General features: G+C 42.7%; 1 protein-coding gene across 1 annotated transcript; it reads right to left on the bottom strand.

Moving 5' to 3' along the window:
• Window positions 1-8,101: 8,101 nt before the first annotated feature.
• On the bottom strand, window positions 8,102-54,224 carry PAH (phenylalanine hydroxylase). The gene is made up of 12 exons (XM_032771929.2): window positions 54,145-54,224; window positions 37,648-37,831; window positions 27,604-27,692; window positions 25,437-25,504; window positions 22,199-22,395; window positions 21,649-21,784; window positions 19,541-19,610; window positions 16,359-16,415; window positions 14,262-14,357; window positions 12,438-12,571; window positions 8,963-9,078; window positions 8,102-8,289 (listed from the first exon to the last, which is right to left on the bottom strand). Exons 1-12 carry the CDS (start codon window positions 54,211-54,213, stop codon window positions 8,246-8,248), a joined length of 1,260 nt encoding a protein of 419 aa, XP_032627820.2. The 5' UTR covers window positions 54,214-54,224; the 3' UTR covers window positions 8,102-8,245.
• Between the last annotated feature and the right edge of the window lie 14,555 nt (window positions 54,225-68,779).

Here is a 68,779-nt window from a genome sequence, read left to right as displayed (position 1 = left end):
CAGATTCACATTTTACTTTCAATAGCCTTTTCCCCCAACCAGCCACTCGGCATACTTCACCATGGGGGAAAACCCAGGTTGTTCCAAGGGGCTGGTTTGTATTGTAATGTTGTAACAATATTTTGTATTTCACTCAGATTAACGCTACCTAGCAAACGAGTTCAGCTCTGGTAGATAATTCAAGCCTCATCTCTTGGGAACACCTGGCTCCGGATTAATGATGGACATTTACTAGATGGTCAATGACTATAAAGTGCATGCAACTTCAGAGAAGCAGGACACTTGTTCCATTTTATTGATCTCGGTGAATGATGATGGCCAATCTGTATGCGCATTCTACATACAGTACTAAGGTTTCTAGAAAACTATTTTCCCGGGTGTGTCTGCGTTTATGGATCCGGAATTAAATTTTCCCAGCATTTCTACTAGGACAGTTCGTGAGTTTTAAACCAATTTCCAGTCCGTGGCGTTTTATGTTTTGTTTTCATTCTTCGGGGTTTTTTTTTTTTTTCTTCCTCCCATCACTCTGCAATCTGGAACATGGACACACACCTTTGTGTTGCTGTCAGTTCATTGCCCAGCTTTTAAAGCTGTGTTTCGATTGCCAGAGCTACGCCAAGGTGTTACATTTTAGCACAGCGAAATGTAACATAATCAGAGGCACACATGACCAGTTTAACTGTTTTTTTTTAAAAGCAGTCGAGGCTAACGTCTCGGTGATACAATTTTACTGGACAACCCTTTGGGCCAAACTGTCACTTAATAACAAGAGTAAATAAATCAACATTGTTGTATAGAAATTATTCCATACAAATGTACCACCAAACGCGCTACAGCTTTATAAAATCACCCTCCCTTGATTCCAGGAAGGATGCTACAAGGACACATGATCTACCATGAGCCCCCTGAATTCCCCTTTTTCCCTGTGGGTCAGATGAAAGCAGGGATGGCCGCTGTCCCAGGTGCTGAAACTCTCCTGTCTTGACCAGAAGCGGCAACCCCAGCTGCTCTCCCTGCTCCTGGAACCCTTGTAACGTCCAAACTCTTACTGCCGGGGTTTCTAGAGTAGTCCAGTCTGTTGGCTAGCTCGGTCAGTTTGGTTCTGATTTTGTCTGGTCGCTTGGGAATAAGGACCCAGAGTGAAACGCCGTCCCGCAAAAGTAATAACTAATCACAGACAGAAATTTAGCGCCGAGATAGTGAGATTTTCACCTATTTGTAATTAACACGAGTCTTCTGAGCGTCGATTGTTTCTGAGCTAGCCACGAGGGAAAAGACAGTGCTATGCAGTTCCAAGTATTATCCAAGGAGATCCGAGGTTGCCAGCTGATTTGCTTTCAGTGGGAGTATAGTAGGAATCCGCATTCGGCATTATTTACATCCACAGTGAAATTAAGGCCAGGTATTTAACAAAAAACAAGACTCCCAGAATCCACATTTTCTGGAAATGAAATTTCTTGGTGACCTTTTGTAACTAGCAACTGAAAAAGTGATTAGCTGGTAATATAAACTAGAATGCCATCTATATAAACATGTATCATGTCGCTCTATAATCTATAGCTATACTATAGAATCCTACTATAGAATCTAATATATATAAATGAATCAGCGAAGACACTAATTTCTCACATCCAAATCTGCCGTGACACAGTGCAGAGGTTCAGATCGAGATAGGAAAGAACACAATTTTATCGGCGTACACCTAATAAAAACCTTCCCAGAGTGGAAAGTCAGTCAAGATAGGCTGGGGATTGATTCTCTCTGAAGATAAAAACCTCCTTATATGCTACTTTTAAATCTGGACAGTAAAAGGTGTAAATATTAATATTTGCCGTACAACCACCGGTACTCTCATTCAAAAAATGACATATTAGATCAGAATGTCCCGCAACATCCATTTGCTTGTGTTTTTTTCCCTTCTGCAGAATACAATAAATCAAAACCATGTTAAGAAATACAAAGTTGCCAGCCAATGGATCTCCAACTTCCAGCTTCAGATTCAGGTAACGCAGAGCTGAAACTAACAAGGACAATCTAGTCTAATCTTCGTGGTTATAAAGTAGCAACAGCATCAGTCAACCTAACGGGGACAAACCACTTCTCCCTTTGCTCCCTGCTGCCACTTTGCTGAGCTGAATGAGAAAGCTGGACGCTGCGGTTCACTAGCTCATTCCCTTGTTGAGCTCCAGCAGGCTAGGCTAAAAGCTAGCAATGGAAGCTACTCACGGAGCTCTGAAGGGTTCGTGACACACAGAGGGAAAACCAGCGAAGTGTTTACTGGAGCGAAGGCACCTCTGATTTGCTTGAGGGCAAAAGAACAAATTCGAACCGTTTCTGTGGGTTTCTGGCTGACAGCCCCACCAATTCTGAAACATGTTAAGCACAGGAGTTATACCCTATAATACATTATTAAATGCAAAGTTATCCCCTGAAGTCTTATACAGATGTCATAACTGCAAAAAATACATCAGGTAAATTAATTTGCAACCGTATTGTACGAGCAAAACCGCCAGCATTAAAATATAGCTGAGGAAAACTGTGATCATGTAAATATTTCTTTTTATACCATAAACATCTATTATTTGCCCCCGGTAAATGTATATTTAAAATATGGCCCCTATGTTTAATTGTAACCATTACTGGCCTGTTCCAAAGCCCGCTGACTTACATGGGAGTCTTTACACTGATTTCAGTGCACTTTGCACTAGGCTAGGCATGAAATCAGTGCCAGGTGAATTACATTATTTGAGTCTGCCTATGCTACAAATGTTGCCTGCAGTGGTGTTGTAGGTGTTGGTCTCATGGTATTACAGAGACAGGGTGGGTGAGGTAATATATTTTATTGGCCCAATTTCTGTTGGTGAGAGAGCTTTCTAGCTCCACAGAGATCTTCTTCAGATATTAAAAGACATTACCTCGCCCACATTGTCTCTATACCATAAATATAGACCTTATACATTTTAACTATATAGCTACAGGTATAGTTAAGTATCTGATCACATAATTTTAAGGGTACAGAGTTACTGGCTACTATGCTAGTGCAAACATTGCAATCCATGCTCTGAACCCAGCTTCCTCAAAAATCACTCTGCAAAGTATTAAAAGAAAGCACCACTGCATTAACAGTGACATGTGTGACATTTCAGAGAAGAATGGCTGAACTTTTGTAACACATGTCTGTGTTTTAGGGGTGCCTCAATGTAAGACCAGGGCTAGAAATGGACTTGATTCCACACTGTCCTACGTAACATTAATTCCAGTGGTTAGACAATAAGTCCTTAGTGGCAGGGTGTGTCTCTTACACTGTATTTGTAGCTGCCAACCACAACTGGACTAGTTATGTGACAAATATTATAGTTCCAGGTCTCCTTACAGGGACAAAATGTACCAGATCTTAATAAATTATTATACAGACAAACTTGCAGCAGCTTACAGGAAAATACTTTCTAACCTCAGTGGTCAATATTTGAAGCCATAGCTCCCCAAATAGGCTACATTTTCTAAAAGGTCTCAACCTGCAGTCCTCACCCAGACTCCTCCTGAGTCTCAAATGCATAGGCACTCATATACCTGCACACAGTAGAGTAATCCACTGGGGTTTGACTCAGATCCAGCTTGCACATTTGAATACATATTTTTTGTGTGCAGTCACCTGTTGGCTGCTTGTGATTACATGTGATTGTACCTGTATCCAACTGGTCATTTGAACATGAAAATGGATGATTTGTGTGCATCTAGGAAATCTGTCTGGTTATGTCCATTTTAGGGCATCTACAGATACGATATCAGGAGTCAAGCAGCAGTATGTGTGTGTGTGTGAGAGAGAGACAGAGAGATGTGCTGGAGGCCACAATCTGTACATTCTTCTTGAGAGCTTCTAGCCTGAGACATGGATTTTTCATACAGATCCACATTTAATAAGGAGGATTAATTAAGGAGAATTCCCTCCCCTCTCCCCTTCCTGCTCCAATTAACAGCATAGGAGTATATGATTCCTACTTCAAATCACCATCATCTCACTTTACTTGCAAAAGCAATTTGGTTTACTTTCATTATAGTGCTGGCCAGAGATATTGTAGACAGTCCCATTTCCCTCTCCTTCCAGTATACCCGATTGCAAATTTCTTTTCTTTAATTCTTAGAATACGTTCAAGCAATTCTCTGGATTGCTCTTGCTGAAAGAGATGAATTGTTGGTCAAAGCTATTCATTTTCTTTATTTCCTGAAGCAGCATTTGTACAGCATTGTGATGGCCCCTTGCTGAAGAATCTATGATAAGTAAATCCTATGTTTCGGTGTCAGCCAGGCTTGGCAGCTTTAACTCAAACACTGATCAAAGTTTCCATTGGACTCAGCTTTTAGTGGGGCTGACACAGTCTTTAAGAAGTCCCTTCTTTGAATACCTCAGTTTCAACTTATAAGGAAACTTGGCTCTCGGATACATAGGCTCAGATCATCTAAGGTAGTTAGGTGCCTAACTCCAAATCAAATTCTATTGAGGACATTGGCCATAGTCCTTCTGCAGGAAAATTTCCTTGGAAGTAAGCAAGAATTAGCCTGCATAAAAGACTCTAAGACTGAGCCCTAAATTAGTTTCCATAGTAAAAGAAAGTCAGGTCACAAAGGAGCTATGCCCATGCTTTATATTTTAAAGGGCACATATTAAAGACAGGAAGGTCCTGTTTGTTTAATGGAAAGTTGTGGCATAGCCTTGGCTATGGAATGGCTAGCATGTCTCCATAATAGTAAAGCAGGTTACAAAAATCACATCTGGTTAATGGGTTTTATTGTTAGCAATTTTATTTGCATAAAACAAAACAAAACTTTCACCTATTGCTTTTAAGACATATACAAGGATCAGCGCCTCAATCACTACATTGCCCAATACTGCTGAAATATATATTTAATATGTACTGAACACTGTATTTATTTAGCTCTGCAAAGAACATGATAATCTGCTGACACAAAAAGTAACAGTGAATATATGCAATTTAATGAAAATAAATGGTAAGGAAGTTAAATGGTTTGGATGCAGTGAGGCACCAAAGAAAGTGTTGGCTCAACTGTGCATTTGTGGAGACAGAAAAACCTGCTAAGGAGATGCTACTCAAAGAAGATGTATAATTACATCCCAACCCCCATACTGAAGATGAAAAGTAAATGCTTCAAAATACACAATATCACAATGCACTATATAATATATGGCATCTGGTCACTACTTGATGTGCACATATAACTCGTTATTAGTGTTACTTTATGGAGCTTAGAAGAAACTGGGTATACAAAAGAATGAAAAGCCACTCCAATCATATTAGCTATAGGCACTTTTAGGAAACACAAACAGATCAACCAAAAGCAGCTAACTCATTTCAGCAGAAATCCTTTTCATACAGTGGTTTTTACATTGTATTTATTGTTGCGGCTTTATTAATAATGAATTGATATGGTATTACAATTATTCATTTAGATGAATTTAAATGCTAACCAGGTCTTCTAGCTATACACCTTTGACATAACTTAAAAATACAGCCCATGCTAAGTGCAGCAGTATACTTTAAGATTAAACCATCAGCAGCAAGCAAGGTAAAATCTCAAGTCTCCCTCCCACTCTATTGCCCCATCTTACAATAACACCATCATGATCAACTCTATTAAAGGCAGCTACCTACTGTAATAATATCAGCACGGACAGCTGATCTTCTATCAATGCAACTAAAGTGGACTCTGTTTCATAACTGGGTTGGTATCCAAGCTGAAAAGGGTCAAGAAGATCTGAGGCAACTGGATACTGCAAAAGCTGTCTCACTACAACTTTTTGATCACCGTAGTCAGGAATGAAGGCACCACGGATATTTTAGCTTATTCTACAAGAAGCACTGGAGGAAGAAGCATGGAGGAAGAGGTTATAGCATGGGACTGGAGGTCAGAAGTTTAGTCATAGTTGAGTCCCTAAGTACTTGGATAGTACTATAATGGGAAGATTATAATAGCCTAAATTGACAGCGGTGATCCAGAATTTTTATCACAGGCTCGAGATCCTGGACATGCCAATAACCTTCTGTGCCTCGATTTCCCTGACTGTAAAATACAGGCAATACTTCATGGATCTGAGACGTCTGAGTTAACGGTTTTAAAGCATTTTGATGTTCTTGCATGAATGATACTGCAAAAGTGTAAAATACTATTGGGTATTTTTTTTTATTTAGTCTTTCTGACACACCATTTAAAAAAACTCTCTATATATGTAAATATTTGCTTTAATACTGGCTTACTAAACATTTACATGCATTTAGTTTACAAGGCAGAATGATATGTTTACCAGAGAGAAGAGAAATTAAAAGATTTTTTACAAATTTTAATTTCTTTCTTGAGCTATCCACTAAAACTAGTATTCTAAATGCAACTAACTTAAAATATTTAAAAATAAATGCATATGCTTATTTTTAGTAAGAACATCTAATTTCAGTTTGTTTCATCCTTTTCTAAAATCCTGAGAGGGCCAGTTCTCTCCCCTCCCTTAACACTAGTTTGACACCAGTGTAATGCCATTGACTTAGCTGGAGTCACTCCAGCCTACACCTGTGTAAATGAGACAGAATCAGACCCTAAATGTGAAAGTTGTCTAATAATTCCACTTAAGTATAAAGGAAACCATGTGTCCTGTGTTTCCAACAGCACCATGGATGCTGTTCTACTGTTATTCATAGTGGCAGTCACAACAAGATTTGAAAGCCAGCAGGAGATTATTTTGAAAGACTTCAAACTTGTGGTGGAATCATCTTTTTGTGAACACAATCACCTTAGAGATATCACTATACTATTGGGAAGGAACATGGGCTACTTTCACTTTTGAAATAAGTGCCAGGGATTAAAGGTTTGCACAGACATTACTACACAATAAAAAACTCAGTGATAAAAAGAAATACTTCAAAGCACCAAAATGATGCCATTTTGTATAAATATACTTCTATTCAAAAAGGTCCCAGCTGGTATCCTTACAAGGCTGGCTCTAGGCACCAGCCTTCCAAGCATGTGCTTAGGGCAGCAAAAAACTTGAAGCCAGAGTGGACTTTTAAATCACTTTTGTAAAGCCCACCACAGCTTTAGAACCTCTCATCACATGTTAGAGACTAACAAATTTATTTAAGCATAAGCTTTTGTGGGCTAAAACCCAAGCTTATGCTCAAATAAATTTGTTAGTCTCTAAGATGCCTTAGGGACTCCTTGTTCTTTTTGCTGATACAGACTAACACGGCTACCACTCTGAAACCTGTCATCACAAGTTGAAACTTGTGTATGGGAAAATTGTTAATGGGAAACACTGATTTGCTCTGCTTAGCTCAGGATTGTTCAAATATCCAATTTGTGACCTAGCAAATTTAGTCCCTGGACTATGAGCTGTGAGAACACATTGCACATGGTGTGAACACAATATTTTAATACTGGAAGAAAAAGTTTCACTAATGAGTCAGAAACATACTGAAAACACATTCTCCACTAGTAACAGCAGAGCGTCTACACTTTGACTAAATCTGAAGTCACTTTTGAAGAACAAAAACTTTTACAGCAAAATTCATCCCAGTGCAGAGGACCCCCACAAGGTACCACTTAAGCCCCATGTCAAGGTGGCAAACTGTGGCCTCTTCTCTGTGCAGCGTGCCCCATGTGTGGTGGAAGAGGTGCAGATTTGCTATGTAGGAGACATGGTTTGTGAGCACATGTATAGCCTGCGTACTAGCTAGGGATACAGAGCTTAGCTCTCCAGGGGAACCTGGCATGGCTGCAGGCTGGGGGGGATGGGAGTGTAGGAGGGATGTGGCAGGATAGGTGAATCTGCTGCTAGCCATTGCCACGTTGCCACTGGGACATGGGGGCAATGCAGTACCAGGGCTGCAGTAACTTCACAGGCTGGTGAATGGAGAAGGATTCCCTCTTCTGCCAGCCTCCAGGATTCAGACAGAAAAAATGTGCAGGACATGGATAGTCACCCGGGCTGGGGTGAATTTTAAACAGAATTATGATATGCAACCAAAGAGAGCACAGAGTCACCCACAGAAGCCACTTTTGTTGCTAAGCTATAGTAATTAAGTAATATATATATATATATATGTGTCTGTGTGTATATATATCATAAACCTTCATACATTCAATAGAGTGATAATGTGAAATAGCTAGAATATTATTGGCATTTGCATATAGTCACTTCAGCCAGTAGCTCTTGGAAGAGAGGATGCTGAGAAAACCTTCATTCTATCTTCTTGAGGGCACTGCAAAGAGTTCCCATCTCACCTGCATTTGAAATAGCAAAAATCAGTGTTTGTCCTGTTAGTCTTACAGCCTGTTTAATACATTTCAATGGAAATACCGCACAGCCATATTTTCATGGCGTGAAAGAATGAGACCAAAGAGGCAGGTGATAGACTGGGCACATTAACTTCAATAGAAGTTTTGCCTGAGTATGGACAGCTGGATCAGCCCTTATATCTGGAGTTATATCAGCAATAGATGCTGTGCAAGATCAGAGATGCTGGCTCTGAACAGGCCAGTCAGTCAATTGGAAAGAACTGCTCATCCTGAAATGACGAAAGAAAAACCAGACGGCCTAAAGCTGTGAATATCCCCTTTTCCTTACTGGGAGCGGAGAGAGCCACAACTCTGGTTTCATCCTCCTGTAATATCACCAACCAGACTCCAAACTTTGCCAAGTCCTCCAGCAAAAGGAAGAACATCAAGATGTGATACTTCCATTGTAAAAAGCAAACAATAAAGTGGGCAAAGTACTTTGAGGGATGGGTGAAATTAGAAAGCAGATTTTATACACCATAAAGGAAACATTTAGGAGCTGATCAAATTCCCACTGGAGTGAGAATCAGGTTTTTAATGGAGGCAGGAGAAAAACACTTCTCCTCATTCAAGTCCTAGCTTTTGAGGAACTTAATATAACAAAACTCCAATTGCTTACTGCTGATGGACTCAGCTAAATTCTTCAACTGCTTTGCGTTGTCCAAGACTTCAATTCTCTGGGTGTATGGATTGTAGCGAACGGAGAAAGGTCGAGGGATTGTTGAAGCAAATCTCCTGAAGGAGAAAAGACAAAAACTTTTATGAAAACAACTGTTTCTTTTTAAGTAACCTGCTCCTTTAAGTTGGAAGGAACTTTTATTGATGTGAAGGATAGCGAAACCAATGTGATGAAGTAACAGAAGACCTACTCCATGAGCAGGCAACTACAGTATTTTCCAGTGCTTTAGCAATATCCTTGAGGCTGACCTGAGAGTCTTTCTGATAGGTGCATCATTTATTAACCACCCTTCAGTTTTTCAAACAGACCCTGTTATGCAATATTTACCATGCTATTGTAGGAGTAATACTGGCTTCTGCTGATTTAAACCAGTGAACAGGTGTCAGAATTTCCCAGACTTTAAATTCCCATTTTCCTATTACTAATGCAGAATGTGATCCCCTGATCCACTTTTGCAGTCCCTGGGGTTGCAGACCCTGATATGCATTAGAGCAAACTCAGGGCTCATCTAACTTCTGATAGCTGGGAGCAGCCTCTAAGGTGCTGGAAAGCCAGTCAGGCATCACTGGAGTGCAGTTTCATTCTGGCCACACCTTTTCAGCCTTGCCAAGGAAGTCCTCAGCTCAGGGATTAGGGTTGCTTTACAGCCTCTTGGACTGGCACTTATGTACCTGAGCTGAAGATCTGGTCCCATAATTGTGGCACAACACCTATCTTTTGCCAAAGCTCTGTCACTGAAGTTATACCAGATTATTAACTTGCCTTGGAAAATGTCTGTGCTTCTCAAGTCACCTACAGTTCTGGTTACTTCAAAAGTTTGAGAGAGAAAGAGTGGGAGACTCAAGGGCTAGGTAATATGCTACCAAGATCAAGAGCCTCTTGTACTCTGCTGTACAGCTGGACCAAATTCCACAGCAGCAACTCCTGTGTTAAATATATTCTATCACCCTGAAAGTCCTTCATTCCCAGCCCCCCACAAATGCACATGGTTATGGCTCATAGTTGAATATTGACATAAAATTTGTTGATGATTATGTTCAGCCATGCATATTTCTGGGCATAGGTGTTTTCCTCTATCCTTTCCAGGTGACCACCTCCACTCCCAGGGCCATGGCTTCCGCAATGCTGTCCAGGCAACCCAGCTCCAAAGGCAAACACCTGAATGCGGCTGTGGTCAACAGGCACAAACAATGGAGCACGTCATACCTGAATGTCCCCTTTGTTCTTTTGCTGGGGGCTGAAGGACATTCACCAGCTCACTGCTGTGGCAATGTGCTGGCAATCAAATCTAGACATAAATGTGTAGTCATTGCTATCTATCCAAGCCACACAAAAGAAGAAGCAGCAGCTCCAGATTGAATTCAGGCCACGTTAGTAATGACTGAAGTCACAATCCCACCCAAAACTCTTTATGGGCTGCCCCCTGTGTTCATGTGGAGCTCCACACAGAACCTTGGCCTAAACATATTATTGTGTGATGGTCAGTCAGTTGTCTATATGACAAAAGTTGCTGGTATCAGTCCAGGTCCTTTCGGGCTAATGTCAGCATTCTAGGGGAAAAAAATGTGCCTCCTAGATCTCAGCAAGAGTCCCAAGGGCTTCACTAGAAGTAGGAAACCTTAGCTCAGACACAGAATGATGACTAAAAACACTAAGGCAGTCTGTGACCAAAATCTCCCTTGTATTCACATCCTACATACTGTTCTAATAATTTTTGTACAAAATATGCCTTGTGAGGAGTCATTTGAAAACAAATAACTCACTGATCAATAATATCATGGTGAAATGCATTTAGCAACATCATATGTAAAGTTATGAATTCCCCTGTATAATATTATTGGCACATGTTCAAAAACACAGTTATGCCCAGGCAGAAGTATCCTGAACAAAGAAATGTGTGTTTACCTCAGTAATACATAGAAGTATTAAACAAGGTCCTGAAGACAGCAGGGAGAGGAGATGGCAGGAGACAAAGCAAATTAGCATTTCAGCAAACATGGGTGAGAAGAAAGAACATGGAGCCTCCTTCACCACCAGACTTCATGTCACCTTTACTATTTGAATACATTTTGTCTTGAGGGGTAATCTTCAGAAGAATCTACTTCAAAGGCTAACTGGACTATAAAAGTAAGGAGCAGGAAACCTCAAGGCATCTCTCTCTTTCTCGCCTAAGATGACAAAAGAACCAGACCATTCACTTTGAGGGGAGATCCCAACCTGAGAATTTGGTCAGCCATATTTTGCGAATGTGTGTGAGAATTTTACCTTGAACCAAGTCTAGCTTGTTAAGTTTTATTTTATTTATTATCAAGTGTAAGAGAGTTTTATTTTTATTTCTCTTGTAACCATAGTACCTGATAATTGAATTCACTCAAAATCCTATCTTGTTTTGTTAATAAACTTGTTTTATTTTTAATCTGAACCAATTCAGTGCTGTGTTTAAATTGAACTGTTTGGTAACTCCAGTTAAAATAGCAAACTGTTGAATATTCACCCTTTACAGGGGAAATGGATCTCTAATATCTGAGCTGTCCAGGAGAGGGCTGAACAGTGAAGAATAAATGCTTTTGGGAAAATTTGGACCTGGAAGTGTGCTGGGGTCACCCTGAAAGTAGTAACCAAGACTGGTGGAAACCAGAGGGTGACTGGGGTGTTGCTGCCAGGTTGCTGGGGTCAGAGCTGTTGGATCAAGGCTGTAGATAAGTGCACACACTCAGGGTGTGACCTTTATGCTGGTAGCTCTTTGTGAGTGGCCCAGTTTGGAAATTACAACAGTAAAGCATTGTAAGGAACCCATGGTTACCAGGCAGGCAGTGACACAACGTCTCTCTGGTCTGGGTTGTACCCCAGGATGTGATACAGTCCCATGAGGGAAATAGGCAATTATCTTATTTCTATGTAAAGCCCAAGTTGGAAATATATACATGAGGTGTAACATAAATAATAATAGTTATTTTTATTATTAAGGGTTTACATTGTGGAATAAAAGGGGAAAAGATTTGAGCAGCAGATGAAGCTACTGAACAGAACCGGAAAAGAATAGTTGTTATGAAAGGAGAACATATCTGAAGGATTTTGTTGTTAGCCTCAACTATAAGAAGCCAAGGCTTGACTGGGCATAGAGACTGAACTACTCTCTCATCCCTAGAAGGGATTTTCCAAGGATGTGATTAGTCGAGTAGCATCACTTCTGAGAAAAACTGAAGACTTCAGGGCTATCAAGCTGACTACAGAACACATTCAAACAGATCCCTTATGCAGAGCAAAAGCTCAAAGAAGCTTTCAAAAGCCAGAGTAGAAGTCTTAAACTTCAAGAGTTCAGAGAACATGTTCCTCAGCTACAGGGGTCCACAAAGGCCTCAGGGAGGTATATGTGTGTGTAAGATATTGCCTATAATGGAGATGATTATTTTACCTTACTTTTTCCTTTGCATTTTTAAAACTTTCAGCAACATAGTAAACGGGCTGGAACTCAGTGACGGGGTATTTCTGGACTGAAGTCTTCTCCAGGTTAAGGGACTGAATTTCAGGCTTATCTGATAAACAGTACTGCATGAAAAGAGTGAGAGATTTCTTTCAGTTAAAAATGTGGTTTTGTTTGAATAACAGATGTTACTTAGACATGTACACATTCAGTTATCCAGGACCTGCTCTTCTTCCCATTGAAGTCAAAAGGAATTTGACCATTGAGTTCAAAGTGACAAGAAACAGGGACCTAAATGGATATAATGATACATTTATGAAATATGACATCTATGCAGAATAACAGATTCACAGATTCTAAGGCCAGCCCTCCTGTTTAACACAGGCCATGGAACTTGCCCAAATCTGTTTGAACTAGCACTGATTTTTTAGTAAAAACATCCAACCTTGATATACTAATTGCTAATGACGGGGAATCCATGACTGTCCTTGGTGAGTTGTTCCAATGGTTAACTACCTTCACTTTTCAATTTTGTGCCATATTTCCAGTCTGAATTTGTCTAACTTCAATTTCCAGGCATTGGATCGTGTTATACCTCTCTCTGCTAGATAGAGCAGCCCACAAGCAAATATTTGTTCTCCCTGTAAATACGTAAAGACTGTCAACTCACCCCTTAACCATCTCTTTGATAAGCTAAATAGACTGAGTTTCTTGAGTCTATCACTGTAAAGCAGTGGTCTCCAAATTTTCAGAGTCATGTCCCCCTTTGCCCCTGTCTGCACCCCCATGCCTCTGCCAGCACCAGGAGCAGGGCCACAGCTCCAGGAGGGGGGAGATACAGATGGGGTAAGAGGGCCAAGGCTGGGGCCGCAGCTCCAGGAGGGGGGAGACACAGATGGGATAAGAGAGCCAAGGATGGGTCCAAGCTGGGGGTGGGTCTGCGGCCGGGACTGGGGCCACGGAGAGGGGCCAAGGCTGGGGCGGGAACAGAACTGCAGTCAGGCTGTGGTGGGGGCCTGCAGCCAGGCCGGTAGCAAGGTACAGCTCCACTCCCGGCCTTGCTCCCAGCCTTGGCCCCAGACCAGGAATGGAGCCGTGCCCAAAGGCTCACACTGGGGGCTGGTGTGGGACCTGGAGCGGAACCAGAGTGAGGTTGAGGATGGTGCCAAATGCAAGGCCAGGAGCCAGGGATGTGGCTGGAGACAGGATCAGAGCCAAGCTGGGGCGGGGAGGGGCTGAGTGGCACTCCTTCCCGTGGGGGGCTGCCCAGGCCCTGCTGTACCCCCAGCCATTCCTCCATGCCCGCCTGGACAGGTGTGCTCCCAACTTTGGGACCCTCTGCTATAAAGCATGTTTTACAATACTTTAGTCATTCTCGTGACTGTTCTCTGAACCCTCCCCAATTTATCCACATCCTTCTTGAATTGAATTGAATACAGCATTTCAGTAACAGTTTCACCAGTGCCCAACACAGAGGTAATATAACCTCCTTACTCCTATTCAAGATTCCAAGCATCACTTTAGCCTTTTTGTCCACAGCATCACACTGGGAGCTCATGTTCAGCTGATTGTCCACCATGATCCCCAAGTCTTTTTCAGAGTCATTTCCCAGTCCTCTACCATGTAAGTATGGCCTGCATTGTTTCTTTCTAGGTCTATGTCTTAACCTTTGGCTGCACTGAATTATAGTACTCCATTTAATTCAATCTGGATGCACAGTACTAGGTGAAGATACAGTAACATTTACATAAGAAACAAGTAATTAAAAAAATATATGAATCATGTAGCTATTATGACTTGTTATTGGGATCAAACCTGCAACTCGCCAAATGAAGACAGCAGCCCAGCACCATAGGCCTTTATTGCATCACCTTCTTTACAGAGTCCAAATTCCACCGTAAACCAATAGACCTAACATCAAAATTAGACAGAAATAGATGATTCTCTAGGCAAAAAACATCTGACCATGTGGCACTGATTTTTAAGTATTTGAAACTTATATTTGCTAGAGAACATTTTTATTTAAAGTGTACCTATGGTTTAAATAGTGACTGTTTAAAAAGGGTTCCTTTTTACTGAACAGATCTGCTCTTTCAGTGAAATTCACCCCTTTGAAGAGGGCCAGCACTAGGTCGGCCCCATCTACACGACGCGTGAAAATCGATTTTAGATACGCAATTTCAGCTACGAGAATAGCGTAGCTGAAATCGAATATCTAAAATCGAGTTACTCACCCGTCTTCACCGCGTGGGATCGATGTGCGCGGCTCGCCATGTCGAATCCGGAACTCCGTTTGTTTTGGTGGAGTTCCGGAATCGATGTAAGCGCACTCTGGGTTCGATATATCCCCGTCTAGACGAGACGCGATATATCGAACCCCGAGCTTTCGATTTTAACGCGCCAAAATGGCGCGTCGTATAGACGTGGCGTTAAGTTTCACTTACATCCTACTTAAACCGTCAAAAGATCCATGTGTATTCAGATCTGCTTACTTTCCTGATAGAGTAAGTTATTTTTTTACAGCCTTTATATTCGTTGGCAGAACAGAGCCAATAAAGCTACTTGAGAGAGAAATGGATTGTAATACAGGTTGTCAGTCATTGACAGATGTTGAGTTTTGTTCCCTTAGTGACACAGATTATGTTTTCTGATCCACATGTAGGGCACCAAGCTATTACAGAGGCAGGAGAGAACAAAAGAGACTAAATTGTTAGCAGAACCCTGACAATTGCTTATGGTTAGGCTTGGAAGGAGTAGATTTTTATCAGTAAATGTTGGTAAACATCAATTTCAATGTACATGCACAAAGCAAAGAAAAAAATGTTCAAAGATAACCATTGAAATTTAAAGATTGGTAAAGTAAGAAAAATGCTGCCTGAGAACTTACTAGAGTTTGATTTAAGAATATTTACTTTTTATATTTTGACATGTGATGTTAACAATTTGTGTTGTAGCAGTTCTAAAGCTTTAATTTTTTCAATCTTAATGTCTACTACTGTCATTAAATAAATATTGTCTACTCTCCCCATTATTTCCCACATCTGTGAAAATTTAAATAGATAAAAAACAAAAAAGTCTAAAAACCAAAATTTTGTGCAACTGTGAAAATTTAAATGTCTAAAATGCTTAAAAACAAACATCAACATTAGCAGTCAAATTTATAAAAAAATAAATAAGAATGGAATTCTGCCAAACCTACTTATGCTACTTGAGCTAGAAAGAACACAGCTTGACTTTAGTCTGGAGTTCATAAAGCTCTGCATCTTAACTCTCTCACAGTAGGATATGAGTAACTCCCCTTAATGTCAGAGGGAGTTACTTGTATCATAGGGTGGAAGAGCAGAGTCCTTGACAGGTAGAATGGCTGTCAAAACTGCCTCCTCTTGCACATTTGCAAGAGAAATGAAGTAACTGCAGTATCTCCTTACCAGAAAGGGTCCAGCTAGAGCAACTATGTTCTGGCCCTTCATGTTTAATCACAACTGTAAAGTCAATAATGCTCCGATAGGATAAGCATTCTTATTATCCATTAAGGCAAGTGTTTACAGGTGGGATTTTCCGAAGTGCTTATCACTGGCCTAATTCTGCTTCCATTAAAGTAAATGGGAATTCCACCACTGACTTCAGGGAAAGCAGAGTTAGGCCAGCCCTCCGCCCCAGATCTTCAAAAGGTGTTGAGTATCAGAGGGGGAGCCGTGCTAGTCTGGATCTGTAAAAGCAGCAAAGAGTCCTGTGGCACCTTACAGACTAACAGACATATTGGAGCATGAGCTTTCGTGGGTGAATACCCACTTCATAGGATGTACTGAGGTACTTCACTCATTGTAATCCATGGGAATCAGGTGCCTAAATAATTTTTGAAGATCCAGGCCTGAGAGCTTTGCAAAATCCCATCCTAATGTATTCAATTACCGTAGCAAGTTTCTCAATATATTCATCTGGCGCTCCCAAGGATGCGAGTCCAATTTCCTGCAACAATAAATCATTGTTCTTCAAGCTGTTTAGTGCAAACATTGCTTCTTATATGCCTTATTTCATTGTTCACTTTTTAATTACCATCTAGCACCACCACACATAAATGTTAACAGAGCACCTTACCCTAGTGCTGACCAAAGGTTCATCTAGCCCAGTATCCTGTCTTCCAACAGTGGCCAACACCAGGTGCCCCAGAGGGAATGAACAGAACAGGTAATTATCAAGTGATTCATCCCCTGTCGCCCATTCCCAGCTTCTGACAAACAGAGGTTATGGACACCATCCCTGCCCATCCTGGCTAATAGCTATTGATGGACTTATCCTCCATGAATTTATCTAGTTCTTCTTTGAACCCTGTTATAGTCTTGGCCTTCACAATATACTCTGGCAAGGAGTTCCACAGGTTGACTGTGCGTTGTGTGAAAAAATAATTCCTTTTGTTTGTTTTAAACTTGATGCCTATTAATTTCATTTGGTGACCCCTAGTTATTGAGAAGGAGTAAATAACACTTCCTTATTTACTTTCTCAGCACCAGTCATGATTTTATAGACCCCTCATCATATCCCCCCTAAGTCGTCTCTTTTCCAAGCTGAAAAGTCTCAGTCTTATTAATCTCTTCTTACAGAAAAGTTGTTCTATACCCTTAATCATTTTTGTTGCCCTTTTCTGAACCTTTTCCAATACCAATATATCTTTTTTGAGATGGAGTGACCACATCTGCACACAGTATTCAAGATGTGGGCGTACCATGGATTTATATAGAGGCACTATGATATTTTCTGTCTTATTATCTATCCCTTTCTTAATGATTCCCAACATTATGTTTGCTTTTTTTACTGCTGTTGCACATTGAGTGGATGTTTTCAGAGAACTATCCACAAGGACTCCAAGATCTCTTTCTTGAGTGGTAACAGCTAATTTAGACGCCATCATTTTATATGTATATTGGGATTATGTTTTCCAATGTGCATTGCTTTGCATTTATCAACAGTGAATTTCATCTGCCATTTTGTTACCCAGTCACCCAGTTTTGACAGATCCTTTTGTAGCTCTTCATAGTTTGCCTGGGACTTAACTGTCTTGAGTAGTTTTGTATCATCTGCAAATTTTGCCATCTCACTGTTTATCCCTTTTTCCAGATCCTTTATGAACATGCTAAATAGGACTGGGCCAAGTACAGACCCCTTGGGGATATCACTATTTACCCCTCTCCATTCTGAAAACTGACCATTTATTCCTACCCTTTGTTTCCTATCTTTTAACCAGTAACCAATCCATGAGAGCACCTTCCCTCTTATCCCATGACTGCTTACTTTGCTTAAGAGCCTTCGGTGAGGGACCTTGTAAAAGGCTTTCTGAAAATCTAAATATACTATATCCAGTATATCCACTGGATCTCTCTTGTCAACATGCTTGTTGACCCCCTCAAAGAATTGTAGAAATTGGTGAGGCATGATTTCCCTTTACAAGAACCATGTTGACTGTTCCCCAACAAATTATGTTCATCCATGTGTCTGACAATTTTGTTCTTTACTATACTTTCAACTAGTGTGCCTAGTACTGAAGTCAGGCTTCTATTTGCCTGGGGTCACCTCTGGAGCCCTTTTAAAAAATTAGTGTCACATTAGCTATCCTCCAGCCATTTGGTACAGAAGCTGATTTAAATGATAGGTTACAGACTGCAGTCAGTAGTTCTGCAATTTCACGTTTGAATTCCTTCAGAACTCTCTGATGAATACCATCTGGTCCTGGTGACTTACTACTTGTTTATCTTATCAATCTGTTCCAAAACCTTTTCTAATGACACCTCAATCTGGGGCAGTTACTCAGATTTGTCACCTAAAATGTGCTTCCCCATAAGCTCATATGAAATGGTTCCAGAAGCTAAGGACACAGTGTGAAAAGAACCTACTCTTATCTCAGGAGCTAAATGTGAGTATGAATTACAGAGCCATCCATATGAGTGTAAAATACCCAAAATGCAGAAAAAAATACAAGCCTAACTCAAAACTGCGTATAGCTAACTTGCTGTAAAACACAGACTGCATGCCGCAGAGTCAAAGGTTATGTCCTCATTGCAAAAAAGAGGGCTATCTCAATGCAAAATCCTAGCTGGAGACAAGTCAGAAGTTGCTTTTGCCTCAATGTAGCTAGTTGAGGTGAACCCCGGGGGGTGTGGTGGTGTGCACGTGTTGGGGGTAACAGGGTTGACCTGCACTTACTACACCAAGGTAAAGACGATCAGTGCCTTGTTTCAGCTAGGATTTACTCTGAATTAGTTATCTTGATGTACAAACACACCCTTTGTTGTAGTGAAGACATAGCCCAAAGCTCAATCCCTTCCTGAGGTTTGGTGTGATTAACAGAGAAATTAAAAATTAACAACATACAATACAAAGTAGCAGCTAAAATTTTCTCCACCAGGTTTGACGGCTCTGAGGGTTCCAATCTTACCTCACCTCAGCTACTCTCCACCCAAGTCACTCCTGTATATCAGACTGAGGTAACAAGTCATCTGACTCAGATGTTATTTAATCCTTTCTAAACAGGATTAACACCTGCTAAAAGGGTGTTAGGCAAACACTATCAGCCTATTACAAGGGATATGGATTAAAAAACTAAAACTACACGAAAATGAAATCTATATTTTGTATACACTAGGGTTTTTTGTGTGAACTGATTCTAATTTTTTAAACAATAAATAAAACAGGTCTTACTTAAATGTATGTACAGCAAAATTTTAAATCACATTGTATACTTTGCATAACAGGCTGGTCAATGTGCTTCAACTCTGACTGATGGGATCACTTCTAGGAGACAGGAGAGTGTGTTTTCTATGTCCATTCAGTTCTTAGCAACTTTGTTGAATCTGCCAATGGAGCTGCCAATTAATATTATGTTTACCTGTCCATAAAGAACTAGACCTTTTTATATAGATTGCTCAACAGCAGACAGATAATAAATACTTGTTTTTACATGTGAAACTGACTCACCTGTCCTCAACTAGATTTGAATCAATAAGCTAGAAGTTGAAAGCTCCATAGCCCTTTACTAATTTTCTGAATTATTTAGTTTCTGGCATCTTAAGTTACAATGATAGAGTAATGTATGCACTTACCTGGGAAAACTGAGCAAAACTAATGTCAGCAAACAGAGGTACATGTCCCAGGAGCTCATGGCAAACATCACTAGAGAAAATAAGCTGTATGAATTAACTTTATTTCAGAAAAATGCATAGACACCCTAGTGTCAGAGTCTCTCCATGTGTACGGAGGAGAAATCACATTTGAAAGAAATGCTCAAGATCCAGAGGGAAAGGAATTTCTATCTCAGGTACTTCTGGAGCCCACACTGCTGTGCCATGTGGGTCTCTCACAATTTATAACAAATTTATGCTCACAACAGCCCTGTGAGGAAAGGAAGTGCTGTTTCCCATATTTCACAGAAGAGGCCCTAAGGCCCAGGGAAAGTAAGTGACTTTCCCAAGGTCACACAGGCACTTTGTGGCCAAGCAGGGAACTGGGAGCAGATCTCCCAAATCCTAGGCTAGTGCCCTAACCACTGGACCCTTCTCCCTTTTCATTTTGTTAACAATAATCACTGCTAACAGCTGAAGAAGAGAACAGTAAAACAAATCTTGGCCCTCAGTAAAATATACCCTGTATATTCAGCCCTGCAAAGAGAAGCAGCTCAAGACCTATGCACCACTTAAGTCCCACAAAATAAGTGCAGAGGCTTTGTCCCAGAATAGGAAGGAAAAAGGAAAGAGAAAGGAGGATGAGATTCCCCAGGCAGCACAGGGGCTGCGGAAGACACTCAATACAACTCTGCTGTGCACAGGGTGGGCAGCTACAGAATGGACATGCAGGGGAACATGCTAAATTGTGTGCAGCAGAGCAGAGCTCCACATAGATTATCATGGAATGAAGTGGAGTAGTGCAGGCTAGGGACAGGGAGGTGGCCAGTGGGTCTGCAGTTATGATGTGTCAGTGGACCCAAGCCCTTGTGAAAGGGGAGCCCAAGGTTCACATCCACTATTGCAGACCAGGGACTGGAGTAATGGCTCTTGAGGGACTGTGAATTTGCCTTCAATTTGCAGGTGGGGTTGTGTGGGAGGATAACACCCACTGCACAAAATGATTTAACAAATTTCACCTAGAATGAGAAGAAACAAGAGAGAGGGAAGAAAGAAGAATGATGTGAGGGGAAAATGGAGGGAAAGGAGGAAGTGAAGAGAGGAGTAGGAAGTAAAGAAATAAGGGAGAAAGGAGAAATAGAAAAAAGAAGAGATTATTTTTAAAGAAAAAGAGAAAGAGGAGAAAGAAAATAAACACAAGGTAGAGTTAAAAAGATCAAAGGAAAAATGGAGAGAGAGAGAATTAAAGATGAAGATGAAAGGAGGAGAGAAAGGCATAAAGGAATGTACATGTGGCAAGAAGGAAGAATAAGAGATCTATGACAGCCAGTCAGTGAAGCTGTTCAGTTCAAGAAGGGCTAGCAGAGGAAGGGGCAGTTTGCAGAGACAGAGCTACACTATCTCACTAAGGAGACAAGAAATCCCTTCTAAAATGTTCAGATGGGAGCAACAATATAATGGGGATACCTTAGTACGGCACAGTGCAGTGCTTTACCATGAGGATGGGTATATTATTAATAGGGCCCTACCAAATTTGTGGCCATGAAAAATGGGCCATGGGCCATGAAATCTGGTCTTTTGTGTGCTTTTACCCCATACTATACAGATTTCACAGGGGAGACCAGCGTTTCTTAAATTGGGGGGTCCTGCTCACAAGGGAGTTGCAGGGATCATGGTTTTGCCATCCTTACTTCTGCTCTGCCTTCAGAGCTTGGTGGCCAGAGACCAGCAGCTGTTGGCCAGGTGCCCAGCTCTGAAGGCAGTGCTGCTGCCAGCAGCAGCACAGAAGTAAAGGTAGCAGTACCGCAACCCTCTCTACTATAACCTTGCAACCTCACCACAACTCCTTTTAGGGTCAGGACCCCTGCAATTACAACACTGTGGAATTTCAGATTTAAATAGCTGGAACCATGAAATTTTTGATTTTTTATATCCTATGAGTGTGAAATTGACCAAAATGGACTGTGAACTTGGTAGAGCCCTAATTATTAACAATAGTATTAACTGCAGTTATTATTTACTAACCCAACTGCATAGTTAACCTTTGCAGCTTATGCAGCCCTGTCTACCTTCAGTGCCAAAGTACTTACGGTTCTGGTGTGTACATTGGTTTAGATCCATGGCGGATGTACTGTGTAGAGTGAAACACTCTGAATGCCAAACCAGCCAGGAAATCCCGAGAAGACAGCAGGCCAGCGACAGGGCGTAAGCGGAATCCAGTGCAACCTTTAGGGAGAAAAAGGTTCCATTTTAAAATGTCTTTTGGACTTGGTTTATGCCTCTCCTTTGGGTCCTGGGAACTGGACAGAACTTTGCATCAGTTTTCTCCCTTAAATATAAGCTTGGGTACCAAATAGTGGAGAACTCCCTATCTGCCTAAAGTATCTACATGGCCACCATCACCACAGTATCTCTGCACCTCACAATCTTTAATATATTCATCCTTGACACACTCCTGTAAGGTAGGGAAATGCTATTATCCCTATTTCACAGGTGGGGCACTGAGGCAGAGAGTAACTAAGGTCACACAAAGTCTGTGGCAGAGCAGGAAATTCCACCTCAGGCTCTCAAGTCTCAGGCTAGCACCCTAACAGCTGGACCATCCTTCTTCTGTATTGGGCTATTTTAACACAAACGTACTTTGCAAGAATTTTGAAACGTCTTCAAGTTGTGGAATATTATCCTCCTGGTAGCCACAGTATTTTTCCAGTAGTGGGAACACATGGTTGTGTTCGTAGCAAGCATGAGTTGGATAGAGAGTCTTCAGCTCCCTGAAGACTGTGCCCCACGTTTTCTTTTCTTCCTCTGTGTAAGTCACTTTAGGAATAGGCTGCCCGCTGTAAAGCAAAGAGCATTTTTAATCCACAGTGAAATAGATACACCTTAAACCAGCAATATAAAGAAGTGGCATCTGTGCTTGTACTCCCACCCAGAGCTGGACAGGAGTTGGTGAAGGTCACGAAAATCCATCTTTCCATATACAGCAAGAGAGAAAACAATGTGATGCACAAGGGGCCTGATCCTCCTCTCACTCCCATTTGTGTACATCTGGAATAACTCTACTGAATTCAGTTGAGCTACGCTGCCATTTAGACTGTACACTCTTAAGGGCAGAGGCTGTCTCTTCCCCTGTATTAGTTCACTGCCTGGCACAATGGGGCCCTGATCTCAGTTGCAGACTCTTGGTTCTACTGTCGCAAAAATAAATCACGTTTATTTTGCTGCTGCTGCTGATCTGCTAGTAAAATGCACTGGCTGCTGAATTTCATTGATTTTCCTTTACTGATGTGCAGAAGGTTGCTGCATTTCATGCCTATTGATTTGTTTTGACATTCCTACTGTGGTCGGGAAAACATCAGTTCTGAAGATGCACAACTCTTACTGGTTTAAGTATCGTGGAGATGCTCCTAATTATCACTAAATGCAGATTTTGGTAAATTTGATTTTTTTTTAAATTAGTAACTCCCGGGTCAAATTCTCCCTCAATCATGTGTTCATGCAGCTCATGCTGATGTTAACAAGAGGTAGGCACCATGAACCATGACTTTGGCCCTGCATTCCCTATTCCCTTGGAATTAATCGGAGGGAGGAAGATTCCTTAGCAATAAAGAAAAGGGCCATAGGTGAATCCCCAGCTTTTAAAAATCAAAGGGTTTTAAGCAACTTAATAGCGTTAGCAGCACTCCTGGAATAATGCTCAGGCTTTCCAAGCCCAGAGATTCATTGTTAAACTCCAGTGATACCCCACCGCCTCCCACTCTCTCATTTTGACTTCGGCCTGGGGGCATCTCCCCAGTAACGCCGTAATTTTCTGCCTGCGTGCATCAGTCCTCCTTGATCTATGGAGCTTTAAACATGCTCTTGAATTATTAAGATTGCTGGGGGACCACTGCTGTTCCTATAGCACTCACTGGTCCTAATTAATCTTTGGGCCATTTTCACAGGGCTGGAGAAGGAAGCTGAGGCTTAGCGCACTTTCAAATATCAATCAAAAGGTCCCAGAAATCAAGAGGGCAGGGACAAGGGAAGGGGGCGAGAGAAAAGGGAGCCAAAAGCAAGGGAGAGAGAAGGCAAAGAAGGAGGAATTCACGCTGGGGAAGGATAAGAGTAAAATGAAAAAAGAAAAAGGAGAGAAGAGAGTCAAACAAGCAGCAGATATGGGCAGAAAAGATGTGCAAGGGGAAAGCGATGGGCAGGGGAAGAGATCAAAGGAAAAGAGGACAAGAGAGTGTAAATCTGCTCATTACATGGCTGTCCCCCTTCTTGTAGATGATTTTTAGAGGTAATGGCACCTGAATTTCATAGTTACCCTTCAAAAGCCCAACCTTCCCCAACAAGCTCCAAGTTCACCGGGGATCCTCTGTGCCTGGATCTGCCCCTTTTTACACAGATGGGAACTCAGCTGCCTCCATAGCACTGTTTCTCACTCCTCTGCAGAACCTGCAACAGAGCATCTCTGCAGGGCTCAGAGTCTGAGGGTGTGGCTACTGGGTGGCTGGCTAGATGGCCCAGGGTGGCACCAGAGGGTTCTACACGGTACCCTTTCCTCTTTGTGAAGAATCCAAAAAAGCCAAAATTTCTTTGCCAGCTTGTCACTGTTCTATTATTCTATTATTTAAAAGCATGGCGCTTATGAACTCCGAATAGAATACGAAGTAAACACATAAAATCCCCAGTCTGGTCTATCTCCCGATATGGAAAATTTAGTAATACTGTGGAGAAGGGGAGGGTGCCTCATCCGCCTAACTTGTTTCTGGTTTGGTAATGGCTATTCTTGATACTTGTTCTATTATTTTTATATAAAGTTTGGCTGAACTCTGCAAAGTGAGGGACAAATTCTGCTCTCAGTTACAAAGGCTACAATTCCACCTACTCCTGTAAGTGGGGATCCGCCTCTGTAACTAAGACCAGAACATGGCCATAGAGGCTTACCCAAACTTTCTAGCCAGCAAGCAGGTTCCTCACTGATTTCTTTGACTCCTTTCAAGCAATTAAACAGTCAGGTTGGATCTTTTGCCTTGTAACTTTGATTGTAAGCTATTTGGGGCAGGCACTGTCTTTCTGTTCTGTGCTTGTACAACAGCCTGCACAGTGGGACCCTAAGTAAAATTAATAAAATAAAATAAAATAATAATAGTTTAAAAATCATGAAAGCCCTGATCTGATCCTTTGAAGCCAAAGAGAGACTTACCATTGACTGCAAGGATTGGGCCCGTTAGGTATACTATAAAAGCATGAATGACTTTGGGGGGAGAGTTTTAGTTCCTATTGTCACTCAGATTTGACCGTGAACAGGAAAAGAAATAAAAAGCAGAAAACAAAACAAAGTCCATCCTAGAGAAGTGGATCTGTTTCATTCGTTTATTTTGCTTTTGAAGCGAGAACCTAAATTACTCAATGCAGCTGGATCAGACATGATAAAAGTAGAGTAATAAGCACTGGATTAACAAGAGGACCATACGTTATTCATTATTTTAATAGCGTGTGCAGCTCCTTTAATGTAAATTATATACACTCTCCCCCTCTCCACTGTTTAATATGGAGAATACCAGAAGCTGCATTATTCAGTGCTCAGGTCTTTGTAGTAGCATGTGATACTGTTGTACAATTAGACAACAAAGCTTGGTGCTGGAGTGTGGTGGGGGGGACAAGTCCTCATTTGAATGTCCGCCTTGAGCAATTTACTTTTGTTTTGCTGTAATTTTGGATAAATGCATTTACAGGAAGATTTAAACACATGCCAAGAAAGAAGGGGCCAACAGCAAAAAGGAAATCCCTGACAAGAATTTGTTGTTGCCGTGATGAAAGAGCAGTGACAGGTTGGGAAGCATTCACTTGTGTGACCAGTGTCTCTCCTGTCCGTGTGGTGCACACTCACTGTCTGTAGTTGTAGGCGATGTCAGCAAACTCCTTTCTGCGGGCCCGGTAAACAGGATCTTTGAAACCCTAGGAGAAACAATTAAAATGTACTCCTCTTGCTTAGTAGGAACAATGCAAGGCTCAGGCCTTAATCCTGCTCCCCCTGAAGACACTGGGAGCTTTGACACTGAATTCAGAGGGAGCAGGAAAGTGATCTTAGGCTAAAATTGAGATTCCAGCCCACAGTGTGAACACCAAGCGCACAAGAGCAAGCAGGGAAGACCGCTTCTTCCCAGGCTAAATGACTACTTTGCTGAAATAGTGCATGCAGGCTATTCACATCCTCCCACCAGAAGGTGTGGGGGAGAAAGACAAGGGGATCCATTTAGCAGCAATTTTCCAGCCTTACTCATGTCCTGTCTCCTCCCGTTCTCTGCACGCTGCCAAGCAGGGGGCTCATAAGTGAAGCTCTACTCTTTATTACCACACTGGGGGTGTGCACCCCGATGCATGGCTCCCCCCCCCACATTTAAGCTAAAAATCTCATCTTTTACATACTTATTTCTCACAAGGTTCATCTAGCCAGCGAGGATTAGACCTCACCTGAAGAAGAGCTCTGCAGGAGCTCAAAAGCTTCTCTCTCCCACCAGCAGAAGTGGGTTGAATAAAAGGGATTCCCTCACTTCCTCATATCCTGGGACTGACACGGCTACAATGCTGCATACTCCCGTCCTTACTCTGTCTTGTCTGTTTAGACTGTGAGTTTTTCAGGGCAGGGACTGTCTCGCACTAGATGTATGTACAATGGGACCCTTGTTTCAGCTGAGACCTCTAACTACTACTCCAATATATAAATAATAATGATAATTTGGTTAACCCCAGCACAGTACAAGATTAAACTGGATCTGGGGACAACTGGTATCCAACAGAGTTGTATTAGATCAAAGTATTATACAAAAAAAGGGGTCAGGTGATTTGAAAAGTTATATGTTATAGAACAGAATGGTATCATAGAACATTTATCCTATTTTTAGCTCCCACGTCTACCTAAACGATAGTGACTGAGTGACTCCTAATTTTTCCTCCTTGCTGCATCCTAAATTCCACTATCCTTTCTTACTATACCATATGCCTGGTTGTGCTTTGATTTTATGAGAACATAGAGGAAACTGATCACTAACTAATTAGTTCTACCAGCTAGAACTGAGCTGCTTCATTCATTTCAATACCTGAGTTTTATTTCTTTTTTTTTTTGCCTTCAAGAACAACTTCATTTTACGACATGTTCATATGCCAGTGCCACAAATGAGATGGCTATTGATTCAGTTTGCTGAAGTAATTGCATATTCTTTCATTCCGTTTTTCATATGACCGCACTGAATATCATGAATCATTGTACATGATACACAACGCACTTTGAATTAAGCAATAGGTAGTGAATGACTAATCACTCCATCTCAATTAAACTAATAGCAGCAATTTTTGCTACACTGCGTGTAATTTATTTATAATCAGCCTGTCTAAATTAAACTAATAGCAGCAATTTCTGTTGTGCTGCATGTAACTCGGTGTGTTTTGACATGAAAATAAGTTGTTGTTTGGGAGGGGGTGGGGATGGAAAGTATTTTTGCATCAAGAAACATCTTTAAAAAACACTTAAGGATTCCTGTGCTCACTAGCACAAATAAATACACTTTCATTATTTAAATTGCAAGCTCCTTGGAGCAGGGATCACTTCTTTTATTGGAGCTTGCATCATAAATGCCATATTGGCATTCAACAAATAACATGTAGGGGTCAACTATACGCTCATTATAAAAGGAAGAAAAGCTCTTAATATCCCCATGCTGGAATATGATGATTGTCAAATTTCTGTGGCCAAAAAATTGTTCGTCAAGACACCGCATCCCAGAATCATTTGCATATGTGTAGTTGGGAGAAAGTGAGCATGCCTGTGATTACTGTGTTGCCATAATTCTTGGTGATGCTGGCATTTGCATAAGTTAGAGCAGCCTCCAGACTGATCTAATTTATGTCACGGACTGGCTCTCAAACAACCATAATTATGAGAATTGCCTTTGTGCCTCCCTGGACCACTAGAGTTACCCAAGTATAAAACACGTGTACATGAGAACCCCAATTACTATAATGTTGTTCTTTGTTTAAAGGTAGGACTTGTCTCTTACAGGGTGGTCTGCATCCAGTTCAGCTCCATAGCTTAGGATCTGATTGGCAAATCTGTCAAGCTCCTGGATAGTTCTCGGGAACCACGGCACTACAAAATAGAAAAGAAAATACAAATTAGCCTCTTTTCACTTTAGTTTATCTTGGGGTCTCATCTAACTCTTTACATTTCTTTGATATAAATATAAAGTAGGATAAACACCAGGCTAGATTCACTGGTACTTTTCGGAAGTGTTGCACTGCACCAGTGACGCAATGCAACAGGAAACCCAGCTTCATGAGCCAGTTAAGTTGGGTTTATGGCTGTTTTGCATTGTTGGAGCAATGCAAAGCAGCTGGAGTAAATCCAGCTCCTGGCATTACATTTGCTTGTGACGGTTATTATTTATTGATACTTCTTGAATTATCAGAACATGGGAATTACCAGACTGGATCAGAGTCAAGTTCCATCTAGTCTAGTATCCTGTCTCTGACAATAGCCAGAGTCAGCTGCTTCAGGGGACGGGGCAAGAAACCCTGCAGCAGGTTGAAATAATGCATAAGGAGCCATTTCAAACAGCAGGAACTGGTCTGATTGTCCATTGCCCCAGGACTCACATATGCACTGCATCAGTGCACAGTAGGTGTGAAAAGCTACTAACGCTGATTTTAGCACCCAGCTTGTACTCACACTGCATGAGTGTGAGAACTACATGAGAACTACAGGGCAATAGAGAATCGAGCTCCATTTCTTTTTATTTGCATCAGTGAGGGAAAAATGGCACCCAAATTTCTTGAGAGCAATTACTATAATAGGAGAGGGGTCATTACAGCTCTTGTGGTGACAACAGCACTGCTCTCACCTTGGATGTCACATGGGGTTCACACTCTGCATTCATGCGCCTTATTCTCTTCGTGTAGGGTACAAGTAACTGCCATTGATGTCAATGGGGGTCACTCATCCCAGTGGGTCCCAGAGTTTAAAAGCCCAAGTGCTCTCAGTGTTCTCTCTTCCAGCTGAACTGCACTGTGACTTATATGAATTTAGCCTCTTTCTTGCATAAAGCTGCACCATTCCTCCAGCGAGTGCCTTAAAACACTTCCCATGCCCTGCTTTCTGCCCTAACGAGGACACTGCTGCTGAGTGAATCAATTTTATTTTGTTTAACATTTTGGTATTTAGTTAATCTCAGCTGCTCAAAAAGTTCTGCACCAACAGCTCTGGAAAGAGAAGTCCTGTATAATTCCTCCAGGGTGCACAGCCAGCTGCAGTGCAATCCCTCCCACAGTGCCCCGCTTATGTTCCCCAAACCTGAGCCGCATAGACCACCTAAGAGATGAGAAGATCATTCCCTCTCCAGGCCTATTCAGCCCGTGGTCTCTCTGCTGAACAATAAAGAAGGCATTTATGGGGTAGGGTTTAAGTAATGTGGACACCTGCACATCAGAATTGGAGTCAGACCTCTAGCTCATTTCACATAGGCCCCAGAAAAGCAGTCTGCATTTATGACTACTGGGTGGCATGCTTCCGTGACATGTCCGTCTGTGCCAGGGCAGTGTTATGCACACTAATGTGAGAGTTGTGCTACTGTCTTTGCGCTTTTAGAATTCCTGCCGCAAACAGTTTCTAAACATCCAAACAGACTCTTTTTAGCTCAGTGTTTTTTTTTCCTTTAATGAAAGTGAATGTGGCTTTGTATTGCAGAAAGAAACGTTCTCTGTAGCCCCATGCTATTAAACTTTAATCAGACCTAAGAAGTTAGTCACTAGATGGCAGCAGAAGTAGCATCAAAATCTTTCATGACTGGATAGATTTGTTTTTTATCCATAGCTCCATTGTTTCTTTAGAAATATTCGACTAGTTTCTGTCAGTAATCTCCACCTCCTCAGATTAAGTAAGCAAATGGGACTTGGTTATGAAATATTGTTTTTACTTGATACAAAAGTAACTGTCAGCCTACACACTAAAAGAAGGAAAACATCATACAAGAACCCTAGAGGATGCTATCATCTTCTACATCTATTGCCTAGGCAACTAAGCTAGTGGCTTTATGGTCAGGAAACCTGGGTTCTGGTCCCAGTTCTGTCAGTGACCTTTCATGTGAATCACACCACCATGCCATGCCTCAGTTTCCCCATCTGTAAAATGCGGGTGAGAACACTCTGTAAAGCGCTTTGAGATTTTGGGAAGAAAAGTGCTACTGTGAAGTTACATTTACATTATTAATTATTGCCATTCCCAGGGAAGCTCTAAAACCCATCAGATCTGAACACAGCAGAAGGCCCACTAGTGACTGTGAAGCCTGCTATGCTCTGTGATGATTTCAGCATGTGCTGAGAGGATGGTCTGTTAGGGATTTTGAAGAGGAAGAGGTATTCCTCTGAACTAGAAAGGTTTTGGTTCAAGTAATTTCTGGTCCAAATATGGTTGAATTAGACAAAAAAATAGTATCCAATAAACTTTTATTACCAAAGTGTTCTACAAATGGGTGATTTACAAATCGTGGGGCAGATTCATTCCTTGGCTGGCACCAGCGTAGGGACAAAAGGGAGGTAGTTTGTTTCTCCCTTATTTGAGCTGCTGGGGTGGCCAGTGTGGAGCATTGTGAAGATTAGAGCAGCCCTCAGGGCTCCCCAAACTTGTACCCTTGCATCAGCAGCCCCAGAATCACCAGGACACAAGTCCACCCTAGTCACACTACCTTCCACTACTCTCCTCCCTTCTCTGGCCTAACTTCACCTCACCTCCTGTTCTCCCCCCTCTTCCCCACCTCAGAACACCCTCTGAGCCTGGGGCTCATGTGGATTCAACTCAGAGATGGTGGAGTGGCTCTGTAGCAGGGGAAATCCCTGATGAGGGAGGCTTTATACCTGCCCTATGGTCCATTTGCACCGACCTCACTGGTACAAAGGGGCCGCAGCAGAAGGCTAAACAGGGCCCTATGAGTCTCCTGTCGAAAGCTTAGTGTTCTCAGCATCCAAGTCAATGGGAATTGACGGTGCTGAGCACAGCATGTGATTTAGCCCCTTTGCCCTATACATACAGTAGGAATCAGAGCAATTAGTGATGGGAGAGAGCTGCTGGGTGATATTGTCTGACAATGCAGTTCAGAAAGACCTTCCCCAACAATGCTAGCAACAGTTTGAAAATATCAAATCAAATTAGGCTCTTGATGGATTTGTCAAATATTTTGTTTGCTGACATGTTTTCATGGGGGCTAGTTAACCAGACATGCCGGCTGTCTGCACTGCGGTTAATGAATTGCCAGAGCAAGCTGTTGCAACAGGGAGCCTCTGTGAAGACTTCAAGAGAAAACATGGGCTGATCAGTAATAAATATTGATTTGTCTGTAAGTGAAACAGCAGCATTTATAGGCATGTACTGGACACCCAAGTGGTGACCAAATTAACATGGGGTCAAATGCTTAATAGGATGCTAATAAGCTATTTATATGTGGGGCAACAAAACGGAAGCAGTTAGGAGTTTCTGCAGAGCTCCTACATTCTGACCATTGTGAGGAGGGTCAAAGCCAGGTCTATTAAATTTATAGCTGTTTGAGGCACAGGTTTAGACTTTTTTAAACAGATCCAAATGCTTTGGCCTGCCCCAGGGTTTAGCAAACAAGGCTCTTACAGAACCTCAGCCTCCAGCCTGTCTCAGAAATGCAATAAATTGTCTCTGTTTCCCGCCGCTGAAACAGACTAATATTTAATTCTTTTATTCCTGGGCTCCTAGAGGTCTGCAAATACTCAACTTGTTTCCCAAAAGAGTCATGAAGAGATGCACTGTGTTTTTGCAACAAATAACTCTAATTCCACAAAAGGCATTTGACCAGATGAAACACTTCAGCACATCACTCATGTGAAGAGCTAAAGTTACCTTCAGAATGATGACATTTTGCTAGCATTTGCTAAGCTACAGTTATATTATTCATCTAAATCTTTTATTCATTGCTCGAATAGGGGAAATATAATACTTTTTGTCCTACAATTAAGAGCGCTTGGGAGAAAAAAAAAAGGGGGTAAAAATGATAACTGAGCCCAAATGAAAAATCATCAGTACACTTAAGTCCCAGACCAGTAAAGCACTCAAAACATGCTTCAAGTTAAGCACAGGGTTCATAGATTTTAAGGTCAGAAGGGACTGTTGTGACCATCTAGTCTGACCTCTGGCATAGCACAGACCATAGAATTTCACTCATCACAATCACTCATAATTGATTCACGCATCAATCCCAATAACTTGTGGTTGAACTAGAACTTACTTTTTTAGGAATATATCCAGCCTTGATGTAAAGATTTCAAGTGATGGTCAATCCACTACACATTCCAACTGATAATCACCCTCACTGTTCAAAGTGTGAGCTTATTTCTAGTTTGAATTCACCTAGTTTCAACTTTCGTCCATTCAATCTTGTTATGCCTTCGACTGCTAGATTAAAGACCCCTCTAAAGATCCAAGGTCTTCTTCCTGTACTTACAGACTATGATCAATTCACCTCTTGGCCTTTTCTTCAATATGCTCTTATGTCTACATTCCACCCACTGGATGCTTCCTACATTGACAGGAGGAGTTTTTAAATTCAGTCCAATATAATAAATCCACCTCTCTGAGAGGCAGTAGTTAGGCTGACACAAGAATCCTTCCATCAACCTAGCCATGTCTATACAGTGAGTTAGGTTGACCTAATTACAGTACTCAGGGCACGAAATTTTTCACCGCCCTGAGTGATGTAGCTAAATTTATCTAATTTTTAAGTGTAGACCTGGCCTAAATAGATAGAGCACTCACTGTACAGCATGTTTTCCAATTTTTACATCATTCTTGTGGTTCTTCCTTCTCTTCGTTGCTCAGGTGCTTTGCTGGACCAGGTCCTAGAGGCACTCAACATCAGGCAAAATGAACAAAAACTATTTAAGCACAAGCCAAAAAAGGCCCAGACCATCACAATTAGATCACTTGAGGAAAGAGAATTTCACTAGCCTAGATGGCACATTGGTCCCCAAGAAGCAACATAGGGAAAAATAATAGAACCCCCTTTGCTACCTCTGTGGCCCTGCACTGGATTCATGTAAAGTGCACAGATGAACTGAACCCATAATCCTTAGCAAAGAAAAATCAAATCCCATCTATAGATGGCAGATAAGGAATTGGTACTATTGCCCTAGCTTAAGTAAGTTGCTTCTTTCTTGACACAGATGGGTCTCACAAGGAGAATATTTTCCTTGGCAATGAAAAAGGCCTGTGTCCACGTGCAACATAAGAGAGGTTGCCTTGATAGTGTGTTTGTGTGTGTGTGTGAGGGGGGGGTGATATATCGTTTAGTTTTATATTTTTAAAAAAACGAACATCAGTAGATTCTGATGTTAAGATTCCAATGTTAAGATCTATCAGTGATGATTTTAAAGGGCAAGTCAATGTAGACATTGTCAATGACAATGCTAGTTATTTATTAACACTGTCATATTTGTTTAAGGGACAAATTCAGCCACTACGTCTTCAGCTTGGTCTCTCATTTCACTCTGAACCTGTGTATGTTCTGCCTTAGTCCGTAGGTGCTGGAACTAGGGGTGCTACCACACCCCCTGTCTTGAAGTGGTTTCCATCAGATACACGGTTTACAGTTTGATTCAATGGCTCTCAGCATTCCCACTATACAAATTGTTCCAGCACCCCTGCCTTACTCTGACTTTTAGAGCACAACCCTTCTGAGATTTAAGCTCATAGTGGGCCCTTCCACTAATGGCAACTATTGAAACTGAAAAGGGAATCAAGGACAGAAGAAATAAAAATAAAATGATTCCTTTGATCTTCTCTCTCTCTGATGATAAATTGCTTCCACTAAACGAACAAAAACAGTCATTCCTTCAATCAGAAGGGATCGAATTAATCTCTGCTGCTCTCAAGTCAATAGAGATTAATCTGGCTCAAGAAGACCTTTTGATGAACATGGAAACATGAAGTGAAGTCAAATCCTAGCTCTGATTAAATCAATAGGATTTTTGCCATTGATTTCAGTGGAGCCATGATTTCTCCTGTGGTCTTTTTGTTGTTGACATTTTGAGCTCTATTCTGTGCTCAAATCAGTGCCTACAAAACCTTTAATCACTGCTGCTCAGCAAAGACTTGCCAGGGTCTGTAGCCTTCTTCTGAAAATATAATTCAGAAAGAGGACGCATGACAAAGAGAGAACATCTGTCATAGTAGGTGTAGCTGAGGCCCGGCCTTGAGTAATTAACTCCTGGAGAGAGGCCTCTTTTTTTGGAGGAGAAGATTAGGGAAGGAAATCAATCATTAGGTTGAAGACAGAATGTTTGTGCTAAATAAAGTAAGTAAATAGGTCAGTAGGCTTAGAAGACAGAATATCTGAGACAACTAAGATAAGAGGGGAAACACAGCGACTGTTTACTATGAACTAGGTAACAAGGGAAGTTAAGCATAGAGAGAGGAGGTAAAGAGGAAGTTGAATGGTAGTCAGCGTGTGGACAGCACATGCTGCACAGAGATTGGTTCCTGCAAAGTAACCAAGGCGATCCAAAAATGTGTGCTGCAATGTATAGTAAATGCAATGAGATGTGTAATGTATAGAAAGGGAGGAAGTTTCTGTGTAACTTTGGAGCTGTGATGTACCCTGTATCCGAATCTGATCAACTCAGCATAGCACTGCTGTGTGTCCAGTAAAGATACTCGAATGACAAAGATAGGAGTCAAACGGAGTTCTTGGGAAGCCAAGTGGAAAGAGGTCTCGGAGGGAATCATGACAGTAGTGCTTGCTCATAGCTTCCTGCCCAGGCATAACCCTTTCTCTGTTGTCACTAGAATGGAGGAAACCGACCCCAAAGAGTATTTGCTGGAGGTTTCTTTCCCCCAAATGTAATGTCATGGGTCAGGCACAAAGGAGATGGTAAAAGGATTACCAGGATTTATCTTGGGCAGATATTAATGGCCTTTTATGTTGTTTCAGGGAAGGAAGAGGAAGAACCAGACCAAAAGCATTTGAAGACAATCCTAGCTGAAATCCTATTAAAATCACATCTGGTATATGAAGAGGTATTTAGGTATTAATAAAGTGGGTGTCATGGTGTCTTTACATGACACTTCTGGGCCATGTCTTTACCCAGGCCCCAATCCTGTGAGGTGCTGAGCACTCTCAACTCTCACTGACTTCAATAAGAAGAATGGAGGGTACTCAGCACCTCCCAGGATCATGCCCTAGTTCCCTAAAAAGGCAAAACTACTATCAAAAATCGCTGGGAGTTTTGCCTGCGTGAGGATGGGTTGAGCCTGATCTCACTGAAATGGGTAGAAAAAACTCCCTGATTTCATGGGTTGGGAGAGGGGTGCAATTGGACCCAAAAGATTTGAGTGAGATTATGGGGGCAAGATTATGCCTATGAGGGGGAAGATTGTGCCTGACTCTTATGTAGGTGCTCTGTAGGGGAGGAAGTGCACAAGAAGGCTTCCTCTCCCCTCCCCACTCATCATCCAACCTGCATAAGGATCAGACACAGCTGCTGCCCCTGAGCTTGAAGAAGGATACAGCCTGCTCCCTCCATCTACCAAGGGGTGCACAGTGCTCCAGAAGGGGATGGAGAGAGATTGGAGGCTGATCAGCCTGTAGAGAAGGACTAGTGTGGAAGAGATGGGGGAATGATTTCCACTCTCTGAAGGGGTGCAGTAATAGATCCCTGCCAGGGAAGTCAGAAAAGAAATCTACTTCCTTGAAGAATTTCTTCCTCTACTTCCCCTCGGGTTACATTGCTTCACACCAAGCGTAGTGCTGGACTGTGCCTCATTGGCCTTAGTCCTTAGTAAGGGCTGCAGGATTTGGTTTGTTATTAACTAAGACTTAGGGTGTTTGGGGGGTGGCAATGAGGGGTGCTGGAGTTAGCCATGACAATCAACACTTCATTTGTTATTTTGTTACTTGATCCTTTATCAGCAACTTCTATGCATTAAACACAGTTGAGAATATGATCACACTTTGCACGAAGGGTCCCTTTAACAAAGAATTAATAAATGACCAGCAGATATTTTAAGAACTGGTAAATCAACTGTTATAGAATCCAACATTTCAACTGGTAGCTTATAAGCATCTGTCATAACTTCTAGTGATGGATTTATAAACCATCCATAGCTCAAACTACTCATATCTGTAAGATGCTGATAATCATAACACCGCTTATGGTAATTACCTCTTTATAAACTATTTCTAAGTGGACCCTTACTATGAATGGTGACCAAGAAGGGCTCCACTGTGGATTCAAACAAACAATCTGCATTATCCTATTTCAATGTTAACAAATTGCCTGTCTTCACCTGACTGTTCCCCCGTAAGGGTGATCAAGACATGGCAGCTTTGGAAAGTGATGCAAGTTCTTCAGCAAGGGAGCATGAAGGGCATGCAGTTGCAAATGTCTCTAGGCCACCGTTCTAAAGCCCTCCTTAGTGACTTACAGGAGCCAGCCCTCCTTAGGAAGGTGAAAGACAATCTTTCTCTAAAAGCAGCAGAGAGTCCTGTGGCACCTTATACTCACTTCGTCGGATGCACCCAACAAAGTGGGTATTCACCCACGAAAGCTCAAGCTCCAATATGTCTGTTAGTCTATAAGGTGCCACAGGACTCTTTGCTGCTTTTATAGATCTAGACTAACACGGCTACCCCTCTGAATCTTTCTCTAGATAGCATTCATTACCAAAAATGCACATTAAGGGCTCAATTCAATTAGGTGCTGAGCACTCTGGCATTGTTCCAGCAAAGCAGTTTAAAATGAATCATGTGCTTAACACATGAATAGTCCCATAGATTTCAATAGAATTACTCTTGTACTTAAAGTTAGGTATATGCTTAAGTAACTTGCTGAATCTGGGCTTTACATAACTTGTTGGAGGTTGGGAAGACTAAAGTCATTGTGCATGTCAGGCAAAGACCATCATTAAAAAAACAAGTTTGAATTTAGGTAATGTTTATCAGAATAGAGTAATTTCCCTTTAAATACTTTTTGAGCTATCCAATGATGCTTGCTGTGTCTAGAAGCTACTGGAAATCAGTCACAGCCAGGGCCGGCTCCAGCTTTTTTTGCTGTCCCAAGCACCGATTGAGCTGCCACTGAAGGGTTGCCGAAGAGGAAGAGAGGGATCCGCTGCCAAATTGCTGCCGAAGACACAGACGTGCCATCCCAATAATGGACAGAGTGTTGGCCCTTTCTGTTGGCTGCCCCAGGCACCTGCTTCCTTCACTGGTGCCTGGAGCCGGCCCTGGTCACAGCGGCAGTGTGCTGTAGCTAGGCTTCGCATGTTTGTGTATCTTTAGCAAATGCAGACCTGTGCCCATGTGGCCTCTTCAGATTGTTTGTGTGTGTAAGGAGCAAAACATAACACCAGATGAATTTGGTAGATTGCTGAAAGCTGTGTATGAAAATATAGCCTATTTGACCAGCAAGGGCACTGTTCATTTGCAGAAAATGACCATGCCTACAACTTTTTGGAATGGGAGACAGGACTATAAAGGGTGGAAGGGGAAACACAGGTACAGAGGTCAACCAGAAAACCGCTTTACTGAAGGGAATATGTAAGGGACTGCGGAAGATTTTGTCACGGTTTAGCTAAGGCTGTTCGCCTTCTCAAGGACAGGTTATTAAAGGTTGCTGTATACTAGCATATGCTGTTTGTAGCCGGTTGGAACCGCTTAGCCTGGGAAGCCCGGCGTGTTTGGAAAAGCCTGGCCCTTTGCCATAAGAGATAGCCCAGTTGTGGGAAAGCTCCCACATGCCTATGTATGAGCTGCTTTACATGCTATTAGCATAAGGTTATATTTATCAGAATTTGTTTTGCTGCTTTGGACTCGCTCCCCGCTTTGAGTTAGCAACGTGCAGAGTCCCCGTTGCGGGTGTGTTTTCTTTACCTTCATTAAAAGCCATATCACTCACTCTGTGTGTGTGTGTGTGTGTCGTCCCTGCAGAGCACTTAGGCACGTAACAGAATAGAAGTAGTTCAAAAAGGCTGAGTGGTTTAGGCAGATGTCACAATTTTATAGTCAATATCATCACAGTCGATATTTTCTTACCAGCATCTTTCTTCTTTTTACGTGAAAGCTCATGAACAGTCACTCCAATTTCATTTCTCAAAGTCTTGATGATATCCGTGAGAAGAGGAGTATTCCTCCTATCCAGGTTTATGAAGAATTCATACTCATCCTTGTTGACTCGGGAAGGTCTGGACTCAATATGGATCAGGTTTATACTTTTTTCCTATGAAAAAGGGACAATAGGTTGAATTTTGATACTATATGCTGTAGGTGGAATCACAGCATGCTGAAATCCCCATGTTGGTGAATGGTCCACATCACAATAATAATTTGCGATTACAATGAAATGAGGTTTGGGAAAGCCAGAAGCGGGGTATCTTGTGATCCAAATCTCAAGGGGCTGAAAATGAAAAGCCATTATATGCCCTCACTCTGTGCATGCAGTTTCCTTGCCTCAGACCCTACTGCAAGTTTACTGCTGTGACTGCAGGGATATGCAATGGACAATTCTTTTCAACCTGCCTACCTACTCTCTTTGCTCTTGCATTGCAGCCAGACAGGGAAGCAGCTCAAGTGTCAGCTCCTGCAAGCTCAAGTATCTCTGTTCCTGCAACACTCAGCTCAGCCATGGAAGCACATGTGGCATGGCTTCAAAGTGCCATTGCAAGCCACCCAGAACAACATGTAGCATTCAGGTGAATGGGGAAACTGGAGGGAGGAACAAGACTTAAGAGAGAACAGGAAAGAGTAAAAGAATAGGAAGCCACTCCCACCAAAAAAAACAAAACAAAACAAAACACAAATTTAAAAAAAAAGTCACAGAAGAAAAAACAGATGAGATGGAAAAGAGAAAATGGAAACAGAATAGGACAAGAGAGAAAAAATAATGGAAACAAAGGAGAAGAGACAGAACTGTCCTAGGAAACAGCACAGAAAAAGGCCCCTATTTGCCAATCCAACAGTAGGGGAGCACCAACAACAAATGCATATTGGGAACCACTGACTTAACAAGCTAAATGGATGTTATCAGTCAGATATTGTATCTAAAATACACATTCCAAAGTGTTTTTGAAACACTTCATAGTGTTTCGGGGTCTCCGTTCAGTGAGCAAGACTGTTGTCTCTCTCTGAGAGGTAGCTGAAGCTTAGGTAGAGTTGGTCAGAAAATGTTCTCTCCCATGGAAAAAGTTTGAAGACATTTTTTGGTTTGGACCACGTTTTTCTCCACAACTCTTCTGGTTTTCATCAAAAACCCAGAATGTGCAGGGTTTGGTTTCTTGAGGAAAACCAGAAAAATGTAGTCAAAAGCAGGGTCTCTCCCAATGAAATTTTGATTAAAAAAAAAAAAAAAGACACACGCACCATGTTTACTCGAGAAAACCTTTGAACAAAAAATGTCAACCAGCTCAAAACGTAGGATCTTGGCCTGCATTTCTTCTTCAGGCATATGCCCACTGCAGCCATTGTTGCTATAGGATGAGGCCCATAATGAAATTCTGCCTCCCAAAAGGAAGCTGAGACCCATGAAGACAGAGAAAATTCAGATTTGGGACTGTCTGCTCCTTGGTTTTGCTTTCCTTTGCTCTCCCCTTTGTGCTGCATAGTGCAGTGAGGCAGCTGGCCATCAGTAACACAGAAATGACCTCATTCACCTTGCTACAAAAGGCAGTTCAGAATCTGATAGGAAAGGAAGAGGTGTGCGTGGTGCTCTTCTGTGTCTGTGTCTGCAAGCCACTGATTACCTTAAGTTGTTTTGCTAAATACCAGCACAGTAAGTTGAAAAGTTCAAAAGCACATTCACCAACGCCTGTTCCTGAAAGATACTCCCCAGTTGTGCTGTCTGAATGCAGAGAATGCGTTTCACTGTGCTAAGCCCTAGGGACAATTTGTTTTAGAGCCATAAAATTCTGTGGAACACACAGACCTTACTTTGTATCTGCTTTTTAGCTGGATGGTAAGAGATCATTACAGGGCTCAAGACTTAGAAGTTAAAATCACTTTAAACTTTTTTTTTTTTTTTTTTTTTTTTGACAGAGACCAGAGACAGTAGGCTGTAGTTTGCTGTCAGCTGGGCCATTGTAAATCCACAATAAATCCAATGAGGTCAATGCAACTACTGAGGATTTACACCAGGGGCAGAATCTGGACCATTAGGCCTTGTTCTTCACTGCCTGGAACCTTGTATAGTCATAGACAACTGTGCAAAATGGTGGTAAAATGCCACCAAACCAGAATGCTCTATTCACACTGACAGTAACATTTTATGTTCACTGTGCACAGGTGTAAATGATTGCACAAGGACTTGTTGTTCTGAGGTTGCACAGCACCTAGCACAATAGGCCGATGTTGGGGGGGTGGGGTCCTAGATACCACTGTAATAAACAACAAAACAAAGAACAAGGGAGTGGAGAATGAAGCCCACAGACAGTACTGATTGGCAAGGGGGAGGGACAGAGGGTTATTGTAATAATTGGGGCTACAAATGTACCCTTATTGTAGGCTCAACTGTAAAAAAAGTATATAAAAGTTCATAAAATGTCACAATAGCCTATAAATGTTGATGGGAACAGGCGCAAAAGGTAGAAGAAAAACTGAATTAGTCTAAAAAAAAGCCTCCTGCTAAAACTCAAGGACTATGTTAAAATCATGCTTGGTAAAAATAGAAGATGTAGAACTGGAAATTAATGAATTAAAATTGGCATCAGATATTAGGCCTGAGTGGTAGACAAAATAATGAAGGGATGGGCTATTCCCTCCATTGCCTTTATAGGTCCTTAAAGAAAGAGACTTTGGAGGGAAAAGAGAAGAACAGATGAATGCTACAAGTAAGCTTCATGATCATGGCTGCCTCTCCCACTGTTTCTGGGACTCAGGATCTTCATCATCCTGATCCTGAGAGATGTCCTGAGCAAACCAGGCCAGAGAGAGAGACACACACCTAGATGACATCACCACCTGGACCCCAAACACCACCTGACATGAAATGGGATCAGATTTTGACATGAGCTGAAGCTGCTGCTGTTAACTAGCTTCTTCTCTCCCGCCCCCCACTCCACCCCCCAAGAGGACAGTCATTACCGTCTTTGATATCATTTAAGAGACTGTCAAACACAGGGGTGTGTGGGTGGGGGGGTTCCTTCTAAAAAGGGGAAGGGAACAAGGGATGCTGTTAAAATGAAAACCTCACATTTCAAATGCTTTAACAGTTTTCCCCTTCTTTTCTGTATCATTAATAAAAGGATGTTTAATGGTGGGTTTGCCATGGTGCTAAGCAGACTGAGGTCTTTACATACCAAACCCTGAACCTTGTTTAATGTTAGACAGTGACTGGGTTGCATTAACACCTTTGGCCTGTATGTTTCATCTAAATCAATGGGTCTCAAGCTTTTTTACTGATGATCCCTTTCACATTGCAAGCCTCTGAGTGCGACCCCCTCCCCAATAAGTTAAACATACTGTTTAATATATTTAACACTATATAAATGTTGGAGGCAAGCGGGGTTTGGGGTGGAGGTTGACAGCTCGTGACCCCCCATGTAATGACCTTGTGACCTCCTGAGGGGTCCTGACCCCCAGTTTGAGAACCCCAATCTAAATGATTACAACAGGGGCCACATAGCAATGATTTGTCCAGGAGCCCTTGGAGAACAAACAACAGAGCAGGCAGACAGCCAGCATGTGTCACACTCTTGTGACAGGTCAGCTCTGCTACGCTTGCTTCACGCCCTTTGGAAAGTCTTGGGCCTGGGGTGCAGGGTCTTGAAATGCAAAGGGACATGGTGCCAACATGCAGGACTTGGAGGAAGGCTGTTTTGTATCTTCTCCCTATTTTATCTACCCACACTGGTCCTGGTGCGAGCTGGTCTGATGTAAAAAGCAAAAGGAGATATTTTGCTTATTATAGTCACCTTTCCTCTCAAGTTCTAGTCATCCAACTGCACAACTCATGCACAAATAGAGGAAATACCTACTGATCTGTTATCATGATGTACAGCGGATTGTTTCTAGTTCACCAGGGGGACAGAAGAGACTCATGCTGGTTTCTTTTGGTCAGACTAAAAGAGGATGTATACTCACCAAGTCAAATGTCCACCTCCTTTACACCAATGTAATTCTGGAATAACTCCACTGAAATGAGAGAAGCTATTCTGAATTTGCATCTGTATAAGCAAGACCAGGTTCTCTCCCTCTTCTCCACTGATCCAGGAGTAGAGGCCAGAAATTGGTCATATTTGGCCATCTGATAATTCTTCAGTCCTTAGCTTGTGAAAATCTGGCACAGCCAGCTCCTACTCCACTTCCCATCTGTTCCTGACATACAGTCTGTATAGAGGTGATGGAAAGGGAAAAACAGTAATTATGCTTACCTGGCAGAGTTTAAATCAGGCTCTACAATGCCCTAAACTGTACAGGACCAGCCATGAACCAACCTCAGAAACACAGAGGGGCAGCCAGCTGTCTGACCGCCCTTTCCACCAATCTGCTCCATGCCCAGCAGATACTGGGCATAGCAGAGAATCTGGGGCAGAATGTGGTCCAAGCAATCTGAAATTCTGATGCATTAAAGGCCCATGGTGCTTAAATTACTCAGGATCAAAATTCACCCTGAATTACAATCTGATGGCAGAAAGCAATGCCTTTATTTCAAACTATCATCTGGAAAAAACAAACAATGATTGAACGTGTAGCTTTTGAACTGTATATATCCCATCACAAATTATGTAACTTTACCTATCCTTAGCAATATATACACAAACACACACGATTTTGTTTTCATTTCTATTAAAACCAATGCCCTTAACTACAAAAACATCCTTTACTGATTAAATTGTAAATAAAACGGATCTGTATTTCTTATGTGCATTTCTATTACAATCAGTAGTTTGCTCAGAGGAACACAATACAGAAAAACTGTCCTTACAAGACAGTTGCTTGCATAGTTGTTGTAGCCATGTTGGCCCTAATTTCGAGTAAGAAGAGCTGGGTGAGGTAATATCTTTTATTGGACCAACTTCTGTTGGTGAAAGAGACAAGCTTCTTTCAGGTCTGAAGAAGAGCTCTGTGGAGGACACTCTTCACTTCCTGTCCTAAAATCTTGTATAATGCAAAACAACAGACTCTAGGATGTAGTTTTATGTGCTCTCAGACAATTTTTGCCTTTCATTCAAGAGATGCCTGCATCTCAGCAATGGGCAAAAAAATTGTGTATTATATAAATATATATTGTTGCCATTTTGTAAAGAGTGCTTTGGGATCCTTTTGGAGCCATATAAATGTTAAGTTATAATCACTGTTTTAGAAACAGAATTCGGTCACAGAAATTAACCCCTCCCAATTGATAGTTTTGCATAATTATGTTTTCAGATGTTTTGTATTGGTAATAAACACCTTCACTTCAAGATATTTACAGCCCCTCTGTTACTTGAGTTTCTAGTCAGCACCCAATTTCATTTTGGTACAACTTCTCCACCTGGTGTCTACTGATGGTATTGTAATTATATTTTAAATGATTCAGAACTCAGTAGGATGTAGTCTGTGTTGCCAGTTCTTGTAATTTTAATGTTAGTCTCATGATATTTGATGTTTTACTTAAAGCTCCAGCTCTTGGAGCCAAAAGGAGAATTTGAGGTTAGGTTTTTATGTTTTTTTTTAAGTATGTTTTTAGCCCTCCTGCTTGCAAATGAAAGCTTGTAAACTTGACCTGAGTGTCCTCTAAAAGCTCAGAAACCAGAAGGCAAAAAAAAAACAAAAACACCACACCTCCTCAGATGTTTTATTTCTTTAACTTGTTCTCTTACTGCAATTGCACCTCTCGCCTATTGCATCTGTGCAGAATCCCCAAGGGCTGGGCACATCCTGGCCAGTCCCCCTCCTGCCTTCAGCCTGCTGTGGAAAACCTGCTGCATGGGGGCCTTCCTTATGTGGGGTATATGGCTCTTTTGCAGCACTTTTGTGACTATTTGGCCAACTGAAAGAGGCTTCAGCATGAGCGAGTCCCCTGTCAGAATTGCTCAGTAGCAGAGATGTTTGTAAGCATATAGCTGTCTGCCTTGCATTTATTTAAAGGCACTACACTTGCCATTTATAAGTTCATCATTATCACGAGGTAACCAATTATAACAGATTTCACCATCAAGATCAATGATCGTTCTCAGTTTGTGCTATGTAACCCTCCAGTCTTCAGTGGAGTTGCCAGTTCCCATGATTTTACCGTGAGTCTGAGTCTCACCAGTTATTGTTTTGCTTAAAGACCTCACTCCTGGAGCTTAAAATTTAAACTTCCTTACAGAGAAAAAAAAATGGTGAGCATCTAGCCTTCATGGTAGCAGAAAAAAGCCTGAAAACATGACCCAGGTGAACCAAGAGTTCAAAAACCATCAAATGAAAAGAACCCAATATTTGATTTTTAAAAGTCTCATGATTTTTAAGACAAAGTCATGATTTTGGGGGGGAAGTGGAGGGAATCAGTCTCATTATTTTTGAATGACTGGAATTGGCAATACTGCAGGTGTCACTGGTAGTAGATGTTGGCCCATCATTAACAAAAGATCATTGGAGAGGTTATATTTTCACATGTGTTTTTTCATAAATATGTTAGGAAGCCTTAAGGAAGAGTGATAGTTCATAGAATATCAGGGTTGGAAGGGACCTCAGGAGGTCATCTAGTCCAACCCCCTGTTCAAAGCTGGATCAGTCCCCAGATTTTTACCCCAGTTCCCTAAATGGTCCCCTCAAGGATTGAACTCACAACCCTGGGTTTAGCAGGTCATTGCTCAAACCACTGAGCTATCCCTCCCCCCTAAGATTTTCTTTTTGAGACCCTGTAAATGACCTGCCCTTAATTCAATAGAGTCTGTCCCCTGTGACATCATGCTATGGATACAAAACCTTCCCTAGGGACAGTTCTCAGAGAGCAATCGCTTCACTTACCACCTCAGCGGGGAGGGCACAGAGCCAGGCATAGCTGTGTGGCATTGGGGGATGGAATTTCTTGGTCAGGGACAAATGTCCATGCTTTTATGAGAAATGTCTGGAGATCCTCAGCATCCCCATGGATCCACCCACACCCCTAGCATCAGCAGGGGACTTGAGTACAACAGGGAATATTTTGTGTAATAGCTTAAATAATGTTAAGAGGCTAAAAAGGAAAGATGGACTCTCCCACCTTAAACACTCCTTCCCCCCCCGCAGCTCCTCTTGCTGGGTGTGCAGCCAGAAGGAGTGTGCCTGCATGAACTCAGTACTACATTCCTCCAGAACACCTCTGTGTTGAGGCTGTGTGCTGTCAGTTACCTCCTTTGTTTCCCCTGCCCTTGTCTAGGGTTACCTAGTTGCCAGAAGGCAGAGGAGACGTTTCCTGGTGACACCTGCCCAAGGAAAGCTGGTAGATCTGGAGAACAGCAGAGAGCATGGGGTTCTAGGCTACTGTTTCCAGCAGTGCATTTGTTTCTTCCCTCTGTGAGCTATCCCACATCCCTGTACTCAATTCTTAAAAACCAAGAACAGTTCTAAAAAAAAAAAAAAAAAATCCATCTGTAGCTTGTTTCCATGGCCTTTGTCACTAAGCGACCTCAGACTCATCATGACATTCCTATAATGTGGCTGCATAACTACTGAATTTTTAGTCAAACATTGAATAAAAACTCCCAGAGTGAACATTTCCATGCTCTTTCTTACCAACTTTGTATACAATTATGTTCTGTGGTTTTCATCCCTGGCTAGCTGTGGGCAATATTCAAGTCCCATTAAAAGGGAAGGTTTTCAAAAAATGCACATGACAGTTAAGCAGTTGATTCCCATTGAAAGTCAATGGGAGTTAGGAGCCTAGTGTCTTTGAATATCTTCCTCAAAGTCAATGGAGAGACTTCCATTTTGGTTGGGGAGATTTTGTTTAGGCTCTGTTTGTTTAAGACATGGATTCTCAATTGTCTCTGTACTGCAACCCTCTTTCCCCCTCCATGACACCCCTCTTGTCTACTGAGATCTAGCTAAGACCCCTTCCATTAGTACTGGGGGAAGGCAGAGTGGTCACAACCTTCTGACACTACTTCGGAGTTGTGACAACCATCTTGAGACCCTCACTTCTCAGGCACTTATCACAGCGGTGTCTAAGTGCCAAAGCCCATGAGATCAGAGTTTGCTGAATGTATTAAATACAAATTAAAACAACCATGAAACATGCAGCTTTGTACAAAGCACACAGGGCTCCGCCCCTTCTCCCTACTGCCCAGCCCATTCATGTAGCAGACAGCTAAACTGAGCCGGCATGCCCTAGGAAGTAATCTGCCTTCTGTGTGTGGCTAGTGCAGATTTCTCTCCTCCTGGAGCAAGGCAGAACCAGGAACCAGATAGTTACTTTGAGTCACAGTGTGGTTCCTTGCCTGCTCCTGAGAAAAAGAAACTATCCACTGCTACTTGCTCAGGACCTAGGGCAAGGTCACAACTGAGCCTACCTCCTCCTCCTGTGGTTTTGTGAATGGTATTTCAGATGTCCTTTGCTTTTAAGCAAACAAAAAAAAGCAATTAAAAATGGCCAACAATGAAACATTTAATCTTACCAGAAACTAATTTTTTTTCCTCTTGAATCACCAAGAAATATGCCCTCTCCTTTAAAAAAAAATTGAGGGAAAAAACCTCAATAATTTCCACAGCTTTTGTTAGTGCTATCCCAGTACATTACTGTGCTTTCTGTCTTGAAGTTAAAAGCTATGAAATGACCCCTCCGCTGTGTCCAAATCAGGGCAGCAAAGGAAGGGTTTATATCTGGCTCATGCTGTAGTGGAAATAGGTATACATATGGAGTTGTGTGCACGCTGAAGGGGGAGAGGTCTTATTTATCCCACTAATGTACTGAGTAAAATTCTAGGGACAAATTTCTTTGAAAAACATGCCCGTGCCTGCGTAACCTGTGTGCAAGACAAGAGAAAAAGCAAACAATCCAAAATTCAACAGAAGCCCAGATGGTCAAAGAGATAACTTCAAAGTGGTCATTATCTGTTGAACACAAAGTTAGCTCCCTAAACAGAAAAAAAAAAAAAAATTCCCAGTGTCATCTTTGTTGGCTCAGAAGGCAAAGGGTCTGACTCAATGTCACCATTTACTTCTGGGCCAGGTTCAAGTATCTTTAGTCACATGATGTAACAACTTACTGCAGGAGTACAGCCATGCAAATCAAAAAGTGCTGCACTGCACAAGCAGGGCTATCAGAGCCTGCCCTTAGAGCAAAGTTCTGTTATTCGAAAAGAACATTACTCAACAAAAGCAAAGTGATTCCTATTTGAAAGTAAGGTAACAATTTGCATCATATTGTAACCCACCCATCTCCTGGGTGTGGTGTTCTGTCTCAGCGAGTGGCACTGAGATCACTTCCAGAGAGAGCAATTAAGGAGTCTGCTCTACAGCCTTAGCTAATAGACAGTTGGCTTTTAGCTCATGCAGTTGAGACTCATGCACTAAGTTCCAGAAACCCCAGGTTCAAATCTGCCGACGACCAAATCTGTCAGCATAATAATATTATTCTTTTTCCCCTCCCTCCCCCACTCCCAAAACCCCCTCCCTGCCACACACACACACCAGTAAACATTTTAATCCATTTGGCTCTGGGCAGGATTTTCCTTGCCTCACATGGCCAGGGTTTAATCCATCCATGGTTTTCTGCACAAGGGTTTTTTGTTTTGTTTTTTGTGTGTACCATACTGTAAAATCATTCCTGTGGTCAAAGCCACTAGTGACATCCTATGTGTTTCTTTACAGCATAAAAGCAGTTTCTGCCACCCTTACTTACAGTGGGCAGTACCTTGCTTTGCATATAATCCCATTAAGATCAGTAAGACAGGATGAATACTATTCACCTTGACTTAAGGCTGGCAGAATCAGTGGCTATTGACGGTATGTGATTGGTCACCTTAGTCACAAGGTACTACTTCTGCTACGTGGCTGGTTGAATCAAACCCACAAAGAGCTTTCAGATCCCAACTTTTGAGAGAGAGAGTACTTGAGAACAGACATATGGGTGTCACAGAAGAGGAATGGTCCAGTGGTTAGGATGTTAGCCTAGGACACAGGAAGTCTGGACTCTGTTCTCTGCCAGAGACTTCCTGCATGATCTTGGACAAGTCACTTAGTCTCTCTTTCTGTGCATCAGTTCCTTTCCCTTTCTGGAAAATAAGGATATAGTACTTCCCTAACTGACAGGGGTGTTGTGAGGACATTAAAGATTGCGAGCTGCTCTGATGTTACACTAATGGAAGCATATAAGTTCCTTAAGAAGATTTGCATGCATATTTGTACACAGATATATATTTGCAACACTTCTCTTTCCACAAACATTCTGGTAAATAACAGTTCTTACAGACGTAATGTCATCACCAATCTACTGTTTACTGAAGTTAAGGGAAAAGGACTCCCTTCTACTTTAATGGGGACTAGATTTGGACGGTAGTAAATAAGGGCAGGGAAACAGGCTTCCTTTCATCCCTCAAACGGACTACCATGGTCTGGTACTCACCTCTGGCATAGGGATGGTGGATACATCGAATCTGGCTCAGGTTAGGTTTGTAACCGCTTGCTTATAATGGTGGAGCTAGAGTCACAGCTCAGTTTAAGAATGAGTCTCTGACTCCATGAGTATTTGCTCACCCTGCAGGGGAGGATGGGTTGGGGGGCTCACTGGGAAACCTTCTAGGGATGGAAGTAGAGCCGGGTAGCAAATGGTGGCAGGGCTGGGTACTAAATGATGCTTGAGGAACACATGCACTCAGCCAGCCTGCTACCTGGTTCATCAGCTCAGCTGGTCGATGACTCCTTCAGGTCACCATTCTAGTGTTCTATCTGGCCCTGACGTTTTGTCCCACAACTTACAAAGCATGGGACAAAACACTAGGACTAGATATTCAAGAAAGTTCAGCATCCCATTGCAGTCCATCTCCTGAGATCTTCTGAAAATGTAACCATTTATTTTGCTGCCTAAATGGGAGCGAACTCTTGGAAAAATCTGGTCCCAGTTGTGCATGCTTAGCACTTCTAAGAACATGGCTCTACCCCTGTTGCTGAAAACCAAGAGATTCCTAGTTTAAAGGGATACATAGTCACCCTGCCCATGCACCCCATCCTTTGTTGTGGGCCAGAATGGTTATCCACGTCAGCTGATCAACTCTGAGAAGTGCACAGAGCCGACTCTGAAAACCGATTGAAAGAATATCAGTCAGGAACAAACATAAGACAAAAACAGATCTACCCAAACATGGCTTGAATTTAAAGCAGTCAGACACATAGAAGCAGTTACAAAGAAATGATTCAACTCTGGTGGTAACATTCTAGCAGATAAAACACCAATTCCTATCAATAGGAGGGGTGCAGTGCACTTCTGGATACAAGTGGAAATTGTACTAAAACAAGAGCTCAGTTTCAAAGCACAAAATTACACAACATCATCTGGCGACAGTCCCTCAGCCACAGACATGACCTTGAGAGCTCTTTGTATACAATAAATATAGTGCACCTCAAAAGCACATTGAGATTCCCTTAAACTTGGTGTCACAGTTGCAGGGCTAGCTGCACCTCTAGCCCTTTTGGGTTGCTCCGAGTACATCCCCTCAGGTGTCCGGCCTCATGCCCTTACCTCCCTTGGGGTGAAATTCTGCAATATTCCCATTCCTAGACTGGGCCCTGGGCTTCAGTATCCTGTGTATCAACCATGCTTACTGAGTAGGTTCGAATAGGATCAGTCTCTGCAGCTCTTCCCTTCAGGAGTCTGACCAGTGGAGTATACAGTGACTAAGCCACCTTCTTAAAACCAAAGTCTCATTTGTTTAACTGTAGGAACAAAGCTTTTTGAGAAAACTAATTTTCAGACAAACATCTACATTAATGCTTGTGTTACCTAATGGCTTACCACCCCCTGCCAGTAACCTAGGCAAGCCTAATTCCTCTGACACCTCCAGCAGGTGCCTGGGTTGCAGTCTGGTTCCCCCAAACAACTTTCCCCTCTCTTGAGGCAATGTTCCTTTTTAAACATGCCAAAGATCTTTTGATATCCTGTGTTCGTGGCTACAATAGGACATGTCTGCCGTGCCATTCATCCTTCTGACAAAGTGTGGCTCTGCAGTGTCCCTTCCTCTCCCCGCCCCCCATTAGGGACTCTGTAACACAGTGGCTTGCCCTGTGGGCTAGAAAGCCTGGGGCCAAACCAGCCCTGATTACAAGATGAATGACCCTGAGAGAAATCAGGTTGTTAAAATATAAAAGGCAGCAGGAAGCTACAAGGGAAGAGTGTGACTGAGAGAAGTATCTGAGACTACCAGAGGTAGGAGGCCTGCCAGTAAGCTACAGAAGCCTAAGAGAGGTGATGTGTGGCTCTGGAATGGATGATTGTTCTGGAACTTTGTTCTGTTTTAGACAAGCTTTGTTGTCAACTTGGTGGAGAGTGAATTAAAGAATTTGGGGCTGAGAAGGTGACTAGCAACTTTGTGAATTCTTAAAGGCCCTGATGAAGGGGAAGTAGAGGCAGGTGGCGGCGATGGCACTAAAGACTCCATATAAGAATTACAACAGGCTTACCTGTGTTTGTGCCCAAGCCAGCTTTGTTTATAAATACAATGTCATATTATCATCCCCCCCCCAACAGAAAGATTTACCCTATTCTAAACTTATGTCCAGCAACAATAGCTCTCTCTCCTTAAAATTCTTCCAGTTCACCCATTCCTGAGCTCTTCTTCCTTGACATGTTTTAAGCAATATTGCTCAATGCTTAAACATCCCACTTCCCCCACCACCTTTGTGGCCAGGCGAACTCTCTCCAGATTCTCCTTCTGGAGACAAAGTGTCTTGTCTCAGCATATTATGTTCCCTGCCACCTTTCCCCAGGTGGTAGCTGCTGAGTGCTCCCTCTTCCTAGAACAAGCTTCTTCTCTAAATGAGGGACATGTGGTCTGGATGAAATTATGGTAAAGTGGATACCCAAGTGGTTTAAAAACCATAATCAAAGAGTAGTTATTAATGGTTTGCTGTCAAACTGGGAGGACATATCTAGTTGGGTCCTACAGGAATCTATCTTCTGTCCAGTACTAGTCAATATTTTCACTAAAGACTTGGATAATGGAGTGGAGAGTATACTCATACAATTTGTGAATGACATCAACTAGGAGGGGTTGCAAGCACTTCAGAGGACAGAATTAGACTCCAAAGTAACCTGGAGAAATAAACAAGATGAAATTCACTAAAGACAAATGTAAATTACTGCACTTAGGAGGTGGGAAAAATCAAATGCACAAACTACAAAGTGGGAAATAACTGCCTAGCTAGTTGTACTTCAGAAAAGGATCTGGTGGTCATAATGGATCACACATAGAACATGAGCCAACAACGTGAAGCAGTTGCAACATTTGTTAATATTCTGGTGTACATCAACAGGTATGTCCTGGGTAGACCGCAGGAGGTAACACTAGTGAGGCCTCAGCTAGACTACTGTGTCCAGCTCTGGGCAACACAATTTATGAAATGTGAACAAATTGGTGAGAATCCAGAGGAAAGCAACAGAAATGATAAAAGGTTGAGAAAACCTGACCTATGAGGAAAGGTTTCAATGTGCCCAGTTTTATTTGTCTTGAGCGGGGATCTGATAAGTCTTCCAACATGCTATGGGCTATTATAAAGAGGATGGTGATCTGTTCTCCATGTCCAATGAAAGCAGGCCAAGAAAAAATTTGCTTAATCTGCAGCAAGAAAATGACTTAGATTAGCTATTAAGAAAAACTATAGAAGGCTAGATAAGCACTGGAACAGGTTACCAAGGGAGGTTGTGCAATCCCCACTATTGGAAGTTAAGAACAGGTTAGAAGAAACACCTGTCAGGAATGGTCTAGGTTTATTTCATCCTGTCTCAGTGCAGGGGAAAGGGACTCGATGATCTCTCCAGGCCCCTTCTAGCCCTACAATTCTATGACTTTTTATGATTAAAAAACACATTTCTTAATATTATATTTCCTGCTGCCTGTCCCCAGGTGCTGCCTTCTCAGGACTCACCTGGAGACAAGCTTCTGTAGCTCAGAAGTCTGGCTACCTCTTGCCATGTTCACTCTCTTCCTTTTCTCTCCAATCAGTCTCTTTAATGTTATGCCTGAAGGTGTCAGCAGGCAGCCCTTTTCTTGCTAGTGTCTTTCTCTTTATAAGGCCCAGGTGAATCAAAATTTAAGGCCAGAAGGGACGACCACATCATCTAGCCTGACTTTCTGTATATCACAGGCCACCAGCACCCACGCACTAACCACAGCAACCAAAATTAGACCAAAGTATTATAGCCTCCAAGTGCCTTCCCTTAAGCCCAGCTGAGCAGCAGGTAATCAGAGATGCACTGAACCCTGCTCCCTCTCAAATGGGCTAGTCACCCTGTGACAGTTGGCTTTTCCTGTCCTGTTCCAAACTGGTTTTGTAGGTTGGCTGAAGAGGAGACCACCAAAAAAAACCCACCACAGTTAATAGATAAGGGTCAATGTCAAAGCTATCACTCTCCACAAACACCTGGGAGTTATCAGGAGCTATTCTTTTCTTTCCTGTTTGTTCCCTACACACACACACACACACACACACACACACACACACTTTCTCTCTCTCCTGTTGATTTAATCCACTATAGCCACATAGAAAACATGCCAACAGCCAGGTCAACACACAGTAGTCAAATTAATACAGAGCAGCTCCAAATGCATCACACTGGTCATCGAATCACAATGTGAAGAACTCTGTGGGGGGCTGGGCTTGGCTTTAGCAGGCAACAGACTCACAGAATGCAGACTCCGTTCCATGGAACAATTTCATTTGAACCATATTTTGTAGTCTTTGTGTTGCCTTTCCCCCGCCTATTTCATGCACAAATGTGGCATAGTTTTGAACAGATTAATGAGGCTTAAACATGCCCATAGACAACCAGAAATCCATAGATTTCTTCCCTGTGCAGTCTCCTTTGAGAAGGGCCCAGGGACCACCACCAGGCCAGACATGGTGCCTGCAGACAGGCTACCCAGTAAGAAAAATATGTCCCCTGTACACCCTCAAACAGATGTGACCAACAAAGCCATTTCTAACCTGAATACCAAAGCCATTTTCATCCCCTCTGCTTCATGTGGTGGAAGGGGTGAAAAGAATGGAAAACCTGCTCCCTTGGCTGAACTCCTATTGAAAGTGGGGGCTGGGTGGGCTGAGTGTAAATGTCATCATGTCCCCCATCTTGGACATTGTCAAATTCCCTCTGTCCAGACTCTGTCTCTCTCGTATTCTGCGGTCATGGCCTTGGTGGGAAGAGGGTCACAGGGAAGAGTGCTGATTATAGCCTCACATCCTTCCAGACTCACAAGTCTTTCCTCATAAGATCATTCTCTTGTTCCCATTCTCACCACAGGATGGGGATATGGAAGGGATCAATAGAAGCATGGCAAAATGTGCTGAGATGGGCACCTGGGAGCAGTGCAGAGTCACTGTATCTCTGTGCAAATGTCCACACTCGGAGTTAACCATGTGTAAACAACCCCTCAGATGTGCATGTTGCTAAGAAGTGGAAATACTGTCAAAGGACCATACTGCAATCCACAGATTGACACTAGCTCTGATAGCTATGTACTCCCCTTCCATTTAATGAATTGAAGACATCTTGGGACATTTTTTTGTTTCCATTTGTATTATGCCACTACAGCACCCTTTCATTTACCAGTGAATTCAATTTTCTAATCAATAATATGTAGTCTGCAGTTCATTACAGTAATGTACCTAAACAATTGCTTGAAGAAACAATTGCTTTAATATTAAAGTTCTAAAAACCAAAGAAACCAGTGGATTTGCTTGGGATTATGTACACAGCCCTATGTGTCACAACTAAGGCTTTCAAAGATGTCACGAACTCCATGGACTTTTTTTAAACATTATCCACAACATTTGGGGAAATGTGAGTGGATGACATTTTAAGAGCAATGCAGCTCCTTTCTTCCTGCAGGATCCCAAAGTGCTTTTACATATCCTGGGCCCAATTCTCAACTACCTCACATCTTGTGTAGCTTGAAACACCTGTGCAAAGTGAGTGTAAAGTGCTGCCATTCTGATCCGATAGCACTTTACACTAAGAGTCTGCACTCACTTTGTACAAGTGTCAGTGACTACACAGGTGCAAGGAAGAATGGAAGAATCAGGCCCTAATATAATCTGTATATATTCATAGATATGAAATATAGGGAGACATCCACAGGCACAGTCCACAAGTTAGTCAAATACAACCACTTCTAGGGTATATTTTGTTTGCTAAATCACTTTCTAAGAATGGGGGGGGGGGATCAGATTTGTTTTAACTCTTGCACAAGTTAAAAAATGATTGAAAAGTTGGTTTTGAGGGTCTTTTTAAAAAAAAGTCATCTCTCAGCTAAAACTAAACAAGGAAAATTAGAGCCCAGAAAAGAAACATCCCCCAGCCCTTAAGTCAGGATCATGTGAAAACAGGGGGTAGCACTGAAAGTCCTGACATTTTAAAGACGCAGAGAAAAGCAAAATATTTACCTCAAATATGCGCAGAACTTTAGCCAACGCCCCAACCTTTTCTTTCAGAGAGAAAATCAAAGAGATCATATCATTTTTATGTGTGTTTTCTTCAATGTATATGGTCTCCTGAAAGATAAAACAAACTTTTAAATTCAACTATATAGGTAGGGCCCTATTCTGCTCTGCAGTAAGTCCCCTTTGCCCTCCTCCAGCGACTCATAGTGGATTTATTGCTGCCTTAAGCAGACATCTGAGCATTGCCCCAGCATAAGGGATGTGCCAAGGCAGAGCCAAAAAAGGTGTACTCTTCCCATCCTGGGTTAGCATAGGGAGCTGCTTCTGCTAGTGTAAATTAGAACAGCATTATGGCCACTCTGATATATGCTGAGATGAGCCACCCCTTCAAGGAAGTACCACAATTGGTGTCATTAAGCCTCCAACAACGTCCCACTTCACCTTTCAGACACACCAAGTTTGCTTCTTGCACACTTGAGGATTTAACGTTCTTTTTTCTTATATATTGCAAGAAGACTTTTAGATTTTTCTTTCATTAAATCATCCCCTTAGGACTCAGCAGAACTACATACATACATGCACATGCACTACATAGAACCATCACAAGGACTAGGCACCACTTACACCCTCAAAATAGCACTTCAGAGATGACTTTCACCCAGGGTGGGTACCAAAATTAAAGACATGGTGCAGCAAATGTAAAAAGTCAATGAAAATCTGAACGAATAGTGATGGATGGTAAGATATGCTTTCATTTATATTCATTCATAACATATTAAGTTTTCTTCCTCAAACAATTAAGCACAATTTCTGCCATGCACTAGCTAAAGTGCGCCAGGCCCTCCATTACCATGGGGAGATTGCACTTCACAATCTTTAGTGTATTTGTCTTCACAAAATGACCCTGAGGTCAAAAAGTAATATTATCCTGGTTTTACAGAGAGGGAAACTGAAACACAGAGGCCCAGATCCTCACAGGTATTTAAATCAAATAGTTCAGCACTTAACTTAGTGAGATTTTTGAAAGCACCTAACCAAGTGCCTATCTGTATCTTTAGGTGCCTAAATGCCTTTGGAAAAATCTGACCCTAAGTTATATGCCCAAGGGCACACACAAGAAGCCTGTGACTGAGCAGGGAAATAAACCCAGGAGTCTCAGACTAGCACCTGATTCACTAGACCATCCCTTCCATTTCTCTAATATAGTCTTCAGAACTGTATTTTCAGGGTCATCTCCAGAGATTATTCCTCATGCAGAACTTCTAAAATCAATGAGAGTTCGGTGTAAGAAAAAAATAATGTCAGGATAGAGGTCTTGCTAGTAGCCAAAGTAAAGAGTCTGCAGCCTTTGGTTTAGCAAGGCTTTCCTTGTGCCTCCAACGCTGCCTCTGAAGTCAAAAGGGAAGGACTCATGAGGGACAATATTTTCTGGTGCAGTGATACACAGAACAATATTCATTTTAATAATAAAATTGTTACTTCTCCAGATCAGCTTTTGTACTTGTGTTAGACTGTGCACTGATCACCAGAGGCTGAGGGAACATTTTCTGCCAGGTGCTGCTCCCTTTGGGATGCTCAAATGGCACAAAAAGGATTCTCCCAGTAAGGGGAGTCTCCAGAGAGAAGGGCTGGTATAGATTGTAAGCTGTTTGGAGCAGGGACTGTCTTTTTGTTCTGTGTTTCTACAGCACCCAGCACAGTGGGGTCCTGGTCCAGGACTGGGGCTGCTAGGTGCTACAGTAATACAAATAATCTAGCACCTTTCAGATGAGGATTTCAAAACACCTTGCAATCATTAACTTCAGATTATATCCCTTACTTACCATGCAATAGTGTCGTAGAGAGGTCACTTCACCATGCCATTAGGGGGTAAACCAACAGCTGTTTCATAGCACACAAACAACATTAGGTAATAGTTTAGGATGGGATGTGAAAAATACCAGTACCGGGGGAAACTGTTCCAGCTTTAACTCATCCCCCCAGTTGCGCAAATGAGCATGGGATCAAAGCACAAATAAGCACGTGATTGGGGGGTCTGGGTCTGGATGGTTTGGGAAGGGGTGGGTAAAAACCATGTGTAAAAGACTACAGCGTAAAGGAAAGATTGCCATCTATTGAATCATCAACACCACTTCCCACAACATGTGTTTTTTTCTGGAGGCTTCTCATACAAATACTGACCCCTTTCAACTCTACTTAGCTTGTGAAGCCTGAGGGAAACAGCAGTAGCAGACAGTATGGCAGCAGACTAATGAAAGCCATTCACACAAGAAGCACTTGTATAAGAAAAAGGTCAATATTCTGTGCGATTTAATGAGGAAAAATGTTAATGAGAAAACAATTCTAAAATATTAGCACCAGATGAGTTTGATGTTCTATATGCAAGTCAGTTTTTCTTGGGAAAAACGAAATCCATTACACAAGTGTTAGGCAAGTGGAGAGGGCATTTAACTTTAAAAGGCTGTGTTCTAAAGCATTTTCAAATCCAGACAACAGTGCAATTAAAATAATATTTAGAACCCTGTACAGATCTCCGTAATAGGCTCAGATTAATATGTCTGACAAACAGGGCCGCCCAGAGGATTCAGGGGGTCTGGGGCAAAGCGGGGGAGCTGCGGTGCTCGTACTCACCCGGTGGCGGTGCGGGTCTTCGGCGGCATTTTGGCAGCGGGGGGCCCTTCAGTTGCTCCACGTCTTCAGCAGCTCTGAAGGGCCCCCCCATCACCGAAATGCCACCGAAGACCCAGACCGCTGCCGGGTCAGGGCTTGTGGGGCCCTTGCAGGGCCCAAGGTCTGGGACAAATTGCCCCACTTGCCCCCCACCCCAGGCAGCCCTGCTGACAAAGGAGGAAGTTGTGAGTTGGCATGGTATATAATCAGAGGTACAAAACCTGCACAGTAGCTATAAAAACTGATCTTTTTAGATCATGTGACTTCAACAGTGTACTCAAACCCTAATAAATTCCCTTTGGCCCTTAACTTTAAGGTGTTGAACCAAGTCTTTTTTAAAAAAAACCAGGAGCAGAGGCTTTTCTATGCTTGGAAATTGGTAAAATTGTTTTGCAGTGTGCAGGTCTTCATACCTCAGACATGTTGCAATAGACCAGAGGTTCCCAAGCTGTGGTTTGTGTTACACTGGTGGTACATGAGCTTGTGGGAAGGAGTATACTGTGAACACGGTAGGCTGTGCCCTTTCAGGGGTAGTGAAGACTGGACAGGCTCCTTTAAGGAAACAGGTATTCAAGGGAGCAGTAAATTAGCCAGAGGAGTCTCAGTCATTGAGTAGCTACTGTCTTAACTTAATCAACCCCAGCTGTTAAGTGACTCCAAGAGAGAGTGAGGGGAGATTGCCTGGAGAAGAGAATTACAAGGGAGCTTGTAGCGAGGCGGTGTGGCTCCCCTCCTCCACAGGGAGGGTTGAGCCCCGTCCATCTTTCCCCAGGGCGGAACTTCCGGGCGGAAGCCCCGCCCCTCAAAGGGTCAGGCGGCGACCCGGAAGTATAAAAGCCGGGCGCCGGCCTTCAGTTTCAGCTCAGCTGCTGGCCAGAGCAGATGTGCCGGCCGACCCTCATCGCTGGGAGGCTGCGGAGCCCCGGGACAGGTATCAGGCCTTGCCGGAGCCGACCCGCAGCAACCGCGACGCTCAGCTGCGGGAACTACCAACGCTGCCCAGCCCTAACTACGGCCTGGAGGAGCCTTCGGACCAGACCTGGCCCAGCTACCCAGAGGTGCTACTGGATCTACCCCCTGGCCCCGGACTTGGGAGGAGCCCATGACGGTAGATGGACCCGGCGGACCAGGTAGGAAGCGAAGGGGGAATGGAAAGTAGCCCGGGCGGCTGACTACAGTCAAGCCGCAGGGACCCGAGCCGATGACCGTGGTGTTCGGTCAGGATCCCACTGATCGCGCTGTCAATGTGTTTCGGTTAGGATCCCCCTGATCACTCTGTCATGTGTTTCGGGCCGGATCCCCACTGGACTGCCACTGCGGCGACGGCCACTACTAGGGCCCCGGGCTGGAACGCAGAGGAGTGGGTGGGCCTGCGTTCCCCCTGCCACCCATAATCGGGTGGCAGTATCCCCCTTCACCCCAAAGCTACCGTGTGTTTGCTGCTCTGCCCTGCCCCAAAGGGCAGAGCCCCTGAACTATTTGCTGCTCTGCCCTGCCCCAAAGGGCCAGAGCCCCCTGAACTATTTGCTGCTCTGCCCTGCCCAAAGGGCCAGGGCCTTCTGAACTATTTGCTGCCTGCTCTGCCCTGCCCCAAAGGGCTGGAGCCTATTGCACGTGTTTGGTGCCGCCGAACCAAGGGCTGGGCCCTATTGACTTTGTTACTGCTCTGCCCCGCCCCAAAGGGGCCAGAGGGTAGCGGACCGTTCGTTTGGTGCCCGCCTATATCCAAGGCGGGGCCCCTACTGACTTTGCTGTGTCCCAGTCCGCTCCACAGGGACCGAACACCCGGACAGTGGACTGCGGACCCGAGGGACAGGACCCAGCGAGAACAGGACGAGGCCAGTGTGGCTCCCCTCCTCCACAGGGAGGGTTGAGCCCCGGCTTCCCTCGTCACAGAGCTATTGTGTCAAAATTAACTACATTGGCTAACCCAGAAGAATTAGCTACCTTGATGTTCCTGAGCACGTCACTGCTCAAGCAGTTGAGCATCTCAGTGACATCTCCTGAATCCCTTGCACTCATTTTGCCCTTAACTGCCCTCAGAATTTGCTATTGTTGAAAACGAGGGTACTGGGGTGGAAGCAAGAGGGAGGGAAAGGATGGGCAGAATTTGTGCAGCAGCCAAATAAACAGAGGGGGGTAAAGAGGATGGAGGAAGAGGCAACACTGGGGACAGCATGAATGAGCCAATGTTTAAGCAGGAGGAGTTGCGTTGCCAAACAGTGGCAGGGAAGGGGAAACTCTGGGGGAGGGGGTTAAAGGTTGCTGGAAGTGGGGTGAGTCACCTGTAGTGGTTGCAAAGTAGAGAGTGTGGGTGGCAGAGGGGCTTGTGTTGCTTTCTGGATGGTCCATATCAGCTAGGGTGACCAGATGTCCCAATTTTATAGGGATAGTCCTGATATTTGGGGCTTTTTCTTATATAGGGTCCTATTACCCCCCACCCCCGTCCTGATTTTTCACACTTGCTGTCTGGTCACCCTAATATCAGCACTTCCTCCCCATGGTGTTAAAGACATGGTGTAGCCTGGAGCCCAGACCCTCAGACTCTTGAGGATTTGAGCTCTAGGAGACTGATTCAGTGGAATAGTTTACTTACACACACACCCCACAACTTTCACCATTTTCATACATGTTTTTAATGTTTCAAAGAATTCTTTGTCAGTTTTCATAAGTGCAACATGTCTGTAAATAGCTTTATATATTCCTCAAATTTGTCTTCTCTTTGTTCTGAGTGCCTGAATTGAACTTCTCTCAAATTATCACACCTCAGTGTTAGGATAGCACTTTGTTACTGTAATTTTCAATTTTTATTTCTAAAGTTTTAATTTTCCCCCCATATGATAAATTCACTCTGTCTTCAGTTTCCTTTGATTTTCCAATGAGAAGTTCCTTTCTCAGCTGTTATTTTGGTCTATATTTTTTTAATTTCATCACTTATGCATAGATCTTACTTCCACATATTCACTAAGGACACTACCGGATCTATCTTGCCCTCTTAGAGGCAAACGTCTACTGTAATTTTTACCGGTTATTAACACCAAGAATTTAAAAAAAAAATTCGCCAGAAAATTCTGATATGATCCATTTCAGTGGTGGTTTTCATTCTGGAAAGTTTGATTTTTAGCAGAACAAAAAGTAAAGTTTAACATTAAATATTTTGTTATTTCTTGGACAACTCTTCATTTAAGAAAAGGGGTAAGGCTTTGAAACCTTTACGAGTTATCTTAGTAATGAAACCAACACATGAGGTTGGATAGTTAATGTGCATTATGAATTTCAGGTCCTTCTTCTATAAAGAAACTGGAAGTCTGGACAACAAAAGTTCCTATACACAAGAGACAGCAGGATGGACAGAACTGTGGGCCACTCATTCTCAAAGTATGCAATGCCAAATTTTGATTGTTCATTCTTAATTATGTATAATTAATATTTCAAATGCAAGTTATAAACTATTAGTTTTTAGAAATGTATCTGGAAGATGGAAATAGTAGCAATGTTGAAACCACAGAAGACACCCTAACGGTATGGAAGAAAAACAGTGACTCATTTAATGAAATAATCAGGTAGTTACTTTGTTAAACATACCTAATGAAGCCAGATTTTGCAAAGGTAAATATTTCAGTTTTGAAGAAATTGCACACTTAAAAATAGGAGTGATACTCTAGGTATAGAAGTTGTATTTTAGTGTTCATATGTGAGAAGACTCATAAAATGCTGTTGTAGAAGGCACTGGTGAGACCTCATCTGGAATAATATATACAATTCTAGTCAACCAAGTTCAAGTGAGAAGAATTCAGACTGGAATAGGTGCAGAGAAGGGCCAAGTGCAGATGTTGGCCTGTGATCTGACCTGCTGAGATAATCACAATGAATTGCAGGGGTCTGCAAGCCTACACATCCAGCCTAGAGAAAGAAGGAAGAGGGCTCCACCCATAGAGAGGTAATAGTGAGAGCCAAAGTTAAGTGTTGGCGGGGGGGAAGAGAAGAGTAGCTCAGTCTGACAGAGGAGGTCCCCATCTGTTAGAAGGAGGTACCTATGGGAGAAAGCTTGAAGGTCACTCATACTGATAGGGGAGCAAAAACTGAGCATAGTATCAGAAGCTGCAGTTGTTAGCAAATTCTGGTGGGGTAGCTGTTTTCAGGGCCTGGATTCTGGTGGGTTGGAAAAACCTGCTTAAATCACAACTCAGCCCCAGGTCAATTGTGGACTCCCTTAATCCGAAGGAACAAGTTGTGAGCCTAGAGACCAGGCCAGGAGGAGACCTGTGGGAAAGACCTCACTAGTGAGGCCAGAGACTGGCAGAGCTCCCTGGTTCAGAGAGAAGTGGTGGGGAATCAGAAAACTGATGCCTTGGAACAAGAGTAAATTGGAGCTGAAGGTGCTGGGTGCTCAGCTGAAGCTGCCGGGTGCTCTACTTCTAGCCAAGGCTTCTCTCCTCCTTTCTGAGTCTTCCCTACCCTTTTACATCTCTCTCACACATACCTGCACCCCAGCCAAAGCCCCCACCCATAGGTGCCGACTCCGTGAGGGCTGGAGTACCCACAGGGAAAAATTGTTAAGCACCCACCAGCAGCTCCCCATCCCAGCTCACCTCTGCCTCCGCGCTGCCTCTGCCTCCTCCCCTGGGTGCACCGTGTGCCCGATGTCCCCCTCTGGCTCCCAGGGTGTGTGCCACGAAACAGCTGATTTGCGTGGCAAGCCCTGGAAGGGATGGGGCAGGAAGGGAAAGCAGCGCACTTGGGGAAGAGGCAGGGCCAGGGCGGGGATTTAGGGAAGGGGCAGAACTGGGGCAGGGACTTTGCAGAAGGGGTTGGAATGGGGGCGGGGCAGGGAAAGGGTGGAGTTGGGGCAGGGCCAGGGGGTGCGAGCACCCATTGGTGCTGAGGAAAGTTGGCCCTTATACCCCTGCCCTTAATCTAACCTCATTACAGCTGGGTGAGAAACTGTTTTCCTGTTTCATGGAACCTTTAGTTATTTCAAAAGTTTTCCCGTTCTGCTCTCAGAAGAAAAAGGAGACCCTTTGAAGGTTTGGTTTGTTTTTAAATCAAAAAGAGAGGGAGACCCACCCAATCCAGAATGTTCCAGTCTTCTTAATCTCTCCTCATAGGGAAGCTGTTCCATACCCTTAATGATTTTTGGGGCCCTTCTCTGTACCTTTTCCAATTCTGATACATCTTTTTTGATATGGGGGGACCAGATTTGTACACAGTATTCAAGGTGTGGGCATACCATGAATTTATAGAGCAGCAATATGATATTTCCTGTCTTATTATCAATCCCTTTCCTCATGGTTCCTAATATTCTGTGAGCTTTTTTTGACAGCCGCTGCACATTGAGTGGATGTTTTCAGAGAAGTATCCACAATGATTCCAACATCTCTTTCCTGAGTGGTAACAGCTAATTTAGACTCCCATCATTTTGTATGTATGGTTGGGATTGTGTTTTCCAATGTTTATTGATTTTCGTTTATCAACACTGATTTTCATCTGCCATTTTGTTGTCCAGTTTGGCACATGCTTAACTCTATGCACATGAGTCGTCTCACTGAACTCAGTGGAACCACTCACATACATAAAATTAAGCCCATTCCTAAGTGTCTGAAAGATTGAAAACTAGAAAGCTTTTCCTCATTCTAGGTGTAAGTGTGAAACAATTATGTTCCATATTGCTCTCTCAACACTGGGTCCTATTAGGAAAGATGCTCCTAAAAATGTATTAAATGTAAGTATGAGCTCTTTGTTTTCTTATATTTTGCACAGTTTATTCATGCTAAAGAATATTTCCTATCTTTTTAATTCTCAGATAGCTAAGCACAGCAACTTTGTTTTTCCTTTAATTAATATGAATAATAGCTGAATTATATTAAACCTGTCACAAATGACTATACTGCCTATATGCTTCATGGGCTTATGAGATCAAGTCCCTAAGATCATGCCACAAATGCACAGGATTGTCCTGGGGAGAAGATTTTGCATTTGGAGCCTTAAGTTACTGTTACCTGTGTAAAAAAACAAAACAACCCCCCCCACACACAACCCACAGATAACCAGTCCTCATTAATTTGCATCTGTGGAGACTAAGGAAAATCCAAAAGAGCTCTAGAATAAATTAAGTTCAGCATTTTTCTCCTCATTCTGTCCTTTTAAGGCAGTAAAATAAAAACAAGATGGTTGGCTTAAATACCATTTTGGATCAAGCCGCCACCACCCCTAATGCAGACAGCAGGTGGTTGTTTGGACCCAAGTATTTTGCAAGTAAGTGTAATACCAGTAGGTTGAATGTTTTGCATAGAGGCTGCTGTTGGCCTTTCAGGCATACATGATGTTCCAGAATTTGGAACACATCTGAGGAAAAATATGACTCATTTCAAAATCTAAAGTGTCTGATAATGAATGGCAGAGTTCATTAAATTAAGAATGAAGAACAAAATCCCAGCCCTAGAGAACACAATTGGAGTTTTGCCTTTGACTTCACAGGGACCAGGATTTCACCCAACATTACTAAACTCCAGAGTTGGAATATTTATAAATGGAAATATATTCCTACTTCAAAACATGACACAAGATCAATTTTTCAAATACACCTAAGTGACTTAGGAGTCTAAAAGTTTCATTTTCAAAAGTGACTCAGGCACTTATGAGCCTAAATCCCATTGACTTTCAAGGAGACTTAGGTTTGTCAACACTGCAACTAAACACCCATGGCTGGCCCAACTCAGATGACTTAGGCTCATGGGGCTGTAAATTTGCAGTGTAGATATTTGAGTTGAGGCTGCAGCCTGAGCTCTGATATCCCACAAAGGGAGAGGTTTCCAGAGCCTAGGCTCCAGCAGAGCCCAAATGTTTACACTGCAATTTTACAACCCTGCCAGCCCAAGTCAGTTGGCACAAGGTGGCCAGGAGTGTTTAACTGCAGTGTAGACACACACTTGTGCTCCTCAATCACTTTTGAAAAAAAATGGGAGTTAGACTTCTAAGTCACTTGGGTACTATTGAAAATTGTACCCTGCCTTGATCTTCTGTGAATTTCCATTTTTAAATTGCTGTACCTTTTCGTTTTCTTTGCAGTTCCACTCTGACCTTGATGCAGTTGCACTAGGGCAAATGAGTACAGAATTCAGCCCAAATAATTTACCTACACCACTGATCATGGACTGCTTCTCTCACTTGTTCCTACAGTAAAAATATTGCCCACAGCTTAATGGCATGTGCTTCAGCAGATTGTCATCAATTTTCAGAAGCAACAGATTCAAAATAGCTACAACTATCAGAACTTTTTAAAAAAAAAAAGTAGCAAGAGACAATAAAAACCCAGAATTTAACAAAATAATCCCTCAAAGCCAGTAAAGAAATTGGCTGTCATAATAGGCACTGTCATCTTCTAACACACATTTTGAGATCTCCAGTTTCTTTCTGGTCACTTCTTTTCTTATTCTATTTTGCCATATATACATAAATACATTGGCAGTGGTCTTATGATGTTGCTATAATGGCTCTCCATCTCTGTTTTACTGTTTGATTTTTGTCACTACTGCACACATAGAAATATAATTTACAGGAGAAAAGTGCATTCACTGTCCAAAAGGGAGCAGACTAGGCACCACAACTATTGATACAGTAGCCTTGTATCCTCACATACCATAAGTGAATAATAACATGCCATGTCTCACAAACACAGTACAAGATCAGAGGAGCAAAAGCCATCCATCCTCCCCAAAGAGCAGTATCATTTCACCTGCCATACCAGATACACCTGCTTAAACCACACTACCTACCTGAAAAGGGTCTCCATTCATTTTGCAAACCTCTGTGTTCAGGCTTTAAAGCTAGTAATACTCAGGCTGCAATACACTCTTCTCTCTGTAGAGAAACCTTTGTGACCTTACTAGGCTTGACAGATCTGTGCAGTGCAAAGGTATTTAAAGTTCAGCATGAAAGGCAGGTCCAACCCCACCCCCTACACACTTCCCTCCTCCCTCTTCTTCTCCAGCTGTGTGTGGTTAGAGGGGACGTCTTCCCTACACGCCCCTCTCCACCCTCTGCCAAATTCTGGCACCAGAGTCTCAAATAATTCACATGTGTGCAGTGACAGCAGCAGAATTCAAGCCTCTCCAGGAGTGTCCTTTAAGTCACTCTAGCATATGGTATCTATCTGTGACCAACATGGACAGATGGCATGGTTTGAATTAAGATCCCTTCCTTTTGGTTAATATTGCATGCTATGTTCATTTTAGTTGTGCAAAGGGCTTCATCTTTTGTTAAGCAGTTTCTGATCCATACATTGATGTTCCCTGGCTTGTTTGAGCGTTAGACACTGTTTGACATTATACGGGATTTACAGCCTTTTCTGTTTACAGATGGATCTACGTTAGTAAGCAAGTTTGTCTAGGGAGATACCCTGAACATAGAGAGAGGCCACAAAGAGAGGAGATATGAAGAGAACTGTGAAAGCTGACGTGAAGGGCACAGAAGTATCAGAGTGCTAGGGTGTTGCAGTACTGAGAAAGGACTATGGGTCAATATGGCATAGAATCATGGAGGAGGGCTGTGATTGGTAATGGGATCTACATAGAACAGCACAGAACCAAGCTGGGAAAGAACGAGAATAGGGGATGAGGGAATGCTGCAGAGCCAGGGTCCTATACAAGAAAAAAGGTGCAATATTCTGGTGCATTTTGATTATGCTGATTTTGACCTATATACCTACATGATCTGAGGCCCTGATTCTGCAATTTGTTACATGCCCCTGCACCCAAAAAGAGCCTCAAGGAAGACAGTGGGACTCCACCAATGTGCAGCAATCTGCAGGATCAGGGTTGAATAGAGTGCTTCTCTCACTATGTGATACCACCACAGCTGTGGTCAGCACAGGGGAAATTCTGAGATGATGGGAGGAAAGATGTATCCTGGGGGATCCTGAGGAGATTGTTGAGGGAGAAGAGGAAGCCATGGGGAGGAGGGATCCTGAGGTGATTGTGGAGGGAAAGGAGCAGTCCTGGCACAGTGGGTATCCTAAGGGGATTGTGGGGGAGAGAAAGGGAGTCCCAGAGGAGGATGGATCCTAAAGAGATTGTGAGGAAGGGGATTCCCATGGAAAGGAGAAGATCCTGAGGGGACTGGGGTGGGGTAGGAGAATCCCACTGAAGGGGGAATGCTTAAGGGATTGTTAGGGAAGAAAAGGGGAATCCTGGGGGTGGGCAGAAATCCTGAGGTGATTTGGAGAAAGGAGAGTCCTAGGGGAGGGGGTATCCTGAAGAGATTGGGGAGAAGGAGGGTCCCAAGGGAGGAAGGATCCTGAGGGGATTAGGGGAAGGGAGCCTCCTGGAAGAGGAAAGATCTTGGGGGGATTGTGGGGAGAAGATGGGGAATCCTGGGGAAGGGGGAGATCCTGAGGGGTTTGGGAAAGAAGGGGTCCCTGAGAAGGGAGTATCCTGAGGAACCACCTCCAGTGGTGTCAGAAGCAGGAAGGGAGGGTGTCAAGGAGGGAAGTCTCTGACTGTGAATGGATGCATGCATCTTCTGAGGCCTTGAGAGCCAACAGGCCCAAGCAGGGAGTCAGTCCTTGCCTGTGGGACACAATCCACCAGTGTAGGATGAGTGAGGGGCAGATTCAGCCCCAAAATAGAATATTTTCACCAGCCACCTATGACCCTGTGATTCTTTGCCTTCTTTTGTCCTGTCCCTTTTCTTCTCTTTTGTGTACCTGTATGCTTCAGTCTTGTCCTACTTCTATTCTCTTATCTTATATTGTCTTCTTTCTTAGGCCTTCCTCTTGTTCTACCCATAGAGCACTGACAAGGCTAAAAATCATTCATTCAGAATCTTTGTAATTACTTTTGTATCCCCTCTCACTCTTTGTCTGTGTTATATATGTATACCCTAAGCTCTTTGAAACAGAGATGCTGTAGATGTATATATACCATGTGGTGAAAATTATACTGACCTCCCTTGTAAAACCCTTTGAGATTAACTAATGAAAACTAGGTATTATTTATTACTTATTAATAATTAATAATAATAATAATTATTGCCTAGTATAAAGTGGTCTCTGTGTCCTTTAGGGCCTTTAGTACCTACTGTAGGGGACTGCGAAAGACTGTGTCACAGCCTAGCTAGGGTATTTCCACTTTCTCGGCGGCCTTGTGAAAAGCCCCTGCTTGCTAAGTAGCCGGTCATTGTAGGACATGACATACCAATTATAACTTGCTTTTAACTGGTTAAAACCAGTTTGTATGGCCTTAGGCCAAAGGGCAAATATAGCCTATGGGCAGTCCCTTCTTGCATATGTAGAAGTTGCTTTATATTGTGTATATATAGCTGTATGGTCCCAGTCCTGCCTTTAAACTCGAACCCAGGCCAAGCTAAGCTTCAGTGCTGGGTTCCCCACCTCCATAACAGCAACGCCCAAAGTCCCCGTTGCAAGTGCGTCACGTTACCTTGATTAAAGCCAATAATTCACGGCGTGTGTGGGCCTCATTCTTGCAAAGCACTCAGGGTAGGCCCATAGCCTCCCACAAACATTACACCTACCATAATATAAGTCATAATATTAGTATCATCAGCCTGTTGCCACCAGCCTTCTGGATCTATCTGTCTGCTAAGTCAGCTGGGACCTTCAAAGGTGGTATGGTCACAAAAAACTATTTATAGGAGAAAACAGGTAATAGGTATCACATGGGAGGTCCCCTTGCCAGTAGTTGATTTCAGACTCCCCCCTTATCTTGGGATAAAGATCCCTCCTAGTGCCTTTGCGGAGGCAGGTATTTACCCAGGAATCACTCCAACTTGCAAAGCGTGGGATATAGCTGTCAAAATCTGGACTGTTCCATAATAGTCTCCAAGAGTCTACCACTTTCCATGCCTATTCAATACATCCCAGACAGTTTGAATAATCAGTGTGAAGAAGAAAAAGATTCCCCGAGTGGCAAAAAAAATTCTGGAAAGTTCCATTAAGATAAATCAAAATATCTTCCAAAAAATTAAGTCCCTTTCTTGGAGATGTAACACTGCTATCTTCCTGCTGGGAAGGGCCCTCAGCTGAATTTCTGACACCCTTCACAGAACTACTCCACCCCTTTCCTTAGCTGACTCCCCTCCAAAATGTTCAAACTCTCCTAATTTCCCACTGCAAATCATCGGTCTGCCTTTATTTGAAAACTCCTCGCAGATTTAGTGTAGCTTAAGACTGTTACATCATGCATGTCCCATCCTCTGTTATAGTAACTATGTGATGGAATAAGCCAAACCAAGTCTTTAAACTAAGTAAACCCTGAAGAAATACCTATCTTGTAGCTGAATCAAGTTTCAGTCCCAAGATAAGCCCTTTGCAAAAGCAGTGCCTGAGTAGCTCTCTGTCAACGTACCCTTTTACCTCTCACAATCCTACAGCTGGTCGGTAGGTGGCGCTCTGTCCTCATAAGATCACTGACTTTGCATATTTGTATTTTTTATTCAAGATTTAAAAATCATGGAGAGAAGGGGCGGGGGCTCTCAAACTCCAGCAACCCAATTAATCAATGGAAGGTTAGCAGCTACTACAGGAAATTTCAGTTCCTCGGCACCTGGATCAGCACCTGCCCCTCTCTCCACTCTAGTTAATTGAGTCAATAAAAGAAGAGGATGGTGCGTAGCAACGCCTTAGCGCTGTCTCTCTCCAGGCATTTGGTCAATACACACATTATTCTGTCTTTACCACTTACTGATGACTCTCTTTTAAAGAGATGTAATCGTTTTAAACAACCCGACTAAGAAGACGAATCAATGCAATGCCCAGAGCAGGCAAAGATCATTAGCTATAGAGGAAGTTATAAAACACTTACTCTTTCGGCGCATCTGAAATGCTGAGAAGATGCCCTCTCCTGGACAACCACAGTACCCTACGAGCTAAAGGAACCTGCCTGCCTTCTTCCTTCGAGCTTGCATAGAGCTTCATCGTAACTAAAGTATCAGCCTTTTCAAAGTGAATTAG

The sequence above is a fragment of the Chelonoidis abingdonii genome, chromosome 1 (assembly GCF_003597395.2).
Source record: "Chelonoidis abingdonii isolate Lonesome George chromosome 1, CheloAbing_2.0, whole genome shotgun sequence".
In the NCBI taxonomy this organism is placed as follows: Eukaryota; Metazoa; Chordata; order Testudines; family Testudinidae; genus Chelonoidis; species Chelonoidis abingdonii.
Note: the sequence above shows the minus strand (reverse complement) of the source record. Positions and strands in the feature narration are given on the sequence as shown.

Bases quoted from the DNA above. Each gene is read 5' to 3' on its own strand.
- PAH (XM_032771929.2), bottom strand. From the start codon at position 54,213: ATGATCTCTTTGATTTTCTCTCTGAAAGAAAAGGTTGGGGCGTTGGCT. The intron at 22,396-25,436 runs GTGAGTGTGCAC...TTTGCTTTACAG, and splicing joins ATCGCCTACAACTACAGACA to CGGGCAGCCTATTCCTAAAG. The intron at 14,358-16,358 runs GTAATTGAATAC...TTTTGATGTTAG, and splicing joins ATATTGAGAAACTTGCTACG to GTCTATTGGTTTACGGTGGA.